The following is a 65,125-nucleotide window of genomic DNA, read 5'->3' as shown; positions in this document are numbered from 1 at the left end:
ACCATGATCAGGAGGTTTCCTAGGATGGTGGTCAAGTACATGGCCAGAAACAGGACAAAGAACAGATGCTGGTGCTCAGGTTTGATGGGCAGGCCCAGGAGTAGGAACTCTGAGATGATGGTTTTGTTCCTTTCTGTCATATTTTGTCTTCAAAATCTTTCAAAGAAAATAATATTATTCCATTAAAATCCAAATATTTAACCCTAATTCTGTGTTCATTGCCTATTGTGTATTTTATAACAAGTCATCCCACCTTTATCACAATAATTATAGGTTTATACTCTAAAGATTTATACTCTGTGTAATTCTAAATTACTTCTCTTTATCTCTTTTAAAGATACTTTTATATTTCGTGTGTCCTACATGTTTTTATCTAATAACAAAAACATTTTATCTAATGATGATAATAAAAACATTTTTCTAATGATAGAAACCACATATTTTTCTCTTGTCTGTATGAATGGTCAACCTGGAAGGTGAGGTAGAATTCCTGTTCTATCAGTGTGTGTTTACTGATGCTCACAGATTTTTTCTAACTTCTGTAGTCTGATAATTCTATATGTGGGAAAAAAAACCTCATTACTCCATTGGCTTAAGTGAACATTTAGAACTGGATTTTACAGTTCAATACTCTAGAACTCTCGGTTACATTTCTTAATCACTATCTTTCTTGGATATGTTCTAGTCATCTTTAGCTCAAGAGATCTCAAAGTGTTTGATTTTGCATTGATTTCTCTAAATATCCACCTCTTTTACTCTTGTATGTGAAATTCAGGATCATCTTAGATATATTTATATATTATTTCACTTATTCTTTCTCTAAACATCATATTCAGTCTAACCAATCCTTCAGATTCTCCCTTCACTCTCCTTCCATTTTATCCACTCCTTAGCAGAAGATCACATTCCTGGAACATGAGGATGCCTCATGTGTCCTAGATTATTGAAGCAGACTTTCCAATCATTCCCCAGCTTCAGTGTCTCAAAAGCCTTCTCTTCAATATGCTTCATTCACAAAGTGGAATTCGCATCTGGAAACCAGATTATTGCTTTTCTGATTAGTGCTTTAAATGATTGCCATTGCTCTTAAGATAAAGGCAAAGTTCCTCCCACAGGCACAATGAGGCTTCATTATTTGATCTGTGCCTACGTGGCCTCATAGTCATAGTTAACATTTTAGCTGCAGCAAGACTAGTTAATTTTTTTTGGATTATCACAGTTTATTAGGACTAAGAATAGTAAGGTCATCAATGCACCGATAAGAGAAGAAAGTAAAACATTACCACAATTCACAATCTGAGTAAATTAATTTTAGATTGTCATAAGTACACAAAGACTAGTTAATTTTATAATTACTGACCTACCTGCCTTTTCTTTAGCCCAACTCATTCCTTACATATAGGCTTCATCTTTTCAGTAGTTGTTGACTGGTTCCACAAAAGCCAGAAAAACAGCTTTGTAGTAACCAGAATGCTACCCAACTATAGATGGTTCCCTTTATTGACATAATGGTTGACAGTGGTCAATAAACAGTTTTATATTCCTTAAAAAAAAAGAAAGTGGTTCTTTCTAGTCTCTAGCATTTCAGAGCCACTGTTTCCTTTTCCTCTTTTCCCTTTCTCACGAGTGCTCCTCACTGGTCTCATCCTCAGTTCCATTTCTTGTCATATGATAGGATAATTGCTCACCTAACCCTTCCCTTCCTTCCCAGTTCCAAAAGTATCCCGCATAGCCCATCATACTCTGGGCCTCTGATCATGGGGTTGTAGCTGATCTCCCCAGATTGGAGTTCTATGTCTAAGGTCCCATCTGCCTTCACGCCCGCAGCAGGGCCAGCACCTACAGGCTGCCTGGATGAATGTTCGTTGGCTATACTTTAAACCGAGATACAGAATCTTTTGACTTTATAAGTAGCAAACTCCTACTAAGTTATAACAATTACTCTTCTTAAATCTCCCCATAATGTAAAATCCTTAGGCTTAATTTGACACTCTGATGAACACCATGGCTGTGGCTAATACAAAAATATTATGTTTAATAGCATATGTTAATTGTAACAATGTTTCATTGTGATATTTCTCATACATGTATATGAAGTACTTTTTGTTTTCTTGTACTGATTCTTTTTTTTTTTTTTGTCAGTCATGGGCCTGAACTCTGGGCCTGGGTGCTGTCCCTCAGCTCTTCAGCTGAAGGCTAGCGCTCTACCACTTGAGCCACAGTGCCACTTCTGGCTTTTTCTGCTTATGTGGTGCTGAGGAATTGAACCCAGGGCCTCATGCATGCAAAGCAAGCGCTCTACCACTGAGCCACCTTCCCAGCCCCTACTTTTTGTTTTCTTATTGTTTTTTTTCCACATCTGTATCAATGAGATCGTGAATACTGAAGATTTTACTCTGATCCATCGGTATTACTGAAAAGAATAGTACATTTCACATTCACTAATAATTTTCATAAAGACAAAATTAAGTCTGTGAAGTTCATCACAGTGTCAAAATTTAGTGCTATATAGGTCTAGATAACACCAGCTACAAATAGATTCAGACTCTATGTCCCGAGTTGTTATCAACTTATAGACAGTCAGGAGTAGAGTGGGACACTTATACCAGTAGCTATTACAAAATCAAAAGGGCACACACACACACACACACACACACACACACACACTTCTGTTTTCTTCTAGACAACAATGATTAATGACACTTCTCTCGTGTGTGTCCCAAGTGTGTCCCAAGTTTGACAAAGAAAAAAGAGGAGCATGAAGAGAATCACAAAGCTCTCTATTAGACTATGTAACTGAGTTAAAAGGTGAAGACTTTCACCCTGCTGATGGTTCTGTTTAAGGCAGCTGCAGAAAGACTTCAGAAGACTTTGTACACTTGGATCTGAGGTGTTGGCATTATAGAGGGAAGAAACATATGGGTAAAATAACACAGTTTCTCAGAATTCTGCTTTCCTTGTGAGTGAGTGGAAGCCATATTTTATGCATGAGAATGCATGAGAATCAGAGAGAGCTCACCTGCGGGTGCTGCCACTGATGGTACAACCACCTTCATACCTTCTTCAGATGTTTTACTGTAGTTCTCAACCTGGACTGCATGTAAGAATCACCTAGGGCAGTGCTTCACATTTGGCATCTGTGCAGATCACCTGAGCATCTGTGAGAATATTGATTCCAGTGTTGTAGCTCAAACTTCGCATTTTAAATGAGCCACCCAGATGATGTCACCTATTTCTGTGATGCCAAGTACACAAACTGCTATTAAACTTAGATTAAGGAGCTCAGTCAAATAAATTCAATCAGAATATCCGATGTGAGTCCTGTAAGCTCCATACCTGAGTGCAAAATAAAAAGAAGGCATGGAAACTCTTGCATTGTATCCTATCTTACAGATCTATTATTCATTTGAAATGATAGGAGTGTGGGAAAAACACATTGTAAATCAGTAATAGTAATGAGCCCAATAATTGATAACTAGATAGTAAATAAATAGTGACCATTAATCAAAATACTTCTAAATCTTGGCCAAGTTTTGAGAGGTAGAGTGCTATGAAGAAGAAAATTATCATGCCTGAATTTTTTTTTTTTTTACAGAACATCATATGATGGAGGATTTTAGGTTGGAAGGACAGGAAGGAACCGTCTCATTGTCTCTCCTGCTATTCACAGGGGTGTCTGAGGGTGACCCCATCTGGCAAAGTTCCCACTCCCATTTATTCGTGATAGGCATAGGAAGCGATTGCCTCTCTTGTCCTTGCCTCTACTAAGTCTTCCCTTCTAGCCAACTGTGGGCCTAAGAGGCTCTGTGTCCCAGAGGAGTCAGGGTCCTGCAGAAACTCATTAAAGGAAAAGTAAATAATGAGGACCTCTTCAGGACCAATTCCCTTAGAGTCCTTTAGTGATGACTGATTCTAGTCACTGATCACACCTAACCACACTTTGGAGTTCATGGAAGGATTTTTTAATGATTGGCTCTGTAGGAAATGGATAGAAGTTCTATGAAGATCGAACCTCAGGGTTAAGAAAAGTGATTGGAAATCTCCAATAAATAACCAGGCAGCATACAGAATGACTTAGTTCATCTTGGGAGTATGAAAATGCACTCAAGTACTCATAAGAGGTGTTGAAGCTGAGCACCACCATGAAAAACAACTTCCTTAAAAATCAAGAAAAGAGATATAAAAAACACCACTAACCAACTTTACACTTCTAACCCTCCATTTGCTGTGTTTGCCAGTGTATGTTAAAAACGGGAATAAGAGCGAAGATGAACTCCCCTAGATCACATTCAATTCCCACTTTGTATCATGATAGAAATGTAGCACCATATTTCCCATTCTGTTACTTTTACCTCCTTAACTTTAGGAAAACCTTACTAGCATCCACCCACTGCCATCTTCCTAGCCACTCTCAGGATTGCTTCAGCTATTCAGGGTACTTTGTACTTTCTTTTAAAAAAATTTTGGATTATAGGGCTGGGAAGGTGGCTCAGTGGTAGAGCGCTTGCCTTGCATGCCTGAGGCATGGGTTCATAAGCAAAAAGAAAAAAGCCGGAAGTGGTGCTGTGGCTCAAGTGGTAGAGCGCTAGCCTTGAGCTGAAGAGCGGAGGGACAGTGCCCAGGCCCAGAGTTCAGGCTCCACAACTGGACCCAAAAAAATTATTTTTTGGATTATAATAAACTTAAAAAATTTTAAATTTTTCTTATAAAGGGGTTACAGTTACATAAATCAGGTAAAGAGTACATTTCTTTTTGGACAATGTCACCCTCCCTTGGTCTCTCCCAGTTTTTCCCTCCCAACCCCACTAATTTTTACTTTCATATACATTTTATGATGGATTTTTCTGTATCTGTAGAAAAATGACATGACTTTTTAAAGTTATTTTAAGCTTTCATTTTATTAAAGTTTTTATTATTATTATACAAAAGGGGGTTGCCATTGGACAATTTCATCCCTTCCTTTGTTCTCTCCTAAGACATTACATTTTGATAAGGATTGACTTTATTGCATCACTTGTACAGTCATTTTACAATAGTAATTCTGCTAATCCATAAGCATGGAGATCTTTCCATCTTTAGCATCATCTTTTTCCTTAAGTTTTTGTAATTTTCATCATCTCTTTTGTTCATTTTGTTCCTAGGTTTCTAATTTGTTTGAAATGGTTGCAAAAGAGATTGTTTTCCTGATTGATGATGATGATGATGATGATTCGTGTGTGTGCTGGTCCTGAAGGCCTGGGTGCTGTTCCTGAACTTCTTTTGCTTAAGGCATCATTTCCAGCTTTTTCTGAGTAGCTTGTTGGAGATGAGTCTCATGGACTTCCTTGCCTGAGCTAGCTTCAAATTACAATCCTTAGATCTCAGCTTCCTGAATAGCTAGGATTACAGGCATGAGCCACCAGTTGCCTATGTCTAATTCATTATTTGTATATATTTCTGTTCATTATTGATATATAGTTACTGATTTTTTTATTTTTTAAATTATTTATTTTTTATTGTGAAAATACTGTACAGAGGGGTTACAATTACATGGGTAAGATAACGAGTACATTTCTTATCAAGCATTGTAGCCTCCTCCTTTGTTTCCCCTTCCAATCCCATCCCATCCTCCCTGCTTCCCCCCACCCACTCCTCCTTCCCCCCCACCGAAGTTGTAAGGTTTGTTTTCGACATAACGACTTGTACATCTCATTGTTGCAATGGGTCCACCTGTATCCCTATTTAAATGATTTGTTTTTCCCTTCCCCTCCACAAATTATACCAACATCAAATATAGTGAAAGCAGGAGTTATACCGTGGGGGAGGGACATACAAAGCAACAAAGAAATAATCTTATAAATGTGTTAGAAACAATCGCATGAAAGAAAAAAAAACATTTGAATACTTATCTTGGGGTTCATTTCACCTAACATCAACTTATCTGACCTTTTCTGCTTATCTCAGACATATACTAGTTATTGCAAATAAGGGAAACCATGGGACCTATGTTTCTTTGGGCCTGGCTTAATATAATTTAATATAATTTTTCCAAGTCTTTCCATTTCCTAACAAATGGGGGCAATGTCATTCTTTCCATTGTGTATATATACCACATTTTCTTGATCCATTCATCTACTGAGGGGCATCTAGGTTGGTTCCATATCTTAGCTATGGTAAATAATTCTGCAACAAACATAGTTGTGCTGGTAGTGTTAGTATGGTCTTGTTTGTGATCATTGGGTAAATGCCCAAAAGTGGGATTGCAGTTACTGATTTTTGTATGCTGTTTTTATAACTCATTACTCTTCCAAAGTGTTTTTTAGATCTAAGAGGTTTTATTTGGCGAAGTCTTTGGAGTCTTTTAAGTGTATGATTGTATCATCTGCAAGTGAAGATAATTTAATGTCTTCCTTTTCTATTGGTATCTCTTTGGTTCTATTGTCTTATTAGTCTGGCTAAGAATTCTACAACTTTATTAAGTAACAGTAGGGAAAGTGAACACCTTTGTTCATCCTTGAATATAGTTGAAATAAGATTAGGTTTTCCCCACTTCGGACAATGTTATATCGTGGTGTATGATCTTTTTTAATGTGTTGCTAAATTTTCTTGCAAGTACTTTATTCAGAAATTTTGCATCTCTGTTCATCATGAAGATTAGCTTATATGTATATATTATCATGCCCTTATCTGGTTGTGATATCTGTGTTTACTGCCTTCGTGGAATGACTTAGGAAGTGTTTTTCCTTTTATTTTTATTGTGTCAGTCCTGGGACTTAAACTGCACCTGAGTGTTGCCCCTGAACTTTTTTCCCCTCAAGGCTAGCACTCTACCTCTTGAGCCACAGCTCCACATCTGGCTTTTTGGGTGCTCAATTGGAAATAAGAGTCTCAGAGATTTTCCTGCTTGGGCTGGCTTTGAAACTCATATTTTGATCTCAAATCTCAGCCTCCTGAGTAGCTAGGATTACATGCATTAACCATTGACACCCGGTGAAGTATTTCTTCCCTTTGTGCATTTGAGGAGCATTGGTGTTATCTTTTTAAATTGTAAGTCCTGGAGCTTCAACTCAGGGCTTGGGCACTGTCCCTGAGCTTTTGTACTCATGGTTAGGACCCTACCCCTTGAGCCATGGTTCCACTTGTGGCCTTTTTTGTGGCTAATTGGAAGAAAAAAATCTCACAGACTTTCCTGCCCAGGCTAGCTTTGAATTTTGATCTTTAGACCTCTGCCTCCGGAGTAGCTAGGAAATACAGGCATGAGCCACCATAGCCTGGCTGGTGTTATCTTTTTGAAAAACTAACTTTCCTCTAATTGTTTCAGTTGTTCTTTTAGTATCACTTTTGTTAATTTCTGCCATGACCTTTGCTATTTCTTTCCTATATATTTTTTTGGTTCAGCTTGTTTTTATATTCCTAACAGTTTGAAATGCACTGCTAGATTATTGCTTTGAAATTCTGCTGATTGATTATGTATGTATGTATGTGTGTGTATGTATATATGTATGTATTTATTATCTTTAAGTAGGTATACAAAGGAATTGTCATTTAACAAATCAGTTTATGACTCTAGTACATCTTAATGAGCACCAAATTCCACTGACTTTTTTTTTTTGTCAGTCTTGGGACTTGAATTCTGGGCCTGGGTGCTGTCCCTGAGCTCTTCAGCTCAAGGCTAGTACTCTACCACTTGAGCCACAGTGCCAATTCCAGTTTTCTGGTGGTTAAATTGGAGATAAGAGTCTCAAGGACTTTGCTTCCTGGGCTGACTTTGAACCTCGATCCTCAGATCTCAGCCTCCTGAGTAGCTAGGATTATAGGTGTGAGCCACCAGCACACATCAGTCCCTAGTATCTTTTTTTTTTTTTTTTGTCAGTCCTGGGACTTAATCTCAGAGCTTGGGTGCTGTCCCTGAGCTTCTTTTTGCTCAAGGCTAGCACTCTACCACTTGAGCCACAGCACCACTTCGTACTTTTTCTGTTTATGTGGTACTAAGGAATCAATCCCAGGGCTTCATGCATGCTAGGCCAGCACTCTACCACTAAGCCACATTCCTAGTCCAGTCCCTAAGTATCTTTAAGACAAAAACAATTGCCCTCTAACTATGATCTCTGAGTCCAGCCTTACTGCCGAGTTCATAAGGTTGTGAAGGGGAAACAAGTTGAGAAGTAAGGTATTATTTGTAGCTTTGAAAAGAAGTATGCAGGAGAGATGACCAGATCTCTACCTGAGTACACTACTGTGTAGATGAATCATGATGAACACATAATTATGAACACATTTCTAAGTTTATGACCTATTACTTGTTCTACAACAATGGATCTCATGTGCATCATAGCTGTAGTCTGTGAGCTCCAAGTGCCTACCAACTGTATTAATGAATTTTTTAGTTTTAACATCTTTCTTTTAACTCTGCTTCAGAGATACAAGATACCTTAGTTTCTCTAGAGCATCCTGAACACTGTCGTGTTTTTTCAGTATCCTATATGTTGATGCTCCTGAAGGATTTAACATAATGGATTATAGCTCCTACTATAGGAGCTATAGGTTACCACTTCAAATCCATATACAGACTTCTGTATCTAATTGGCTAATAGTTTTCTTCCTTTGGCTGTGTCACAGGCATGTTAAAAGATCAACCATTCTCAATTGAAACTCATGGTCTCAGCTTGCTCTCTCCCAACTTCTTCTATTCTCTCAAATCTCAGCAACAGGAATTCTGGATCAAATCAGAAACATATGAATTTTAGTTAACTCACTCATGCATTTTTTCAACTCTCACTAGCAAATCTCACAGCTTCTCTTTTTCATCCTCTTAATATTTCATCCACTCCTTACCACAGGACCATGGTCCTAGATCAAGATGATACCTTGTCTCTTCTTTGTGCCTCAGTCCCTTCATCATGATTCATCTACACAGTAGTGTACTAAGGTAGAGATCTGGTCACTTCTCCCACATACTTCTTTTCAAAGCTACAAATAATACCTTATTTCTCAACTTGTTTTCCCTTCACAGCCTTATGAACTTGGTAGTAAGGCTGGACTGAGATCATAATTTGCTCTTATCTTTCACCTGCATTTTCTCCTGAATATTGCCTGTCCTTTCTTCATGTTTCTTTCTTCCATGTATCCTTCAAACATGTCACTTCATTTGCTTGGCTGAGCATATTGTATGTGTCTAGAACAGGTGAGACCTGCTTCTACATTCCCATAGCATTCTGTTCTCATCCCATAATGATCAATGCCTGGAGCACTGGTTTCTACCTGAGTTAAAGTTTACCTAATGGCAAATTCCATTCAGGACAGGCCATGTTGGACTCATGAATACAAACAGGCTCTCATCTGGGATAGCGCCTGAATATTTTCAATTTTTTTTGTCTGTTTTGGGGCTTGAACTCTGGGCCTGGGCGCTGTTCCAAACTCCTTTTGCTCAAGGGTAATGCTTTACCACTTGAGTCACAGTTCCACTTGCAGCTTTTTCTGTGATTAACTGGAGATAAGAGCCTCCTGTACTTTCCTGCCTGGGCAGGGTTTGATCCATGATCCTTAGATCTCAGCCTCTTGGGTAGCTAGGATTACAGATGTAAGCCACCAGTGCCTGGCATATCTCCGATTTTTAAATAAATATTTATTAGTTGTCATCTTTTAAGCAAATTAATTCTCATTTAGTATCACAAGAGTTGTTAACCAGTGGCTCACATGACTAAATTTAGCTACTTAGCAGGCTGATCTTTTGAAGATTGTGGTTCAAAGTAATCTCAGCTAGAGAGTCAGAGCCACTCTATTTCCAAAATAAACAGCAAAAAACAAGACTGGAGGTGTGGCTAGGTGGTAAAGCACTAGCTGAACAAGCAAACTGAGCAAGCATAAGGCTCTTAGTTTAAAGGCCAGGTTAGCAAAAAAGTACCAGTTAGTCCCCTTTAAATCACCTCAAAATATAAAGTCAGTGGACTTAAACATTTAGCACTAAATTTTGAGGCTATGGTAACTTCACAGCTATAATTTTGTATTTATGAAAATATTAGGGTAAGTCAGGTGTTGTATTCAGTAATATTGATGACTCAAAATCAAATTCTTATGGTTTAATCCATCTATTTTCATTGATATTTATGTAGAAAATATAAATATAATGAGCATTTTATAAATTATAGGAAATGTTAAAAGAAAACACATCTTTTACCTGAAAGATTTTTAGAGAATTGGTCCTAGAGAGGTCCTGGGTGATTACCTTGTCTTTAAGGAGTTACTCTCAGATCTAGACTCCACTGGGATGTGGAGTCTTTTAGGCCCAGAGATGTGCAGAAGGGAGATATGAGCAGGGATGGTGCCCATGTCCGTGATGGCTGTCGATGGCACTTTCTATGTCTGCCATGAATGAAGGGAGCAGGACCTTGGCTTAAGCATCGGAGTCCTACTTAGATGTATTGGGTAAGTTAGCAGGAGAGAGTGTGCTTGTTCCTTAATGTGTGTCCAAGTTTTCTATTCTGTGTGATACTCTGGAGAGCAAGTTTTCAGGAGTGGAATCTTTGCCTTTTGTCTTCTTTCTGCCTCCCAAGATTTTGCTATACTGCAGAAGTAGTTGGTTTAAGAGTCACCATTTACAATCTTGTTGTTAGCAATAACAGTCACAGTTATTCATACCTCTGCATTTTATTCTCCTATGATCACATCATTTCAGTACAATCACTGTGTGAGATCGAATTTGGTGCAGTAGTTCTTAAGCCTTCTTTTATTTTACTTTCATCTTTACAGTTTTAGTAAACTTTGAACAGGTCTTCTATCCAAGACTGTGATTAAAATTATCCAAAAGAGCTCAGTAATCTGCATTTTAATGGTAAAGCAGGTATTTGCTCCTACAGGGAGTCATTCACTGGCTATTCACATTCATCACATTGTAATTCATTTAACATACAGGCTCTGAGCTACGGACTGGAATCAGCCATTTCACAGAAACCCAGGTGAGTTGAATGCATGCTAATTTTAGAAACATTGTTCCTAAAAGATTCTTATGTGCAGTCCATGTTGAGAACTATAGATTTAATTCCTTCAGAAGATGTGGCATTTATTGAGTTACCAGAGCTGACACCAGTAGGTATGTGATCTCTGCATGTACTTCCCTACAAGACATAGGTCCTATTTATTCACAAGGAATGTGGGCACCAGGTGCTATGGTCTTTCATTAACTCTTCTTTCTATTACACAGCCACGTAATATCCAAGTATACAAACTGTTAATGCAGCTGCATGAATCGCCATCAGCCGGGTGAAGACACAATAGTGGATTTGGCTGTGTTATTTTAGAGAAAGAGCTTTCCCATTTCTCTGTGCAGCTCCTCTGCATTGTCAGCTCTGAGACATACTGAAGTTAATGTCAGGATTATGAAGACAAAAACAGAATGGTTCAGGAGGATTTATCTCAAGAACAGTCCACATCCTCTTAGTGACTCACCAGTCTGCTCTCTGTAGATCTGGCCACAGATTGGAATGGCTAAAAGCATGATGTTCAAATCTTGAGTTACAAGGCATTTCAAAGTCAAGTTCTTGTTCAAGAGATTGAAGTATCCCTCTTAAGTCCTTCTACTGATTTTATGTGGGCCATCATATGAAAGTCTACTGATTTAAATCTTAACAGCATTAAACTTACCTTCACAACATTGATGAAAGTGAACTATACAGCTATTGGGAGGAAATGGGAGGGAGAGAATAGGAGAGAATAAGGGAACAGATGACACTGTATGAAAGGAAATGTACTTATTACCTGACACATGTAAAGGTAACCCCTCTGCATATCACATCTATAATAACAATAAAGTAAATTTTTAAAAAAATTGCCTTCACAGCAACACCAAGAACTGGTGTTTACAAAAATGGAAGAGTCTAGCTAAGCTGATGCATCAAATAATATATCAAAAGTTATATAATTGACTGTGGACAAATTTACAACAGGGTTAAGTGAAATACATCCTTCCTTCTTCCTTCTCCCCATATTTATAAAATTCTGATCCTATTACTTTTCCCTAAACAATGTAATGAGTGCATGTGGACAGAAGTGCAAGAATTCGTCATCAGTATCAGCTCTCTAGTATTTTTTTTTAGAAATACAAAATTATATATGTGAAAGGGATCATAGATTGTCAAAGCTTAGTGCTGAATGGTTTAATCTACTGACTCTATGGGCAGGCGGAGAAAAAAACAAAAAAAAATCTACTGACTCTACATTAAGAGAACATTCAAGAGGAATAGTTATTCTAAAACTGAATTTTCTGCTTTTGAGTTTGAAAGAACCTGTGCATATATTCATGAAACATGTCAGGTGCTGGCCCTGCTGCAGACACGGACTTCCGTGTATAGAACACCAGCTGGTGGGAAGTCAGGTGGAAATCTGTGATCAGGGGTCTTGAATGTTGTGAGATGAGCATAGGATGCATTGAAGCTCAGGAAGAGGCCTTACCTTGTCTGAGGAGATTGTATTGCAGAGCCCTTGTCATGTGATGTATACACAAGGGATAACTTGGAGAAATCAGAGGAAGAGACAGTAAAAAAGATGAAGTGAGAGACAAGAGAAACAGCCAGTGATGGTGACTGAGGGAAAGAAATGATCAATTTCAAGCTAAGCATGGCTGGAGCTAAGCATGGCTGGAGGGTCATTGCTTTGGAGTTAGTCTCCAGCGCATTATTTATGCCCTTGAAAGGAAATTTGCCTTTATCTTAACAGCAAATAATCCACCGAAGTACCAGTTAAGAGGGAGATGTTCAGATTTCCACCCTAAAATGATGCAGGTTGAAGGAAGCAATTGGTTAGAATGGTCTGCAGGATAGAGAGATATTTGCACATCTATTTTAAATGGTAATCAAAGATAGTACAGTGTATTAGTTTCTCTTGGGGTATATAAAGAACTTAAGAGTACAAAGTTTAAAAAAAATCCTCAGGCCTAGCAACATATAAGATGCTGACAAAACTGGAATCAATTTCAGTTGCTTAGCCTGCTGGCTGGACAGGTTAAGAGAAAAACCAATGCATTTTGGTTGTTTTTTTTCGGGGTGTGTGTGTGGGGTCCAGTCGTGGGGCCTGAACTCTGGGCCTGGGAGCTGTCCCTCAGCTCTTCAGCTCAAGGCTAGTGCTCTACCACTTGAGCCACAGCGCCACTTCTGGCTTTTTTTTTTCTGCTTATGTGGTGCTGAGGAATTGAACCCAGGGTCTCATGCATGCAAGGCAAGTGCGCTACCACTGAGCCACCTTCTCAGCCCAAAACCAATGCATTTTGTAACTCAAAGGAATAGACAAAGTGTTTATGCAAAGACAGAATACTGAAATATGGTTAAGACTTAAGGAAAAGTTGTAAAAAGCACCCAGATTCAGTCTTTAGGATTTATAGTGACTTTGATGATGTTGCTATCAATCATTTTTGAACATGTCACTATTCATGAACCTAGAAATAGAGTCAGATTTTTAAATGATGTTTCCTTTCTCTTAAAGATAATAGAGTCAGAATATGACAGGAAGGAATCAAACTATCATCCCAGAGTTCCTCCTCCTGGGCTTGCTCATCGAACCTGAGCACCAAAGCCTGTTGTATGTCCTGTTCCTGACCATGTATCTTACTACCATCCTGGGGAACCTCCTCATCAGGGTGCTCATTCGACTGGACCCCCAGCTCCACACACCCATGTGTTTGCTTCTCAGCAACTTGTGCTTCTCTGACCTCTGCTTCTCCTCTGTCACAATGCCCAAACTATTGCAGAACACTCAGAGTCAAGTTCCGGTCATCTCCTATGCAGGGTGCCCAACACAAATATACTTCCTCTTCTTTTTTGGAGATCTCAAAGGCTTTCTCCATGTGGCTATGGCCTCTGACTGCTATTTGGCCATCTGCTTCCCTCTCCACTACACCAACATCATGAGCCCCAAGTCCTGTGTAGGACTGATGGTGCTGTCCTCAGTGCTGAGCAAATTCTATGCCATGCTGCACACCCTGCTCATGGCCAGATTAACTTTCTGAGAAGACACTGTGGTCTCTCGCTTTTTCTGTGACATATCTGCTGTGCTCAAGCTGGCCTGCTCTGACACCCATGTTAATGAGTTGGTGATGTTTGTCATGGGATGGTTTATAATTGTCCCTTCATTTCTACTCATCATTGTGTCTTATGCAAAGTCTCCTCTATTTGGACTATCCACAAGATTTTCTCTATCTGTACGTCTCACCGCTCTGTGGTATCACTGTTCTATGGGACAATTATTGGTCTTTACTTATGCCCATCAAGGGGTAACTCTAATGTGAAGGAGATTGTATTGACTTTGATGTACACAATGCTCACTCCCATGCTGAACCCCTTTATCTACAGCCTGAGGAACAGAGACATGAAAGGAGCTTTGAGAAGAATCCTCTGTAAAAGGAAAAATCCCCTTTATCTACAAAAGTAATGCTTGGAATCCTACCATAACTTTATCCAGTAATTATATTAAGATTAGAATTTTATTCTAGATTAAAAAAATCTTGGGAGAGTGTTTAAAACTACGGGAGATTCTTTAAAAGGGGATGCTTAATTATATAACTTGAAGGTAGGGACAGGAGGGGGATAATGGGGGAGAATAAAGAAAATGGTAACACTGATCAAGAAGCATTGTACTCATAACCTGACTTACAGAATTGTAATCCTGCTGTACAAATATTTAACAACAACAACAACTATGTAAATGTGTACAAGTGTATTAACAGAAATATGGTAGATTCAAGAGAGAGCTCAAATAATGTAATTCCTTAGAAAGGCAAAGTCAAAGTTCAACCAAGTAAATACCAGGATGCACGTCCTTGAAAGGTATGCAATGGGGTCTAGGGGAAAGAGGTTGATGGGTGAAGAAGAGAAGAGAGAGAGAATGCAGTCAAGAATTCAATGTATATCCTATAAAATTAAGAGAGGCGAGGGAAAGGAACAAATTTTGACACCATTTGATCTCTTAACATCTCTGTAAGGTTTATTTCTTATATGTGTACATTATTGTTTTGACCTGTCTTGACCTGAGTCAAACTTTTAATCCTTTTGTAGAACCGTATCACTGGTATAATTTTGTCTCTACCATGAATTAATTAATAGCCAGAAGCCCCTAAATTTGTTTCCTCATCACTGTGGAACAAAGCAAAAGGCTAGTAAAAGGTCTGATTTTTTAAAAAAATTATATCTTTTATATTTAGTATTTTAAATTTGCAAAAGTTCTATGTACATACAAAACACATAGCACTTTTTTGTATCATTGTTTGCAGCCTGAAAAATACGAAGTTCATCATTTTACCACAACACAGTGTCAATTGTTGTTTATCATTAAGTTGACTGAAAAATGTGTTTCTTCAATTTCTTCTTTTTTTCTTTTTCTTTTTTCTTTTCTCTCTCTTTTTATTTGCCAGTCCTCGGGCTTGAACTCAGTATCTGGGCACTGTTCCTGACCTCCTTTTGCTCAAGGCTAGCACTCTGTCATTTGAGCCACAGCCCCACTTCCAGCTTTTTCTGACTAGTTTATTGGAGATGAGTCTCACAGCAACTTTGCTACCTGGGCTGGCTTTGAACCATGATTCTCAGATCTCAGCTTCCTGGGTGGTTAGGATTACAGGCACCAGCCACTATTGATGGGCTCAATTTCTTCTTTATTATTATTTATTCATTTTATAGAAGAGATATCAGTGAGATTCTAGTTACATATGTCAGGCAACAAGTACATTTCCTTTCATACAATGTCATCTGTTCCCTCATTCTTAATTTCTTCTTTTTAAAACTCCTAACATGAAATGGGCCAGGTTTCCAAAGTTTGCCTATTTGCTTCTTAATCCTTTAACTGATGACACCTGAACCTATCCCTTTCATCTCCTCATATACTGTATTGACCACATTGCCAGGTGAACCCAGACTTTTCCCCAAGGGCCCCTCTTTATTCTTCCTAGCACAACTTTGAAGTTCCATTCAGAAGCTTATTTTTGCCCTTTATATCATGTCCTAATTTGCTATGTCACCTCCAACCTAGTTATCTGACCAATCAATTCTGTAAGTGCCTATCTGTTTTCAAAAATTATATACTTTGGGAGTATAAGGGAAGGCCAGAAATTGAGGGACAAAGGATGAACAAATGCAGCAATGGTACGCATGGGACACTAGGTTGAAAATGAACTATAAATGTTTGAATGGGATGGGAGGGGAAAACTGGGAAAGAATGAGGGAAGGGGTGACATTGTCTAAAAAAAATGTACTCTTTTCCTGACTTATGTAACCATAACCCCTCTGTACATCACCTTTATAAGAACAATACAAATTAAAAAATATATAATTGTTCATAGCATTTGTTATTACGAATTTCCATGGAGTATTATTCTGAAATATTTGTTACTTTGCATGTTAAAGATTAGCTCTTATAATAATCTCTGAATTTTAGTGTGTCATATTAAAACAGAATTATCAGTGACAACACAGAAGATTAGTATTTAATTAAGTTACTTTATAAATATGGAAGGCAGTATAGAGGTTCCTCAAAAGACTGCACATAGGGGCTGGGAAGGTGGCTCAGTGGTAGAGTGCTTGCCTTGCATGCATGAGGCCCTGGGTTCGATTCCTCAGCACCACATAAGCAAAAAGAAAAAAGCCAGAAGTGGCGCTGTGGTTCAAGTGGTAGAGCGCTAGCCTTGAGCTGAAGAGCTAAGGGACAGCACCCAGGCCCAGAGTTCAGGCTCCATGACCGGACTCCCCCCCCCAAAAAAAAAAGACTGCACATAGAGCTCCCCAGGACCCAGAAATCCCGCTCCTGGGCATTTACCCAAGTGACCACAAACGAGGCCACACTAGCGCTATCAGCATAACTATGTTCATTGCAGCATTATTGACCAGAGCTAAGATATGGAATCAACCCAGATGTCCCTCAGTAGATGAATGGATCAAGAAAATATATATATACACAATGGAATTCTATGCTTCCATCAGAAAGAGTGACATCACTCCATTCATTAGGAAATGGAAAGACTAAAAAATCATATTAAGTGAAGTAAATCAGACCCAAAGAAAGTTGCATGTTTTCCCTCATTTGTAATAACTAGAAAATTTCTAGGATAGTTCTAGTAGAGGATCACAATAGCTCAATAACTATGTACATATGACCATATAAAATGATGCTAATTGAAATGAGCTCCAAGATATGGAAACAAGAGTTTTTTTATGTAGCAGTTATTCCTCTTTTCTTTCATTTTTTTCTTTAGTTTATATCCTTTTGTCCCTGTTTTTTTATTTTGATATCCTTTGTTTTATATATAAGTTTATCTGATTTGGGGAAGAGAAAGAGCATCACAGAAATGGTGAGACAAAGGACAAAGGGTAACCAATGCAACAACAATACTCATAAGACACTGTGCTGGAAATGAGTTTTACAATTGGTCGGGGGGAGGGGAGGAGGGAAGTTAGGGGGGAGGGAAAGCAGGAGAAAATGGGGGGGGGTAACACTGTTTGACAAGAAATGTACTCATTTCCTTACTTATGTAAGGAACCCCTCTGTACATCACCTTTACAATAAAATAAAATAAAAAGGAAACTTCATTACAATGGCATGAAGAATGGATATTCAGTAGCATTGAAAATTAGGTGCAAGCACTAAAGGAAGCAATAAGCTCCCTCTGAGGGAGGGAGTTTCACAATGCAAGGTCTACATATTAATCCTACATATTAATCCCATGTGGGATGAATATCTGTTAAAGATGTCTCTATTCTCTTTTGCTGTGCATTGTTTGAATTTTATATAATCCTATTGGTTTAGTTCCTGCTCTTGTTTCCTGAGCTACTGGAATCTCATTCAAAAAGACCTCGACTATGCCAATAGATTCTAATTTCCCTTATTTTTCTCCACTGGTTTTTGATCCATTTTGAGTTGATTTTTTTGGTGAAGGTATAATTGCAGTTTCTGTATGCAAACATACACTTTCTCAGACCAACTTTTTTTCTGGTGTATGAATTTTTATGCCTTTGTGAAAAATCATATGACTGTATCTACTTAAGCTTAGTTCTGGAACTTGTGTTCTATATGCTAATGTGTTCAGTACGTCTGCTCTGTGCTGGCACCATCCTAATATTATCACTATGTCTCTGTAGTCTAATTTGAATTCAGATATTGAGATACCACCAGCATTGTTCTTTTTAAGATGTTTTCGGCTGTTCAGGGCCTTTTTGCTTCCATAGGAATTTTAGGGTTGTCTTTTCTATTTCTGTGAAGATTGTCATAGAAATTTTGATGGGAATTGCATTGAATTTATAGATTGTTTTCAGTAGTATGATCATTTTAGCAATTTTTATTATCAACCCATGAACATTGGAGAGCTTTACTTCTATTGTCTTCTCTATCTGTTTTAGTACTTCATACTTTTCATTATAAAGGTCTTTAATATCCTTAGTAAAATTATACTTGCACATCTTTTTAGGCTGTTGCTAATGACACTGATCAGATTTCTTTTTCGGAAAGCTTATCGTTGATAGATAAGAGAGCTAGTGATTTTTGTGCGGCAGTTTTGTATTCTGCTGCTTTCATAAAAAATTGGTTGAGGACCAGCATGGGTAAATGTTAGTGAGGCTCTTGAAATAATTTAAAATGCACTAGCTATGTGGTGAGTGCATCCACGTTATCCTAGCACTTGAGAGCTGAGGTAGGAAACTTACAAGTTCAAAAACATTCTGAGAAGCATAGTGAGAGACTATCTTGAAACCTCCATTAAAATAGAAATTATGTAATTTTCTGGGGAAATGGATGCAATTTGAGATGATTGTGTTAAGTGAGATAAGCCAGTCCCATCAAGACAACCATTGAATGTTTTCTCATTTGTGAAAGCTGGAGGGGGGCATGGGAAGCAAGGACTTGAAAGGAAAAGGATGATGAGAAAGAAGGAGAGAGGAGATAAGAAAAGGAGCGTAAGAAGGAGAATATAATATAGTCATAGAAGGGGTGAATATAATCAAGGTAAATTACATGCATGCATGGAACTATTCTAATTGCACAAAGGAGGGGATTCACTTTGTATAATTTAGCAATGTGGTTTAAAATGCAATAAGAAAAAAATAAGCACTAAATAGAAAGCATATTCATAAATTAATAAAAACTAGTAAAGAATAAGCAATGTGAAAAATGTTCAGCTTGAGTTACAAAGGAAAATACAAATTGAAAAACAATATTTGATCATTGAATGACTGCATGATGGTCATATTTCTAAGTTATAGATTTTCTATGATGATAACTCCAGCCAATGAGTAAAAGCATCAGATACCAAGTTTGACTAAAAAGGAAATAAAAAGAAGAAAAAAATCAGAATAAATCTAGGCCTCTATTACTCCAGTACAAAACGTAACTTAAAATGAATTTAAGATTTAAATATAAGAACTGGAACTGAAATTAGGAAACGTCTGAAAGAAAGCATAGGGCAAATACTTCAAAATATTGCAAAGAGGCAAGAATTTTTTTTTACATAAGACCCCCAAAGCACAGGAAACACACCACAAATGGGATAATTTTTTTTCTTTTTTTTTTTTTTATTTGTGGAAATACTGTACAGAGGGGTTACAATTGCATGGGCAGGATAATGCGTACATTTCTTACCAAGCCTTGCAGCCTCCTCCTTTGTTTACCCTTCACATCACTTCCCAGCCTTCCCCCTCCCCCACAAATGGGATAATTTTAAACCAAAAAGGCTTCCACACAGCAAAGGAAGCAATGAGCATTCACTGGGCAGATGAGAAGGAAAATGAGGACCTCTGTAGGAAGCTCAGGGCTCTACACAGAGGTGTGAAGGACTCAGCAGAACATGACAGCATGAAAGAAATGAGTTTGTAAATGCTATTATTTTTTTTCAAATCCATAATTCCACTTTTTTCTTGTTTTTTTTTAAATTTATTGTAAAGGTGATATACAGAGGGGTTACAGTTACATAAGTAAGGGAGTACAATTCTTGCTAAACTTTGTTATCCCCATTCATTTTCTCCTATTTTCCCTCTCCCCGCCCCCCCCTGCAAGTTATAAAGTTCATTTGCAATACAGTGTCTTATGAGAATACCTGTTGCATTGGTTCCCTCTTTGTCCTTTGTCTCACCATTTTTGTGATTCCCCTCACATCCCCGAGTCAGATAAACTTACATGTAAGACAAAGGATACTGAAATAAAAAACCAGTGAAAAAAGGTGATAAACCACAGGAAAAAAATGAAAGAAAAAAGAAATAACTGCAAACAGTACACAAAGACAAAACCCTCTTGTTTCCATATCTTGGAGTTCATTTTGATTAGCATTATTTTATGTGGTCCTATGTACATAGCTATTGAGTTATGTGCTGCTCTGCTAGGACTATCCTAGAGATATACTAATTATTACAAATAAGGGAAACCAGACAGCCTATGTTTCTTTGGGTCTGGCTTACTTCACTTAATATCATTTTTTCTAAGTCTTTCCATTTTTTTTTTTACAAATGGGTGTATACCATTACTTAAATTTTTTTTTACCATTTTAAAATATATTTTTATTGTAAAGATACTGTTCAGAGGGGTGACAGTTACATGCGTAAAGTAGTAAGTCCATTTCCTAGCCAGCATTGTTACCCCCCTCCTTTGTTTTTTCCCTACCATCCCTTCCCTCCGCCCCTCCCCAACTCCTCCCTCCCTCTCCCTCAAAGTTGTAAAGTTCATTTTCAACATAGTGTCTTGCACATCTTGTTGTTACAATGGGTCTCCCTGTATCCTTATTTCAGCATTTTGTTATTTCCCTTCTCCCCCCCCCACCCCGCCAAATTAGAAAAATGTATATATAGTAGGGTACCAGAATCAAAAACAGTGAAAACAAGGGTTATACCATGGGAAGAACATACAAAAGAAACAAAAAATCACATAGTACATTATAAGTACATTAAAAACAAAAGCAACAAAGATAAAACCTCTTCTGTCCTTATCTTGGGGTTCATTTCACTTAGCATCATCTTATATGGTCATGTGTACATAGCTTTTGACCCTTTCTGCTTGTCCTAGACATACATATACTAGTTATTACAGATAAGGGAAACCATAGGACCTATGTTTCTTTGGGCCTGCTTTACTTCATTTGATATACCATTACTTTTAAGAGATAACTTTTAAGGGCTAAGATTGGAAATATGTCCCATGCCATATTGATGCAAGAGTTAAAAAAGAACGGCTATGTTTAGTCTTTTGAGGAACTTCCATGCTGCTTTCCAGAGTGGTGGAAAGCTTACATTCCCATCAACAGTGTAGTAGCGTTTGCTTTTGGCCACATCCTCACCAGCACTTGGTATTATAGTTTTATTGACAATGGCCATTATAACTGGGGTGAGGTGGAATCTCACAGCAATCCCACTCCTGGGCATTTATCCAAATGACCACAAACAAGGCAACACTAAAGCTCCCAGCACAACCATGTTCATTGCAGCATTATTTACCACAGCTAAGATAATGGAAATCAGACCAGATGCCATATAACAGAATTCTATGATTCCATCAGCAAGAACGACATTGCCCATTTGTAAGGAAATGGAAAGACTTGGGAAAATTTTTTATTGAGAAGTCAGCCAGACCCAAAGAAACGCAGACTGCATGGTTTCCCTCATTTGCAATAGAAAGTATCCTAGAATATGTCTAGGATAGACTTAGCAGAGGATCACAATGGCTCAATACCTATGTGTATCTAACCATATAAAATGATGTTAATCGAAATGAACTCCAAGAAATAGAAACAAGAGGTTTTTTTAGCATTCTGTTTGCAGTTATTTCCTTCTTTTTTCCCCCTTTGGTTTATTTCCCTTTGACACTGTTTTTGATTTCTGTACCCATTGTCTTATATATATGTTTATTTGTTTTGGAGAAGGGCAGGGAAATCACAGAAATGTTGGGACAAAGGGTGAACTAATGTAAGTGATATTCTTTGACACTATGTTGGGAATGAACTTTACAACTTGGGGGCAGGGGAGTCAGGCATAGGAAGTGGGAGAAATGGGGGTGGAGTAACACTGTTCAAAAAGAAATGTATTCATTACCTAACTAATTTAACTGTAACCCCTTTGTACATCACCTTTACAATAAAAAAAATTTAAAACCATTAAAAAAGAATGGCTATTCTTAAAACAATTCTAGGCAAAAAAAGACAATACGGAAGGGATCACGATGCCAGACTTCAAACTCTATCATGGAGCCATAATAACAAAGACAGTTTGGTCCTGGCACAAAAACAGACCCAAAGACCAATTGAATAGATTAGAAGAGACAGAAATAAAACCACATGCTTACAGTCAGCTAATATTTGACAAATAAGCCAAAGACATACAGTGGAAGAAGCACAGCTTCTTCAATTAAACAAGGTGGCCACATGCAGAAAACTAAAAGCGGGCCCCAGCCTGTCACCATGCCCAAAAATCAACTCAAAATGGATTAAAGACCTTAACCTCAAACCTGAAACTCTGAAACTACTGCAGGACAGAGTAGGAGAGACACTTGAACTTATAGGCACAGGCAGGAACTTCCTGAACAGAGTCCCAGGGTCACAACAAGTTGGAGAGAGACTCGACAAATGGGAGTACCTTAAAATAAAAAGTTTCTGCACAGATAAAGACATAGCAACCAAACTAGAAAGACAGCCAACTAATTGGGAAAAAATATTTACCAGCAATATATCAGACAAGGGAATAATATCCAGCATATATAGGGAACTCAAGAAAAGATTCCCTCCCAAACCTAACAAACCAAATACTAAATGGGCAAGGGAACTAAAGAGAGACTTAGAAGAAGAGATAGAAACAGCATAGAAACACATGAAGAAATGTTCATCATCCTTGGTTGTAAAGAAAATGCAAATAAAAACAAATCTGAGATACCACCTTACCCCAGTCAGAATGGCCCACATCTTAAATTCAGCCAACAACAAATGCTGGAGGGGATGCAGAGAAAGAGGAACTCTATTGCACTGCTGATGGGAATGTATACTAATACAACCACTTTGGAAAGTAGTCTGGAGGTACCTCAGAAAGTTAAATATAGACCTCTCCTATGACCCAGCCATACCACTCCTAGGCATCTATCCTGAGCAACAGGAACCAGGATACAAGGAGACATGCCTCTCCATGTTCATTGCATCACTGTTCACAATAGTCAGGATATGGAAACAACCCAGATGCCCCACTACAGATGAATGGATCAAAAAAATGTGGTACCTATACACAACAGAATATTATGCAGCCATTACAAAGGACAAAATAATGGCATTCGCAGGGAAATGGATGGAACTAGAAAAAATCATTTTGAGTGAGGTAAGCCAAGAGCAAAGAGACAAACAGCACATGGTCTCCCTGATATGAGGATGTTAAATACAAAATGTAAGGAGATATGACAAAGTAAACAGAGCTTGAGAAACAAAGGACCTCCACTCATCTTGTTGTATCATTACTAAATGACCCCATGCTGCTGACCACATATATGGTATATATGCACACATCTGAGGGAAACTAGGAGGAAGACACAGAATCAGAGGGAAATGGGAAAACATACAACAGAGGGGCCCATCAGCTGCACTGGACATAGATGGAAATGAACTAAGCAACTCAAGGACAGCCATAGGAGGGAGGGAATGAGAGGGATAGAGGGAACAGCTAACACTAAGCAAAAGGAAAGAAATGTACATATCACCCAATGTGGAAGAAATAGCTGTATTGTCAAAGATCATAGAATTCACAAACTTTATAGACCATGATAATGACAATTTGCCTCATGAAGGTTAGAATATGTTTGTGACTTTAAGTATCACTAGCTCACAATACTATGAAATTTGTGAAATTTATGTAATCACCTAATCACAATAATTAAAAAAAAGAATGGCTATTCTTATTTCTGAAGTGGGAAACAATGAGAAGAAACTGTAGAATCAGATAGTCTCCTAACTTCCACTGGCTCAACTTCTAACAGTCTGTGATGAGGAGAGTTTGACTTCACATTTTCAGCTTGCAAAATAGTAATACGAAATATCAAGCCAAAACAGTGGATACTACAAAACAGTTAATAGTATATTTATACATACTTTCTTAGTCAAAATACCTACTGAGAGATATCATTTAAAACTGTTTTATTTCTAACCTCTAGCTTATTATTCCCAGTTTTAAGGATATGAAATCTGCGGCCCCTAGCTATTAATTCAATCTAGGCAAAATCAAATTGGATAAATGACACTCTGATAAAGAGAAAAACTTGTTTAGCATTAGAACCAGTTAGAAAAGGCAACTTAGAATTTAAAGGAAAGAAGAAGTAGGGAAAGGTAAAGACCAACTGATGTAAAACTTTGTTCAGAACATGTAGGAGACACTGGAAGGAGACTGTGAGTTTGAGAGATTTGGATATCATTGAGTATTAATCTAAGAACATGTAGCACTAATTTAAAATGGTAGCCCATACCCAAAGCAGATAACTTAATCAATGAAGATCACATAAAACAATAGTTCTTACTCCATACTCTTCCAAGAGCATCCGGAAAAATGAAATGCAAGGTATAGCCAGATATTGAGTAACTCAGACCACAGTTCCTAGTTCTACTACCCAAAAAGTCTCCTCTCTTTTATGTATTAGATAATTAGGAGCATCTATCTATCTATCTATCTATCTATCTATCTATCTATCTATCTATCTATCTATCTATCATCTCTCTTCAAATGGTTGTACCCAGGGTTACAATTTAACATACCCAGTTATATGTAGAGTGCATCTTAATCAAAGTCATTCCTTCCATCATTCTCCCTCTCTCTTCCACCTACCCATTCCACCATCTGCCAATTGTTTCCTTTCTACCTATGCACACTGACTTTCATGACTGTATTTGTACACCATTCTTTTTTCCCCATTCATCTGCCTATTTCCCACTAACCCATCATCCCATTCAAAACATATTTTAGCTTCATAACAGCTATTTTGTTAGGCTGTTGATTGCTCATATATTACATTGTGCATATACTACATAGTTAGTCAGCTTGGTTAGGTATGCATATGACCCTGCATATGTTTACCTGGAGGATGTTATTTTGGATGTATGATCCCCATATGAGAGAAAACATTTACTCTTTGTCTTTCCAGGCCTGGCTTCCTTCATTCTGACCTTCCCCAGCTGTATCAATTTCCCTGCAAATGACATAATTCTTCCTGACATAGCAATAAAATTCCATTGTGCATGTGCATATGTATCTGATTTTCTTGACCTATACATCCATTATAAGGCATCTGGGCTATTTCCCTAACTTGGCTATTATTAATAGTGCTGCAGTCCTATTCTCTATTAATACAAGTTCCCTTATGAGGAAAAAGCTGGGAATAATATTCCAGTATCAACATCCACACATTTTTAAAAGCTACGTTAAAATCCAAAGTGTTACCATTATCGGCAGAACGGAATTTTCTTCTTATAAAATATTCTCCCCAGGGCTCCCTTCATGTCTCTGTTCCTGAGGCTGTAGATGAAGGGGTTCAGCATGGGGGTCACCACCGTGTACATCATCGCCATGACAGTCTCCTTCACGGTGGAGTTATTGGCTGATGGACATAAATAGAGAGCACCAGCTGTCCCATAGAACAGTGACACCACTGCTAGATGGGAGCCACAGGTAGAGAAGACTTTGTGGATACTTCTAACAGAAAGGACCTTGAGGATGGAGGAGACAATTCGTGCATAGGACATGATGATGAGTAGAAATGGAGTGACAATTATAAGACATCCCATGATAAATATCACCAACTCATTGACATGTGTGTCAGAGCAGGCCAGCTTCACAAGAGCTGACAAATCACAGAAAAAGTGGGGAATCACGTTGTTCTCACAGAATGACAGCCTGGCCACGAGCAGGGTGTGCAGCATGGCATGCAACGTGGTCAGCAGCCAGGACAACGCCAGCAGACCCCCACACAGCTTGGGGCTCATGATGCTGGTGTAGTGTAAGGGGAAGCAGATGGCCACATAGCGGTCATAGGCCATGGCCAAAAGGAGAAAGCTCTCCAGGTCTCCAAAATACAGGAAGAAGTACATCTGTGTCAGGCAGCCTGTGTAGGGGATGGCTGGGACTTGGCTCTGCATGTTCTGCAAGAGTTTGGGCATTGTGACTGAGGAGAAGCAGAGGTCAGAGAAGGACAAGTTGCTGAGAAGCAAATACATGGGTGTGTGGAGCTGGGGGTCCAGTCGAATAAGGATAATGATGAGGAGGTTCCCCAGGACAGTGGTAAGGTACATGGCTAGAAATAGGGCATAGAACAGGTGTTGGTGCTCAGCTTTGATGGGCAGGCCCAGGAGGAGGAACTCTGAGATGATAGTTTGGTTTCTTTCTGTCATGCTTTGTCTTCAGTATATTTAAAAGAAATAATATTGTTTCCTGTAAGTCCAAATAAAAATAAATGTATGTGCATGTTTATGTTCTGTTAAGTGTTCTCAGTAATTAACCCACCCTCATCATAGCAATTAGAATATCAAAACACCTTCTGCCTATAATCTGTACAAATTTAGCAACTCTCAGTCATCGATATTTTTTCAGTTTTGTATACTTTCCAAAGCTTATTATTTATTAGCTTGGGAGAGACAAAATGCATTAAGTTTTCCTTACCTGCCTGATTGATAATCCTAGCCAACTCCAGCTGATGGTCCTAGAAGATTTTTCCATATTTTTTCTTCTTATAATTCTATATATACTCCCAAGAAAAAACTAATCTACTTCAATGTCTTACATTACCATTTAGCACTCAGGTATCCATGGCTCTCTAATCTGCAAAACTCTGTATTCCATTTTTTATTTTTAAAAAATTATTAAGTAGTTATACCATAAATAAAATAATAGAAGTAGTAAGAAGTGATATTTAATTCCTACTTCATAGAGTTGCTACTACATTAAAATAATGGGATTACTAGAGAGTACATGGCATGATAAGTAAAAATACTTATTATTCTTTTGAAAGTCAAAATCAATTTTATTTTATTTATTTTTTTAACATTAAAAAATTTAATTGTGAAAATACTGTACAGAGGGTCAATTTTATTTTTTGTGTACCAACTTGCAGATGTTCTTTTTTATTGTTATTATAAAGGTGATATACATTGGGGTTGCAGTTACGTAAGTCAGGTCATGAATACATTTCTTTTTAGACAATGTTACCTCTTCCCTTCTGCTCTCCCAGTTTTCCCTCCCATCCCTATCCACAGGTTGTATAGTTCATTTTCAACTTAGTGTCTAGTGAGTATCACTGCTGCATTTGTTTATCCTTTGTCCTTCCATTTCTGTGATGCTCCATTGCCCTCCCAAAGACAGATAAATGAACAAACAAGACCAAAAGAAAAAGAAACAAAAGCAGGAACAAAGAAAAAATACCTCTTGTTTCTATTTCTTGGAGTATATTTTGGTAAGTATTATTTTATATGATCAGATGCACACAGGTATGGTGACTTTGTGTTCCTCTCAAAAATCTCCTCCTTTGGTCTCACTATGTGTGAATGTCTTGAGTTCTGTGCAATTTACCATGTCCCAATGTATATTTAGATCTAGATTCTGCATTACTTTTTTTTAAAGATAGAAGGTATCTATTAATTAAAATACTTCTACAATGTGGCAACATCTTGGTAGGCTGAGATATGACAAAGGGGCGTTACCATACCTGAAAAATTATCCAGCAGGGCACAAATTGCCAGGAAACCAAACCCTTCAGCATGGAAAAACGATAAGGTATAGGAGAAGGAAAAACAATCAATTGGTTTACCCTCTTCACACATGTCTAGATGGCAGTGCCATGACCCTAGATTTGGCCACCTTTTACTATTTATAAGCAAGGAATTATCAGTCTCTCTAGTCATCAGCTATATCTGCCCTAACTCTGCTCACATCTCCCTTCTAGACATCCCTGGGCCTACGAGGATCTGGATCCCAGTGGAGTCCAGATCTAAGGACATGATAATTACCCAAGACCTCTCTAGGACCAAAGCTGTTAAAGTCCTCTAGAGGTGACCCATTATAATCACTAATCACATCTGACTGACTGTTCTACTTTTTTGAAAAGTTTTCTTCAATAGTGTATAAAAGTCATTATTTCCCCTATTCCTTTCTACTCTCTCATCAAGTTTCCTAGTTTACTTTTCAGATATATGCATTGAGTATTATGGCTTTTTCTAGGATTCCTCTTTTCATTCATCTGTTCCACACCCCCCTCCAGTTTTCACTCCACTCAGTCAAGACATGTTGCAGTGTCACATCTGAGTATTGTTTTAGAAGGCTGGAAACTCATTGATAGATTCAGACTCTGACTATTCAGGAAATGGTCAGGAGTTATGTTGGGCTGTAGCATACATTATAGGTGGTAAAAGATCATTTAAAAAACAAAAATGGATGAGGGGTTGGGGATGTGGCTCAGTGGTAGAGTACTTGCCTAGCATGCACGAAGCCCTGGGTTTGATTCTTCAGTATCATGTAAACAAAAAAAAGCTGGAAATGGTGCTGCGGCTCAAGTGGTAGAATGCTAGCCCTGAGCAAAAGAAACTCAGGGACAGTACCCAGGCTCTGAGTTCAAGTCCCAGGACTGGCAAAAAAAAAAGGCTGAAAATATTCACAGGCCAGACTGTGAATGACTGAAAATATCTTAGGAATATGTAAATGTTCATAAACACTAATACAAGAATTATCAGTACAAGAATCATCCATGGGATCCAAACAGAATGTTACTGTGAAAAGATTGCTTTGGAACGATTGCAAGTGACTGTCTCTGAGTATAACATTTTTTCCATGTGCACAGGAGATAAACCTTCTATGAACAAGGACCAGACTTTTCTGAAGTTTCATTTACATTACTTCTTTAATTGCTTATTTTTTGCCATAACCATGGAACCATAACCAAATCAAGTCATGAACAATTAATCCTACATAATCTTTGAAAATTTTTGTGCTTACATTTAAGTTTCTGATTCCTACAGATTTAATTTTTAATTTTAATTTATTTTTAATTTAATTTTCTAGATTTCATTCTGGAAAAGTGGGGTTCATTTGTCCCAGCACAATTTGTTGAAAACTTTCTTTTACCATTGAATAGCCCTGGACTTTTTTTTCTTTGTTGGTGTAGTACTGCGGCTTGAATTCAGGGATTAGCTCTTGTGTGGCATTTTCATTGATGGCCGAGGCTCTACCACTTGAGAAAAGCCTACATGTTCAGCTTTTGACTGCTTATTGGAGATAAATGTTTCTCAGATTTGTCTGCCTGGGCTAATTTTTAACTGTTATCCTCAGATCTAAGCTCCTAAGTGGCTTGGATTACAGGTATGAGCCACTGGCACCTGACTTAGCCTTGACATTTGTGTAGAAAGCCAATTGATTTGAGATTGGATTTATCTTGGATGATCAGTCTATTGCACTATTTGTGTGCCTGTCCTTTCAGCAGTTTTGTAAAATAACTTTGTGACAAGTTCTAAAATTGTATACGATGAAACATCTAATTCAATTATTTTGGAAATCTGGGGTATCGCAATTCCTGTACACTTTGGGGAGCAGATTTTTCCAAAATAACTATTAGGATTTTGGTGAGGATTTCAGTGAGTTTATAGATAGCTTTGGTTATTATCAACAGCTTAACAACATCATTTTTTCCCTAACAAAGAACACAGATTTGATTTATTTAAGTCTTTGATTTCTTTCAACAATGGTTTGTAGCTTGCAGTGAATGAATTTGTACCTCCTTAGGAATATTTATTATGATGTATTTTTGTCTCTATGGTGTTGTTATGAACAGAAGTATTTTTATTTGCACATTAAATTGCACAAAGCACATGGTTTCATTATGACACTTCCAAATATGACTATAACTTACTTTCTTCGTGTTAATTTATTATTCTTTCCGTTTCCCTCAAGTCCTCCTTTGCCTTCCTCTCACCTCAATTAGATTACATCTTCCACATAACAGTCCTCATGCTTTCATATTTTTAAAAATCTGTATTTCCCATGAAAGAGAAAACATATATATTTATCTTTCTGAGTATGGCTTATTCTACTATTTTTCCCACAAATGACACAGTTCTCACTTATGGATGCATAGGACTACAATCTGTACAGATACCTTTTCTTGGCTAATTGTGCTGCTAAGCTCCTAAGCATGTTGCATAGCTTGGCTATTGTGAATAGTGCTTCAAGAAACAGATGTGCAGGTATGTCTACTTTATGGTGGCTTTGATTATTTTGGATATATACCCAAGATCTTACAGTCATAAACCAGTTCTATTTTTAGTTTTTCAGAAACCTCCATACTGATTTCCATAGTGGGTACACTAAGTTTACATTCCCACCAGCAGGGTGTGAAGGCTCCTTTCTCCTTGTATCCTTGCAGCTTTGTGTGTGTGTGTGTGTGTGTGTGTGTGTGTGTGTATCTTCTTGACAAGAGCCATTCTGACTTGTGTGTGGTGGAATATCAATATAGTTCTGATTTGCAACTCCTTTAGAATTAAGTATGTGGAACATTTCTTCATATATTCCTTCTCTTGAAAACTGTTTAACCATTTGCCCATTTATTAATTGGATTATTCATTCTTTTGGTGTCTCATTTTGGAACTCTATATATTCTGGATATTAATAGTGTATCCAAGGAAGAGCTGGCAAATTATTTTCTCCCATTCTGTAAAGTTACTTTTGATTCTAGAAATAACTTATGTGATGCAATATATTTAATGTTTTGCAATCCCAGTTTTCAATTCTGTTCTTATTTCCTGATATATTGGAGTTCTGTTCAGAAAAAAATTATCTGTAACTACACCTTCATGGGTTTTTCTCTAGCAGTTTTCAAGTTTCTGTCCTTACATTAAGTTTTAAAATCCATTTTGAATTCCTTTTTTTTTATTGTAAAGATGCTGTACAGAGGGGTGACAGTTACGTAAGGCAATGACCACAATACTTGTCCATCATTGTTACCCCTTCCCTTGTTGTTGTCCCACTATCCCTTCCCTCCCCCACCTCCCACACTCTTCCCCACCCCCACCTGAAGTTGTAAAGTTCATTTCCAATATACTGTCCTGTTGCAATGGGTCATCCTGTGTACTTGTTTCACGATTTTGTTATTTCCCTTCCCCTTCCCAGATTAGATAGATGTATATATAAGATGCATGGTACCAAAATCAAGTGACAACAGGGGATATTCCATAGGGGGAACAACATACAAAGGAAACAAAAAACTCCACTTAGTAAATTTAAAACCACAACAACACAGACTTCTTGTGTCCATACCTTGGGGTTCGTTTCACTTAGCCTCATCTTATATGGTCATATGTACATAGCTTTTGAGCTCATCTGATCAGATTATCCTATAAGTATACTAATTGTTGCAAGTAAGGGAAACCATGGGACCTAAATTTCTTTGGGACTGGCTGACTTCTTCCAAAAACAAATCCTCAAAGAAACAACTACCCCATCAACAAGTAGGCTAAAGACTTCAAGAGAGACTTCTCTGAAGAGGAAATAAGAATGATCAATAGACACACGAAAAAATGCTCAACTTCTCTGGCCATAAAAGAAATGCAAATCAATACAACATTGAGATTTCACCTCACTCCAGTTAAAATGGCTGTAATCAAGAAATCTAATAGTAACACATGCTGGAGGAGATGTGACCAAAAGAAAACCCTACTACATTATTGGTGGGAGTGTAAACTTGTTCAACCACTCTCGAAAGCAATATGGAGGTACCTCAAAAGACTACACATAGCTCCCTTATGACCCAGTAATCCCACTTTTGGGCATTTACCCAAATGATCACAAACAAAGCCATACTAACGCTACCAACACAATTATGTTTATTGAAGCATTATTCACCATAGCTAAGATATGGAACCAACCTAGATGTCCCTCAGTAGATGAATGGATCAAGAAAATGTTTACACACACACACACACACACACACACACACACACAATGGGATCCTATGCTTCCATCTGAAAGAACAACACTGCCCCATTTGTTAGGAAATGGAAAGACTTGGAATTTATTTTTAAATTTTTAAATTTATTTTTAACATATGAGGAGATTTTATTAGGGTAATTGATTTATGTATAGAGTTTTTTTTACTCGTTTTAAAAAATGTTGCTGTCCAAATGTCATATTTCCTCATCTTTATCTCCAATCCCTGATTTTTTTCTCTGCTTGATAAAGTTTGCTGGTGATGCTTTCTACTGTATTTTTATTTGACTTATTGAGACTTTTCTGGCTTATTTTCAGAAGCTTATAATCTCTGATAAATTTCTTATGCATATTGCTTACTTATTCATGTCTTCAACTGATTTCTTTACTTCATGTATCTGGTCTCTTGAATCTTCTTGAGGTCATTGATGATTTGTTTTTATTGTTGGTCGTGGGATTTGAACTCAGGGCCTGAGTGCTATCCCTGAGCTTTTATGCTCAAGGCTAGCGCTCTACCACTTTAAGCTACAGCTCCATTTCCAGTCTTCTGGTGATTAATTGGAGCTAAGGGTCTCGTGGACTTTCTTGCCTGAACTAGCTTTGGTGAACTGAGATTCTCATATCTCAGCCTTCTGAGTTGCTAGTATTACAGGCATGAGACCCAGGACCTGACAGATCATTCTTAAAATTAGGATTTTGAATTCTTTAGCATTTCTGTCATGTCATTGAATTTGGATGTTGAAGAGTTAAGGATTTTTTTTATTGCTTTGCTTTTTAACATTGCTATGTTTCTAGTTTAATTTTGTATTTATTTTTTTATGTTTTTTATTGTAAAAATAGTATACAGAGAGGTTACAGTTACACGAGTAAGTTAATGAGTACATTTCTTATCAAGCATTTTTACCTCCTCCTTTGTTTTCCCCCTACCACCCCTTCCCTCCCCACCTCCCCAACTACCCCCCCCAAGTTGTAAAGTTCGTTTTCAACATAGTGTCTTGTACATGCCATTGTTACAATAGGCCAACCTGTATCCTTGTTTCAGCATTTTGTTATTTCCCTTCCCCTCCCCAAATTAGAAAAATACAAGATGCAGAGCACCCACGTACTCATGTCAAATACAATGAAAACAGGGGCTATACCATGGGGGAAGAACATACAAGAGAAACAAAAAAATCACATAGTACGTTTTAGATAGGTTAAAAACAATAGCAAGGGGTCTGGGAAGGTGGCTCAGTGGTAGAGCTCTTGCCTTGCATGCCTGAGGCCCTGGGTTTGATTCCTCAGCATCACATAAGCAAAAAGAAAAAAGCCGGAAGTGGTGCTGTGGCTCAAGTGGTAGAGCGCTCGCCTTGAGCTGAAGAGCTGAGGGACAGCGCCCAGGCCCAGAGTTCAGGCCCCACGACCGGACCCCCCCCAAAAAAAACAATAGCAAGAAAGAAAAAAAACAAGTTGTGTCTCAATCTTGGGGTTCATTTCACTTAATATTTTATATGGTCATATGTTAATTTTGTACATTTATTGAGATAGTGTTTCTTTTATTACTATACTCAGAGGAGAAACAGATCATTGAAGTAAAACCAACCATTCAAAAGCTAACCAACTTTTTAAGAAGAAAAGAAGAGTAAATATCAATTATACCTCTAGTAAACTTAGAAAAGAAGTAAACCAGGGTACTTAGAGGACAAACTAAAAGCTTAAAAATGACCAAGCTTAATAATTATTAATTTGATTGTTTATAATAAGTAATAAAAAGGAGGATGATGAGGAAAAAGCAAGATAGAAAAGAGGGGGAAATATGTGAGATTCCATGTATGAAAATAATAGTAAGATGTAGCACACTAAAATAATAGAGACAAAACAGTAAAAGATATAAAAACAGCTGGGTGCTATTGGCTTATGCCTGTAATCCTACTTACTCAAGAGGCTGAGATCTGAGATCATGGTTCGAAGCCAGCCTGGGCAGGAAAGTCTGTGAGACGCTTATCTCTAATTAACTACCAGAAAACCAGAAGTGGTGCTGTGGCTCAAGTGGTAGAGTGCTTTCCTTGAGCTGAAGTGCTCATGGACAGCACCCAGGGCCAGAGTTCAAGCCCCACAACCAACCAAAAAATATATACACAATAACAGACATACAGTAGTTATTGCTAATAGGGGAAACCATGGAGCCTATGTTTCTTTGGGTCTGTCTTACTTCACTTACTATAATTTTTTCCAAGTCTTTCCATTTCCTAACAAATGGGACGATGTCATTCTTTCTGATGGAGGAGGCATAGAATTCCAAGAGTGCGGCTGGAATCAGGAAAGGTACTACTTTTGTAATAGCCCCACAAAAAAAATAATACTTAGGAATTAACCTAACCAAAGAAGTGAAGGATCTCTATGATGAAAACTTCAAAAACCTGAAAAAGGAAATCAAAGCAGAACTTAGAAAGTGGCAAAACCTCCCATGCTCCTGGATTGGAAAGATTAACATCGTGAAAATGGCAATAGTTCCCATGTCTGTCTACAAATTCAATGCGATACCTATCAATATTCTAACTTCCTATCAATATTCCCATTTCATTCTTCAAGGAAATAGATGAGGAAATCCAAAACTTCATATGGAACAATAAAGGACTCCAAATAGCAAAAATGATCCTTAACAGAAAGAACATTACTGGAGGAATATCAATACCAAATTTCAAACTCTACTACAAAGCCATAATAATCGAAACAGCTTGGTACTGGCACAAAGAGAGACCTCAGGACCAATGGAATAGAATTGAAAACCCAGAAATGAACCCACAAACCTATAGCCACCTAATCTTCAATAAGGGAGCTAAAAAAATAGAATAGAAGAAAGACAGCCTCTTCAGTAAATGGTACTGGCAAAATTGGTTAATCACCTGTAGAAAACTAAAGCTAGATCCTTATATACCACCCTGCACCAGAATCAACTCCAAATGGATCAAAGACCTCGGAGTCAAAGCAGACACCCAGAAAAAATTACAGGATGGAATAGGAGAGACCCCAGGTCTCCTTGGCACAGGCCAAAATTTTCTTAATAGAGACCCAGAAACATAACAAATCAAAGAAAGGTTGGACAAATGGGATTGCATGAAGCTGCAGAGCTTCTGCATGGCAAAGGACATAGCTAGCAAGATCAATAGAAAGCCCATAGATTGGGAGAAGATCTTAACTAGCCATACAACAGATAAGGGTCTCAATGTATACCTTTTCAATGTGTTCCTAATTTCTCTAGATAGGACTCCAACAATGTGTTGAATAGTAGAGATCTTTGCCTTGTTGCTGATCTTTGTGGGAGTGTCTTTCAGTCTTTCACCATTAAGTGTGAGGATAGCTATGTGTTCCTAATAAATGCTCATTAATATCTTGGTAAATTTTCTTTATTGCTAGTTCATTGTTTTTTCTTATCATGAATTGTCATTGAATTTTTATCAAATGCTTTTCTTACATGTTTGAGATGAACTTGTATTTCTGAACTTCACTCTATTAATGTGCTTTACAATCATTTATCTTACATTGACCCACCACTGTATTCCTGGAATAAAAGCCTTGGGATATGGTAATTTCCTCTCATACAGTGTTGGATTTGGTTTTATTGTACCTTTCAATACAAAATTTGTCATGTCAGTTTCATTGATTTGTTTGAAAATTGATTAAACTATCCAAATTTCTTGTTCTTATGTATCAGTCAGTTTCGCATCACTCTTATACAATACACAACCTGGACAACTTAAAGGAGGAAGATGTATTTTAGCTCATAGTTATAACTGTTTGAGATCCATGGTCACTTGACTCCATGTTGATGGGCTGATGATAAGGTTGTAAACCGTGACAGAAGGGCAGGATGCACAAAAGCAAATCTTTGATAATGGTACTTTGTTTCAAAACATCTAATGCCTCCATGGGTAGATTTTGTTCCTTTTGCCAAACTTCCTATATGGGTAAAATTTTATACTCCTAAAATATTTCAAAGCATTTACAGTCTGATCTTTGGTGGCTTCATGGATTCTCCAACCATTCTTCTTTACCTCTCAAAATTGCAGTCTCCATGGACACAGGGCCCCTTGTCCATCCTATAAGCAATCGTGAGTAAGCATTCATCCACCTGCTGCTTCCTGCCTTTTCCATTCCACAGAGTATATCCAAGTATCATCAGACACTGTGATCAATCACAGCACAGGTCTCTGAGAGAGTGCTTTTAATGAGTTCCTCTAGGATCTAGACTCCTCTGGGATGCAGGAACTCCTTGGGCTACAGGGATAGGTAGAATGAGAAATGTACACTGGGGTTGCACAGACTTAAATGATGACTACCCCAGCTGTTACTTCAAACCCACACAAAGAATAAACAGGAGTGGGACCCTAGATATTCTAAGAAAGTTATGAAGAGCCTTAGAGTCCTTCCAACTTGAAACCTTTGACTTCCCAGGTCACATCGTGCTCTACATGATGCATTTTCAGGTATCATTCCATTTTTCCCATCTCTCTGTCTTCTAAGTCTTTCCACATTATATAGATACTATGATTAAAGTTCACCACTTATCATCTTTTTATTAATGATAGCATTAACTAATATTGTTTTGTGTATTCCTACAAGATCATGTCATTTAACATAATGACACCTCAGTGAGGGAGGCATTTAATACAGAGGTCCTCACTGGTTTATGGTAGAAATACACAAAGAGCTTTGCAATACTTTGTATCAACCCCCCTACCCAAGAAATTTTGATCACATTTATTCATAGGCAGCACAGAATCTGTGATTTCAAAATGTATTTTACACTCTTCTCTCACTATGGTCTACTGATTGACAGTCAGAGTTAGAGTTACCAAAGATAAAATCTGAACTTGTATGTGTGTGTGATACTGGAGTTTTGAACTTGGGTCCGGGTCCTCATGGTTGTTAGGCAGGTGCTCTACCACTTGAACCATGCCTACAGTCTTGAACCTTTACAATGTGAGCATACCAAGCCTATAGACTCCAACCCATGATTTGACATAGAGTAAGCAGGTGCTCCATATGCAAATTACGTTTTTCAGAGCACCTCCTTCTTCAGTGGTGTCTAAGAACACACATGTACTAGGAGAGGAAGGTGAGAAGCACTATCAAGGGAACAGCCAAGGCCCAGATGCCTGATAGTGGCACTATCTACAAGTGATAGCCCTTTGTTTTATGATGACTAATAAAACCTAGATACTGCCATAGGTCCCACTAAATTCCTAGGGAAGCAGTTAAAGGGGAAAATTCTTTCTTTCTTTATCCCTCTGCGACTCAGTTTGATTTTTTATCCTCCAAGATTAGTGAATCACAAGTGGATAACAGATAACAAAATACTATACATAATGAATTATATAATTATCTGTTTCAGATACACAGTAGTGTGGTTGTGTAATGTAAGATATTCAATAGGTGGGAACTTAGTCTTAGGAATTATTGAACATCCTGTGAAAAGCTATGGTTCATACTAATGAGTGCTTCTTGGAAAAATTTGGTATGACTAGTGATTCTAACAAATTAGAGTTTGTAGCAGTTAAGCCTGAAGGAATCTATCTGACAGCCAACACATTTTCATGAAACAGTAGCCACACTCGCATACTATGCCATGTGCTGTCCCTGTTGTACATTAAGTCAGACATGGCTTTTCTTGCATTTAGTTTGGTGGAAAGTCACTTATTAATTCCAGATTCAGGCATTTAGTATTGTGGGTTGTGTCCAGGGAGTAAACATAGACACAGGTCTATTCTCTACTAGGAAAACAAAGAAGGTTTAGCTGAGTAAGTGACATAATTTATAGCTGAAGGACAAGAAAGAGTAATCAAGGTAAAGCAGGGACAAATGGAAGATGGAGATAGGAGAGAGGAACAGAAAATATGAACAGCTGCTACATCAGAGGTGAGTCATTGTGGGGCCAGATAACGGGGGAGCTGGGCAATTCTCTTTTTCTAAAAATTGTTATTGTAAACGTGATGTACAGAGGGTTACAGTTACATATGTCAGGTAATGATTGCATTTTTTAAAGGGCCACCTCTTCCTTCGTTTTCTCCCACCCAACCCCCATCTCCCACAAGTTGTTCAGTTCATTTTCAATGGTGTCTAGTGAGTATCACTGCTGGATGAGTTCACCCCAAATCAGATAAACTTACATACAAGACAAAAGGTACAGAAATTAAAAAAAAACAGTGACAGGCAAAAAACAGAAAGCATTTTCCTTTATCTTAAGAACTAAGAGCATTTGTGGAACTCTTAACAGGATAATGCTGACCAGATTTTCATCTCAGCCTGTCATGAGGTGAGCAGATTAAAGCTGGCTAAAGCAAGAAGCTTCAAGAAAAGCTTCTTACAGAAAATGCAAGAGGATGTGGTGGCATATTCCTGTGATCCTGGCACTAAGGCAGATGAACGATCAGATTGAGGTCCATGGCTACACAGCAAGATCTTGTCTCCACTTCCTCCCACAAACAATAACAAAAAGAAAAAGGAAGAGTGAAAGGAAAGAAGCAAGCAAGAAAAAAGGCAGAAAGGAATTAAGGAAAGAAAGTGGGAGAAAGCAAGAGAAGGAGTGGAGGAAGAAACGAGAAAGGATAAAAGAGAACAAAGTGGTAGAATCTACAGTACTTTCTAGATTAGATGTGGAAAGTTAGAAAGACAAATTGATGAAAGAAGACACTAAGGTTTCTTAGTTGAGCCTGGGTGCCTTTCAGTGAAACATTAATTGAGAAAAAGAAAGTTGAGTCATGAGCTTCATTAGAGATCTATTGAGCTGAAGATAGTTCTGGTAAGTGGTTGGTGATAGGGTATTATAAGTGATTAAAATATTTATCTGAGGTTTAGATGTTTGTCTGTGCTACAGGAATACTTTCAGGGAGTTATCCATAAAAGGAGAGAACAGTATTCAGGAAAACAAAAGCCCAGAAGAAACAGTGAGGTAGAAGATATTGTTAGAAAGGAACGAGTTGGAAAAATTTACATTGAGTAAGCCAGACCCAAAGAAACATAGGCTTCATGATTTCCCTCATTTGTAATAATTAGAATGTGTCTACAAATCTATAAGTAAGCCCAATGGATAGTGAAAGACAAAAATTACACTTGAACATGATTAAACAGGACTCTAAACATTCACACAGTGAGACCGAAGGAGGATATTCTTAGGAAAGGATCACGAGGGCTCAATAGTTATGTGCATATGATCATATAAACTGATGCTTATCAAAATGAACTCTAAGAAAGGGAAACATGAAGTTTTTTTATTGTACTATTTGCAGTTCTCCTCCTCCTCCTCCTCCTTCTCCTCTTCCTCCTCCTCCGCTCCTCCTCTTTTTTCTCTTTGCTTCCTGTTTTTGATTTCTGTATCTTTTGTCTTGTATATAAGTTTATTTGATTTGGAGAGGAGAAGGGGAAGCATAGAAGCAGTGGGAGAAAAGGTGAACTAATTCAGCAGTGACACTCACTAAACACTATGTTGGAAGTGAACTATAAAACTTTGAGGGGAAGAGGGACTGGGAGAGGGAAAACTGGGAGAAAATGAGGGAAGGGGTGACACTTCACAAAGAAATGTACTCATTATCTGACTTATGTAACTGCAGTCTCTCTGTACATCACCTTTACAATAAAGAAAAAGAAGCCATTTACAATAATTGAGAATAGATGGCTGTGAAAGTATAGGGGATCAGTGACACACAAAAAGTAATAAATGACAATTTTACTAGGCAAGGAAGAGTGAAAATTGTTAATCTAATGAGAAGTGAAGAAAATGGTGACTTGGATTTAGCAACATGGAATGTTTTTATTTGTTTGATACCTTTTGTATAATAAAGGTAAGATAAATTATTGCAGAACACCTAAAAGATCATATATCATACCAATGTATTCATAAATAAATGAGTTTGTAAGACACCATATTATTCTCTCTTAAAGGTCCTAGAGCCAGAGCATGTCAGGAAAGAACCAAAGTATCATCTCAGAGTTTCTCCTCCTGGGCCTGCCAATCCAGCCAGAGCACCATAACCTATTCTATGTCCTGTTCCTGACCATGTACCTTACCACTGTCATAGGAAACTTCCTCATCATTATCCTCATTCGACTGGACTCACACCTCCACACACCCATGTATTCTTTTCTCAGTAACTTGTCCTTCTCTGACCTCTGCTTTTCCTCTGTCACAATGCCCAAATTGCTACAGAACATGCAGAGCCAAGTCCCAGCCATCCCCTACGCAGGCTGCCTGACACAGATGTATTTCTTTCTGTTTTTCGCAGACCTGGAGAGCTTCCTCCTTGTGGCTATGGCCTATGACCGCTATGTGGCCATCTGCTTCCCCCTGCACTACACCAGCATCATGAGCCCCAAGCTGTGTGGGGGTTTGGTGGCGCTGTCCTGGGTGCTGACCACATTCCATGCCATGCTGCACACCCTGCTCATGGCCAGACTGTCATTCTGTGAGGACAATGTGATCCCCCACTTTTTCTGTGATATGGCTGCTCTGCTGAAGCTGTCCTGCTCTGACACTCATGTGAATGAGTTGGTGATATTCGTCATGGGAGGCATCATTCTTGTGATCCCATTTGTCCTCATTACTGTTTCCTATGCCAGAATCGTGTCCTCTATTCTCAAGGTCCCTTCTGCTAGAGGCATCCGTAAAGCCTTCTCAACCTGTGGTTCTCATCTATTGGTGGTGTCCCTGTTCTATGGGACAGTCATTGGTCTCTACTTATGTCCATCAGGGGATAACTCGATTGTGAAGGAGACTGTCATGGCGATGATGTACACGGTGGTGACCCCCATGTTGAACCCCTTCATCTACAGCCTCAGGAACAGAGACATGAAGGGGGCTCTGGGAAGGGTCTTTTGTAAGAAGAGAGTTTCCTTCTTCATATGATTGTAATATTTGAGAGTTTAATTATCTTCCCCCAATAGATAGTGATATGGATATTTGCATGATATTCCTCACTTCTTTCTGCTCACTACCAAACATTGCATTTAATAAAAATATAGAACTATTAATATGTTCGAAAATTGTCATAGGGATATATATATATATATATGATGTAAAAGAGGTTCTAGTAACTGTTTAGGTCACTTTACTTATTAATTCTACTGATTATGGAAGCCACTGTAAAATATTTTAATCACTAGCATATTTTAATTATACAACAGGCTTTCATTGCATTTTTTTAAAGTTTTACCAGAAGTATCAAGTATTCAAATATATATAGGTCATCTTCTAATACATGGGAATTTTTTTTCTTTATTAAGATTAAGTGATTACATAAATTTTTATTTTTATTTTTTTCTGAGACCAGGACTCAAAGTTCATATCTGATGCTTTTGCTCATAGGCTGGCATCCTACTACCTGAGTCATGCATCCAAACCCCTTGTGTTTTTCTAAACACATCAACTTTCTTCTATACTTTTTACTGTGTACTCCCATGTTAATTCTGGTTAAGAGTTAAATTTTGCAGTGCTTTGCCCACCCTTTTAATTTTTTCTTTTGCAAACAAATTTTATTTAAAATTTTGTTATTATGGAGGTGATGTAAAAAGGGGTGACAGTTATGTAAGTGAGGTAAAAAGTACATTTCTTTCTTTTTTTTGGTGGGGGGGGGTCCAGTCGTGGGTCTGGGCCTGGGTGCTGTCCCTCAGCTCTTCAGCTCAAGGCTAGTGCTCTACTACTTGAGCCACAGCGCCACTTCCAGCTTTTTTCATTTTGCTTATGTGGTGCTGAGGAATCGAACCCAGGACCTCAGGCATGCAAGGCAAGCACTCTACCACTGAGCCATCTTCCCAGCCCCAAGTACATTTCTTTTTAGACAAGGATATCCCTTCCTCACTCTCTCCCAGTTTTTCCTCCCCACCCCCTCCCATAAGTTGTATAGTTCATTTTCAACATAGTGTCTAATGAGTATCACTGCTCCATTTGTTCATTCTTTGTACTTCCATTTCTGTGATACCCCTTTCCCTATCAAAGATAGATAAATGAAGAAAAAGATGAAAAGGAAACAAAAACAGCAGCAAAGAGAAGACCTTGCTTCCATTTCTTGGAGTTCATTTCTCCAAATATTATTTTATGTGATCAGATACACATAGGATTGTGCCTTTGTGTTCCTCTCTTAAATTATAGAAAACATGTAGTAATAAATTTTGTCTGATGTAATGAGGCTTTATAATTGCTTCTGACTGCTGGCCAATTTTGTCTCAATTTACCAAATTCATCCAACTGTGGGCCTGGGTACTGTCCTTCAGCTCTTCAGCTCAAGGGAAGTGCTCTACTACTTAAGCTATGGTTCCACTTCCTGTTTTCTGGTGGTTAATTGGAGATAAGGGTCTCATAGACTTTCCTGCCCAGGCTGGCTTTGAACCGTGATCCTCAGATCTCAGCCTCCTGAGTAGCTAGGATTACAGGCGTGAGTCACCAGCACCCAGCTTGCTATTTATCTTTCAAATTGATTGTAATGTCTTTTTCATTCCCTTGTTAATTTAAATAAAGTCTTTTGAATGTATTTATAAAAATTTATTCTTGATCTTTCTGAGCAAGTGTTCACATCGTTATGATTCTTAGCCTTTATTACATCTTCTTTGTTTCATGTATGAACTGTCTTTTTCTTTTACTGATATATACTTATAAATGAAAGTTCCACTTTGCTTTGTTATAGTAATTTAGTTTGTATTTACCTTGGAGCAAGTTATTGGGGCCCTAAAAGCTGTTCCCTTAAAATGATGCAAGAAGCAATTCTGCTTATTTCACTCTTTGACAATCTCTTTTACTTCCTTAGTTTTATCACATTTATTGACAGAATTGGTTTTGGTGATCTTATTGTACTTTCACAAGTATTACAAAAAAAGAAGGAAATCTTGTTATGTTGAAGTTTGAAAGGCGTGCCAACATTTCAGTGTGTGTCAAGTACTGAGCTTGCTTAATATCTGACTATTTTAATTGTTTCTTCTCATTTTCCCCAATCTTGGAAATAGGACATTAGCCATTCATTACTCACCCTTAGGTGCATATATATCATTGTCTAAGTTGCAATCCTCAGTCCATTTGTATTCTTCTTGCTCCCTGCAAGCGATGGCACCTAAAACTATGATCTCATTCTTTTCTAATGTGATGCCAACTACAACTCTTCAGCTCAGGTCTTCTCCAGTGCTCAATTTTTTATCACTTCCCTTTTTATCATGATATATTAATTGTACAAGATATAGAATTCATTATGACATTTCCAGACATGCATATGATATATTTTGATCATATTCTCTCCTCCATTACTCTTTTATATCCCCAGCCTTTTATCCTTTCCTTTCTCACATCTTTACTAGGCCTCTTTCTCTTTTGCCATACCTCCTACAAGACAGAAACACACAATACTTGTCTTTGTGAGACTGGATTATTTTACTTAACCTGATGATCTCTAGTTTCATTCATTATTATGCAAATAACATAATTTCCAGGGCTCTTATCTATGAGTTCAGATAAAACAAAATAGTTTATATGAAACTATTATTTAATTTTTTGGGAGTTAGGCAGGTCAGAATATTAAGGGATATGGTAAAGTTAAGAGATAGAATTATGCCAGGTGCTAGTGGCCCATGCCTGTAATCCTAGCTAGGAATTATGCCAGGAGCTAGTGGCTCATGCCTGTAATCCTAGCTACTCAGGAGGCTGAGATCTGAGGATCCTGGTTCAAAGCCTGCGGGGCAGGAAAGTCAGTGAGACTATCTCCATTTAACTATTGGAAATGTGGCTCAAAGTGGTAGAATTCTAGCCTTGAGCAGAAAAGCTCAGGGTCAGTGCCTAGGCCCTGAGTTCAAGCCCTATGATTGGCTTAAAAAAGAGATAAAAATTATGCCATATTTTGTTCAGAAAGAACATATAGGAGATATTAGAAGGAGATTGATAGATTTGGATGACATTATGTAATTTCCTAAGAACATGAAACACTATGTAAAAATAATAGCACAGTCAAAACAGTATTACACACAAAATGACAAAATCCTGGAATAACTTAAGAAAATAAGGAGTGAGAGTAGGTTTAAACTTTTTTTTCTGAAGGCTAGCACTCTACCACTTGAGACACAGCTACACTTGTTTTGCTTTTTGGTGGTTAATTGGAGATAAGAGTCTCAAGGCCTTAAATGACATAGCTAGCAAGATCAATAGAAAGCCCACGGATTGGGAGAAGATCTTTACTAGCCATACAACGGACAAGGGTCTCATATCTAAAATATACTTGGAACTCAAAAAATTAAACCCCCCAACAACAAATCCACAAAGAAACAACTGCCCAATAAATAAGTGGGCGAAAGACTTAAAGAGAACCTTCTCTGAAGAAGAAAGAAGATGGCCAATAGACACATGCAGAAATGTTCAACATCCCTAGCCATAAAAGAAATGCGAATCAAAACAACATTGAGATATCACCTCACTCCAGTTAGAACGGCAAAAATCAAGAACTCTAACAACAACAGATGCTGGAGGGGATGTGGACAGAAAGGAACCTTACTTCATTGTTGGTGGGAATGTAAACTTGTTCAACCACTTTGGAAAGCAGTATGGAGGTTCCTCAAAAGACTTCACATAGAACTCCCCTATGACCCAGCAATCCCACTTTTGGGCATTTACCCAAATGTTTACAAACAAGAACACATTAAAGCTACCAGCACAACAATGTTTATTGCAGCATTATTTACCATAGCTAAGATATGGAACCAACCCAGATGCCCCTCAGTAGATGAATGGATCAAGAAAATGTGGTATATATACACAATGGAATTCTATGCCTCCATCAGAAAGAATGACATTGCCCCATTTGTTAGGAAATGGAAAAACTTGGAAAAAATTATATTAAGTGAAGTAAGCCAGGCCCAAAGAAACATAGGTCCCATGGTTTCCCTTATTTGCAATATCTAGTATATGTATGAGTCAAGCGGAAAAGGTCAGATAATGTGATGTCAGGAAAATGAACCTTTAGATATGTATTTTAATGTTTTTTCTTTCATGCATGTGTTTCGAACGCATTTATAAGATTATCTCTTTGTTGCTTTGTATGTCCCTCCCCCACAGTATAACCCCTGCTTTCACTATATTTGATGTCAGTATAACTTGTGGAGGAGATGGGGAAAAACCCGTTGCAACAATGAGAAGTACAAGTTGTCATGTCCAAAACGAGCTTTACAACGTCGGTGGGGGGGGGGGAAGGGGGGGAAGGAGAAAGATTGGGATTGGGGGGGAGGGGGGAGGCTGGGAAGGGATGTGAAGGGTAAACCAAAGGAGGAGGCTGCAATGCTTGGTAAGAAATGTACACATTATCCTGCCCATGTAATTGTAACCTCTCTGTACAGTATGTTCACAAATAAAATAAAATTAAATAAAAAAAATTAAAAAAAACAAAAAAAAGAGTCTCAAGGCCTTTCCTGCCCATGAACTGTGATGCTCAGCCTCTTCAGTGGCTAGGATTATAGTCATGAAGGCATGAGCCACCGACCCTGGCAAGAGTAGGTCTTACACTATAATTCTAAGGATTATCTGGGCAAGACAAAAAAGCATAGTGAGGTGATCTAATTCCCTAGTTCAATTACATAGCTAAAGTTCCTTTTAGAATTATTTAATAGCTGCTCCCATGGTGAAAGACCATACTAATATTCTAATACCACCATTATCCTTGACTGGATAAAACTGTATCAAAATACCACATGTTACCATTATAAGCAGAAGGACATTTTACTGTTACAATTGATTTTTTTTGCAGGGCTCCCTTCATGTCTCTGTTTCTCAGGCTGTAGATGAAGGGGTTCAACATGGGAGTCACCCCAATGTACACCATTAACTTGACAGTCTCCTTCACTGTACAATTGTTAGCTGATGGACATAAGTATAGATCAATAACTGAGCCATAGAACAGTGATACAAGGGACACCAACAGAGACAGACAAGGCCACGGGTTAAGACTTTGTAGATATCCTGAGGAGGTGGGGCCTTGAGGATGGAGGAGGCAGTTCTTACGTTGGACATGATACTAGGTAAGACTGGGGTGACTACAGCAAGCCTTCCCGCCAGAAACATCTCAAATTCACTCACTGATGTGAGTGTGAGCATGCCAGCCTTACAGAATTGGGGAATTCTGTTGTTTTCATAGAAAGGACAATCTGGACATGAGCATGTGCACTATTGGTATGGAAGATGGTAGCACCTAGGACAGCACCATATTATGCCATCATTTCCACACCTTCTCTTCCCCCTCTCATCCCCACCCTGCATCCCTGCATACAGCTTGAGCTTCATGATTCTGGTGTCATACAGTGGGAAGCAAGCGGCCACATAGCAGTATTTCTTCATTGGATTGCTGCATCTGTGGCGATTACATGGGTTGGAAGTTTTAATCATGCATAGTCTTCAGTTTGAAGTGTTTTCATCAATAAGGTAGGACCATTTATTGGGAGGCATGCAGTGTAATTACTTTCCTCTGGACTGCTCAGTAACTCAAATATGCTTGATGCCTGTGTGCTTAGGGAACCAAAGCTAGTTCCCCAGTACTCCTATTATAGAGAATTACCTGGAGTCTCTTGTGTTTCTTTGTGTATGGGTTAGTGTGTTATGAGGCTAGGTGATCAGGTATCAATCGTCCCTTTCTGTGCTGTTAAGCTTCCCTTTTTGGTGTACTGGGAACTATTGCTTTTTTAGTCAATGGGGCAGGAAAGTTTCCTCTTGCTGCCCATGTCGCTGCCTTGTGCTCCCTTGTGTTAGTACATGGAAAACCTTTCAGGCATTCCCCTGAATGTGCCTGACAATAGTGATGGGGAGAACAAATGATGCGCTGAATTCTTATACACAAAAGAGATAGTTAAATGCAGTAATAAGACTATTATAAACACCAACAAACTCACTAATGAAATTGAAAAGGAAATAGGATACTTACAGGGTAAACTAGAAGCATAAATACCATTTAGAGGTATAGGTATTAATAATGAAGTAATGGAATGGAGAAAAGAAAAAAAGAAGATAGGAAATTGAGAAGTATATGGGTGGTGATGCTATCTGAAACAATAGTGAAAGAATAGATATCAAATATGGAGAGACAAAACAGGAAAGAAAATAAGAGTGCAACAACATTAAAAAAGAGAAAAGCAGTCAAAATTTCTTAGTTATTTAGGAGGAGAGTTGATCTCCTCTCAGGATTTTCTTTTGCAGTTTTCTTTGGGTTGAGACATCATTTTCTCTTTTTGAAGTCCAAATACCTTAAGCCAGAAACTCTTGTTTGGGTTGGAGATACACTTCAGTGACTTTGGTGTGTTTCATTATATTGCCTTCAAATATATATGTGTGTGTGTGTGTGTGTGTGTGTGTGTATATATATATATATATACACACACACACACACACATATATATTTGAAGGCAATATATATATATATATACTCTTTGAAGCTCAAGATACTTTCCTCTCCCATTCCACTTTCATTCAACTACATCCCCTCATTTAATAATTGAATTACTTACTTAATTTCACTATTTTTTTTGTGCTAGTCCTGGGGCTTGAACTGAGTGCTTGGGCACTGTTCTTGAGCTTTTGTGTTCAATGCTAGTGCTCTAACTTGAGTCACAGCTTAATTTCTGTTTTTTTTTTTATGGATAATTGGAGATAAGAGTCTCACGCATTTTCCTAACAGGACTGGCTTTGAACCATGATTCTCAGATCTCAGCCACCAGTGTAGCTAGAATTACAGGTGTGGGCCGCCAGTGCCCAGCTCTTCCATTGACTTTTTTTTTCTTCCATTGATTTTTTTTATTGTAAAGATACTATACAGAGGGTTACAGTTACATGAGCAAGGTAATGAGTACACTTCCTATTGAGCCTTGTTACCCCCTCCATTGTTTTCCCCCTACCATCCCTTCCCTCCCTACCTTCCCCGAGGTTCTTTTATTTTTTAAATTGTGATTAAGTGATTACATAATTTCCAAAATTTCACAGTATTGTGGAATAATGATGCTCCTTTAAAGTCACAAGTTCATTCTAATTTTCCTGGAGCAAATTGTCTATCACGGTCTATAACATAACAGTGTACACATATACACCATACATGTGATCAGCAGCATGGGGATATTTAGTAGTGGTTCAACCACATGAGCAGGAGTTCTTTGTTTCTTAAGTCCTGTTAATTTTGTTGCATCACCTAACATTTTGGATTTAGCATCCACTCATCAGGGAGACCATGTACCGTTTGTCTCTTCGCTCTTGGCTTACCTCGCTCAACATGATTCCTTCTAGCTCCATCCATTTCCCTGCAAATGCCATTATAATGGCTGCATAATATTCCATTGTGTATAGATACCACAATTTTTGGATCCATTCATCTGCGGTGGGGCATCTGGGTTGTTTTCATATCCTAGCTATTGTGAACAGTGCTGCAATAAACATGGAGGTGCACGTGTCCTTGTATATTGGTTCCTGTTGTTCAGGGTAGATGCCTAGAAGTGGTATGATTGGGTCGTAAGGGAGGTCAATCTTTAGCTTTCTAAGGACCCTCCAGACTACTTCCATTGACTTTTAACAAAGGCACAAAGACAGTGAGAGGGGCGAAAACTTTCCAACAGTTGTGCTAGGAAAAACAAATTTCCTTACACAATAAAACCCTCATTTCATAGGTATTACTCTCTTAAGATAATTCAAAATAGTCATAGGAATTAATGTTTGCCTGAGTCCTCATGACCTCATCCTCTGTGGAGTTAAAGAAGTCCAGAATAGAAATAAGAAGCATGTACAGAAGGATTGAAGGGCTGTCAAGTTGCATCTAGGAAAACCATTTGAAGCCAATGCAGGACTTATTCCTGAAGCTGTGGTTGAAATAAGAGTTGGAGCTGAGAGAACTTAGTGTAGGATACCAAACATTAGTTGTCAAACGCTAGCCTTTTCTGTCAAGGAATGTTTTACTGATTTGGATGTTGAGTATTTCACCCAAGCATTTTGGTATTATACTTGTCAGTATAATCATTATATTGTACATTATTATTATACTTATAATTCTTGGTTTTATACTTTTGAATCACTGTGACCAAAAAAACCTAACATAGCAACTAAGATTTATTTATTTTCAGAGATTTCAGTTTGATCATCATTTGGTTCTATGTTTGTGGGACTGTGGTTGGGTAATGCACCTCGGTAGAAGGTCAAGAGAGAGTAAAACAGCTTGTAGGAAGAAATGGAAGAATGAGAGAGAAAGGGGAGGGAGAGGAAGGGAGGGAAGGAGAGAGGGAAAGAAAAGGAAGGGTGAAGGAAGAGAGAGAGAGAAAGAGAGAGAGAGAGAAAGTTGGACTAGGACAAGGCTGTGTAAGGGCCTGCTCCCAGGGACCTCCTCCTTCTGACTGTGCCCTACCTATGAAACCTCCTTGCTCCCACCACCTCCCAATAACATCACCAAATTATAAATCTATCAATTGATCATCCCATTGATTAAATCAGAGCCATCACAATCTAATCACTCCCCCAGTGCCTTAGCTCTGCACACTTTGTTGAGGACAAAGCCTTCCATATGTGAGATATACAGTGATATTTCACATTCACACCACACACACACACACACACACACACACACACACACACACACACACACATAAATGTATATCTTGAGGGTGGTGGGGAGAAGAAGGGAGAGAGAGACATAGGTAATGGGAAGGTAGTATAGTGGTGGTGATAGTGAGTTCTTCCCAGACAAGCAATGAGGTGAAAGTAACTAAATGTGTGGGAATTCTGTTATTGGGTTTCTTTTTCTGTCTTCACCCAAAGAAGAGTGGACCATGAGCTGAGGGAATTCTCTTACTTCTGCCCTTTCCATGCATTGGCATATATACAAAATTAGATCATAGAAAGCTGACTTCTGTTAACAGTATAGGCTGGTGTACAAGGGAGGCATGCAGTATTAAGAGACTATGACTTGGAAATCTTTTTTAAAAAAGAGATTTCTATGGTGGTACTCTAATTCAAAACATCTCATGATTTCATGTAAGCTTTTATATTGCTATGATATTTCAAACCATTCACTGCTTTACTGATTTCTTTTAACATTGTTTAAACCATCCTTCTCAACCTTACCCCACCGTAACTATACTCCAGCTGCAGAATGCACCAACAATGCACGAATTCAATGAGTAAGGATGCATCTATGAGCTGCTGTCTATGTCTGTTGCCTTCTAACGAATAGTGAGTTATGGTGAAAAATCTAATAAGTCACTGCTGCAGGACTCAAGGAAGATTTGTCCTAGAGAGGTCTTGGGAAATTGTCTTTAATAAGTCACACTAGGTTCTGGACTCCTCTGGGAGAAGGTTCCCTTAGGCCCAGGGATGAATAGAATGAGAGTAGCAGGAGTGGTGAACAGATTATGACCACAGAGACTGTTATTTTTCATGCTTATAATGAATAAAAGGAGCACAACTTAGGCTGGGGCTCTGGAGTCATTCTCAGACATCCAAGGTGGGTTAAGTATGATGGTAATGATCTAACCTTCAATGACCTTCAACACAAAGTCTAATTTCCCCATATTGTATTATAGTTTGCAAGATATTTAGATGTGATAACCTCTGTATACTATACTTCTTTTCCTCTCAAGTTTTTCCAACATCTTATAAGTATATTGTCTACTGTTTGCCATTTGTATTTGTTAAAGAAGCATTCATTAACATCACTGAACACCATGTTCATGCAAGATGATGTCACTTCCATGTAATGACAGCTCTGTGAGTGAGGTAGGCATTAATGAGGTAGCTCTTAAACTTTGTTTTCTTTTAAAATAATCCGTATCACTTTAGAAAATTGGACGCGTCTCTTCTCACTTTTGCTTTGATTTTGATGAGAATTACTCATCTGTAATTTAAAGGCGGTGTATGTCCTTGTTGCTTCAACTCAGGGCATTTACTGTAATATCAGCTTTATTTAGATGTCAAATTGTAAAAATCTAAACAATAGAATCAGAACTGATATTTTAACAGACTTTCCAACTGATTCACATTTACAGTAAATCTTAGAAGCTCTGTCCCTGTGAATTCTTCTGTGTACTGCAGGCTGAGAACTTCTAGGCTCTTGGGTCAGGGAGCTAGGAAGCTCATTTCCTTCTCAGCATAGCATCTGCAGGCGAGGATTCTAGTTTGTGACTCCCGGTGAAACTCTGGACACCAGAGTTGCGGGGTCTCCGCAGGTATGAGGCAAGCGAACTGAGAAGCTAGGTGTATTATTTTCAGGAGACATTTTTCCAAGAGTAGTGGGAGCAGAGAATTTTCAAGTGCACCATTGATACCCCTGAATTAAACACTGTTACTAGGAGGATGAGCCTAGTTTTTGGCCTCAGTTATACCTTTTCAGTGAAGGAGCATTTCCCAGTTCTTTGTGCCATTCCTGTTTCATTTTTCAGATTTAGAGCATTCTAGGGTTTATCAGTTAGTGTTCTCAAGAAATCAGAGCCATGCCACACCCATATCTATTCATAAATAGGAAGAGGGAGGGATAGTGAGACCAGGAGAGACACAGAAAACGGATTTGTTTGAAGAAATTAGCTTTTGCAATTTATAAGGACTGTCAAGCTTGAATGATCAAGGCAGTCTACACTAATCTTGAGTCTGAAGGGAGTCTGCAGCTGAATTTTCTCTTTATAAGGCTGCAGACTTTGCTCTTAAGACTTCCAATTAACTGTGTGATTTTTTACATAATGAAGTTTAATCTGACTGACTCAAACTGTGCTGACTTAAATGCTAATCTCATTACAAAATACCTTCATAGCAACATCAAGCCTGGTGTTGCACTAAAACTAGGAACCAGAGCCAAGCCAAGTGACACATTAAATTATCACATAGGAGTATGGATTTTAGAGGATGAGCTAAAATGAAAGCTTAGGGAGAAAAATATGTTTTGTTTATGCTGAATGTCTAAAATTACTGTATTTTATCCCACTTCAATCCCACTAACAAAGTGAAATGAAGATATTTAACTGTTGTCATCTGAATTTATAGGAGTAGCCTATCTAAGTTATCTGCTATTTTCCATGTTTTTAAATTTATATCCATGGATTTGTCACAGAACATCATATAAGTTAAGCCTAGTAAATTCCTGTTTTGGAAGGAATCACAAAAGTGGTTATTCTAACTTGATAGAACTTTTCTGACTTTTTAGGTACAGGAATACATGTCTCACCCCAAAAGGCTAAATGTTTCTAGGTGCTAGCTTTGATGTATCCCTGAGGGCAGACAGCATTTACTGCATGGTGTAGAATCTAGTGAAAGTTCAACTCTAAACCTGTGATCAATAGCTCAGGTGAATACAAGGTGTTATGAGGTCAAAGTAGAGATCTTACATAGCCTAGAGAGACTGGGAAGGTTCATCTAAGCAAGTCACATGTGCTGTACCTACAGAATAAATGAGAGTAAGCAAGGTAAGATGGAGAAGAGGGAAAAGAGTAGGAACAATGAAAGGAAGAAGTCTGGAAGTTATGATTTAAATATCCAACATTGCTTTGGGTGGTTGTGATGGTAGAAAAGGATCTACTGATCAGCTGAGAGAAGTGTCATTTGTTCATAGAGAGGAATCTTCCTGTTAAGAACTGTGAAAATCTATCAAAGTATTTAATCAGAAGAGATAGGACTAGATTTTCATCTTGCAATGTATACTGTGAAAGAGAATTGTTGGGAGAGGAGGGCATTTTATCAGAGAAGCAGGGAGATGATTTGAGAGGAGGTTTCAGTAGTCTGTAATAAAAGATAACCATGTCTAGGATGGTGATGTTTGTGATTAATTTAGAAAACATAGGATGTATGGAATTGACTTTCTAGATTAGTTGTGCATTGTGAGAAAATGGCCCAATGGAATGAAACTTGAGCCTGAATCCTTTTACTAATATGAGGGACTGGACCAAAATGGGTAGGAAGAAAAGCAGACTGAAATTACAAATTTCATTTGGAATCCATTGTACTTTTTTTTTTACTGCCTGTAGAATATTCTAGGGAAGATCATTATTTATCCTTAGAATGAGAGTTCTGTAGATTAAATACACAAATACTTAACTAGAATTTTTAAGTGGAAATCTAAGCCATTTGACTGCATTAGTTTTTCTGAAGGAGTGAATGTAGAATAAAGAGGAGAATATTTAGACAAATAACTGAGGAACATCAACATGAAAGGGACAGACAGGGCAAAAACAAGTTATAATTCCTTAGTATTGTCATTTGGATAGGTAACAAAAAAGCTGATATATTTTTTTGTCATAGAAGCAAATAAAGAAGACAGTGCAAAGGACAGAATGCAGGAACATGTGGAAAGAAGTGTTTAAAAAAGTCATTAAGAATTAAATAGATTCTACCTATGGATTTAGAGGCCAGATATTATAGTTATTGTGATGATAATGATAATGAAATCAGATATTACAGAATGCCTAAAAGACTATGTATCACAAAATACGTTCTTTTCACTTGGATTTTAAAAAAGTAATCATTTTTCTTTAAAGATACTGGAAACGGATTATGATGGGAAGGAACCAAACTATCATCTCAGAGTTCCTCCTCCTGGGCCTGCCCATCCAGCCAGAACATCAACACCTGTTCTATGCCCTGTTCCTGACAATGTACCTCGTCACTGTTCTGGGAAATGGCCTCATCACTGTCCTCATCCGACTGGACTCTCATCTCCACACACCCATGTATTGGTTCCTCACCAATCTGTCTTTCTCTGACCTCTGCTTCTCCTCTGTCACAATGCCCGAACTGTTGAAGAATATGCAGAGCCAAGTCCCAGCCATACCTTATGCAGGCTGCCTGACACAGATGTATTTCTTTCTGTTTTTTGCAGACCTGGAAAGTTTTCTCCTTGTGGCTATGGCCTATGACCGCTATGTGGCCATCTGTTTCCCCCTTCACTACACCAGCATCATGAGCCCCAAGCTGTGTGTGGGTCTGGTGGTGCTGTCCTGGGTGCTGACCATGTCCCATGCCATGGTACACACTCTTCTTGTGACCAGATTGGCTTTCTGTGAGAACAATGTGATCCCCCACTTCTTCTGTGATTTGTCAGCTCTTGTGAAGCTGGCCTGCTCTGACACTCATGTCAATGAGCTGGTGATATTTATCATGGGTGGGCTTGTTGTTGTCATCCCGTTCCTACTTATTACAGTGTCCTATGCACGGATCATTTCCTCCATCCTCAAGGTCCCTTCCTCTCGTGGCATTCACAAGGTGCTCTCTACCTGTGGTTCCCATCTGTCTGTGGTATCACTGTTCTATGGGACAATTATTGGCCTTTACTTATGTCCATCAGCTGATAACTCTACCTTGAAGGAGACTGTCATGGCAATGATGTACACGGTGGTGACCCCCATGCTGAACCCCTTCATCTACAGCCTCAGGAACAGAGATATGAAAGGAGCCCTGGGAAGAATTCTTAGTAGGAAGATCCCCAGGAAGAATTCTTTGTAGGAAGATTCCATTCTTTCTATGATGGAATTTTTTATATAATTCTATTCAGCTAAGTGTATTGATATTAATATTGAATGTTTTTCCTGATTTTCAATTACCATGGAGACCCTGAAAGGTACAATTCATAATTATGAAATATCTAGAGGAAAGGTGTTTTAGCTGAGTAGTTGAACTAAGGAACAGGATTCTTGATGAATTGGTTATACCTTCTTTTTCTTGTATAGGTTACCTTGAAAATCTGCATTGTAAGAGCCACTATTTTTATGTAATCTCTATTTCTTTTAAGTGTCTTAGTACCTGTCATTTAATCTAGATCACTGTTTGTTCTATGGTATAACTTTTAAGTGTCTCAGTACCTGTCATTTAATCTAGATCACTGTTTGTTCTATGGTATAACTTTTAAGCAATTCTATATAGTCATAGGTTGATACTCAATGACATCCAAGCATCCATCTCCCAACTTTTTGCTGATGTCTCCTATATAGGCCCTCATAAAGTCAATTTCCCATCACTTTATTTGTGCTTCCCTGAATCACCCTGACTTACATTTATATCTAGAAAATCTTTTCTGAGTTGCCTAACCCTCAGTAAAAATTTTAACCCAGTTGTTTTTTGTTTTTGTTTTTGTTTTTTTGCAAAAAAGAAACTGATTCAGAAAAAAAGAGGAAAGCAGAGAAAGACTTGAAAATTTAAAAGGCTGTTTTCTATTATAGGTTAACCTGGTGGCCTTTAAAAATGTAAAGATTCTATTACTGGATGAATGCATAAACAAATTGTAGTATTTACACCCAATTAAGCATCATTCACTATTTACAAAAGAAAGAGCAGTATTATTTGTGACTACAGGGACAAATATTTCCTTTTTGTGATGATATATGTGTGAAATTTTATTTATACTCATTGCTTATTAACCTTGAATATAATACTCATCATATAATCAGCCTATTAATAAAGGAATAAGCTATTTCTGAAAATTATTTAAAGGCAAGACATTTCTATTTCTGAGTTTCATGTAATTCATATAGTTCTTTGTAGTTAAAGGTATTTATTTTGGGCAAATGTCTGTATCTGAATTCTTTTATCTAAGATCAGAGATGAACATCTTTTATTCAATAAATATGACATACAGGTAATATATTTAAAACTATATATCATAATTAATGGAAGCATTAATCAATTAAAAATAACCCAAAACAGAATGCAAACATTGTATGAATGTTATTTTTTTGATCTAATCTGCTGTTCTTTTCCTTTTGATTGGGGAATTGAGTCCATTAATGTTTGGGGTTATGCTAGAGAGATGTATCATGTTTCTTGCCAGTTTCTTGATTTCCTGTATTTTGTTTCTTTCCTCTTGCTGCATTTGCTAACTTGGTCTTCTAGTGATTTTTGTCTGATGTGTTTCTTTGATTTTAATTATTTTCTTCAGATTGTATTTTTCCCTTGAGTATTCTTTGTAATGCTGGTTTAGTACCTCATGAATTCCTTTAATTTTTGTTTGTCATGGAAGGTTTTAGTTTCACCATCTAATGAAATGATAGCTTCACTGGGTAGATAAGCTTGGGTTGGCAGTTGTTGATCTTCAGTGCTGGAATTATACAATTCCAGGCTCTCCTTGCATTCAGAGTTTGAAATGATGATAGAATTGGACAATAAAATAAAAGAGGAGATGCAAAAACAATTCAAGAGCAAATGAAGAAATGATAGAAATAACAGAGAAAAAACCCAGGACTCCCAGAAAGATACAGAGAGAAAAATAGAATATACACCTCATTAAAAGGTGAAATGAACATTATGAGAAGTGATCTTGGAAGCATAAAAGGTTCAATTTTCACAATGTAAACTACAGTGGAATCCGTAGGTAATAGAATAAGTGAAATGGGAAAGAGAATTTCAGAGGATAGAACGGAGGAGCTAAATCAAAAATCAAAATTATCTAAAAAGCACTCAAAACCTTCCAAAGAGAAGTCCAGGAATTGGCAGACTCAACTAAGAAATCCAACCTATGCATAACTGAGATTGATTAGGGGGAAGAATTTAATAGTAAAGGCATTGAAAAACTATTCGGTAAAGTAATAGCTGGAAACTTCCCCACTCTTTTTGCTGGTCCTGGGCCTTGAACTCAGGGCATAGGTTCTATCCCTGAGTTTCTCTGTGCTCAAGGCTAGTACTCTACTACTTGAGCAACAGTACCATTTGTGCCACAGTGCCATTTCTGCCCTTTTCTGCTTATGTGGTGCTGAGGAATCAAGCCCAAGGCTTCATGCATGCTAAGCAAGCACTCTACCACTAAGCCATATTCCCAGCCCATTCCCCACTCTTAAAGAGAGAAAATCTCACCTGTCTAACAGAAGCATATAGAACCCCCAATAGATGGGATTCTATAAGAAACACTTCTAGACAGATCATAATAAAAACATTAGATGTGAATAGCAAGAAACTGATTTTAATTGCTACAAAGTCAAAGAAGAAGCTATATTACAATAGAAAGAAAATCAGAATCACTGCAGACCTCTCCACACTAATCCAGTTGTTATAATGTTATATTTTGGGTTTATATGGGAATTATCTAATCCTGGGAACTTAATTTTTATTCTCCAGTAATGGGGAAAGAATGAGAAGCTAACAAAATGCTCAGTTTTTAAGGGTCTCTGTGATCTGCTTGGTGTTTTGGACTTCACATATGTAGTTTATACCTATAAGATTTTTTTCTCCCCTCATGAGAAACCCAGAAGGAAAGGGGACACTATCAATGCTTTACTGCCTAAAAATGGAGATCAACAACTTACCACATCAGACAGTGTTAAGAATTGAGCTTTGGGAGCTTCTTATTCTAGTTTCCTGTCATTTCTCTCACCTCAGAGAGAAATGAAATAGCCACATATTTGAATGCTTACAATCACTGTTACATGAAGGAGATTTCAGCCATGATCTATTCTTCTTCCCAACTGATGGCATTCAAGCCCATATTTCATCTTGTCATGTATTGTACAGACCCCCTAAATCTCCACTCACAGTCCAGACCTCCTCTAGAGACCCCTGTTCTTCTCATCTGCCTAGTGGACCTTTTTGTGTGAATCTCTGTGGACAATGCAATACAACACACACTATCTGGAATTCTATGACCCACCCATGTTTTCTCTTTGTCTTTTGTTCCATATCTTATTTTATGATGCTGCCTTACATATAGTTACTTGATATAAATTTTTTTCATCAGTCATTCTTGACTTTAGATGAAATGATTTGTTCCCCCCCTTTAGTTGGATATTGCTTGTACGTTTGTTATACATACATACATACCGTATTTTTTTGAGGTATGTATCTTTCCGGACTCATTGGATAAGTTTATGTAGTAAGTGACCTATGTAAGTGATCACTTTGCATCCTGTACTTCCTCTCTAATGACATCTGTGACATTTGTCTAGAAGTCATCTCTGCCTTCTAGATTGGATACTGTTTGACATCACAAATTATGCCTACCTTGACCCCTGTTTTCCCACATCACAGGGCCTAGTGTCATACACATAGTTATTACCCAATTAACCTTTTTCAAAGGACTATATTGCTTAACCTATGGATAAAAATCTCTTATAACATCAGCCAGGCACTGGTGGCTCATGCCTATATCCCTGGCTACTCAGGAGGCTGAAATCTAAGAATTGAGGTTCAAAGCCAGCTTGAGGAGGAAAAACTGTGAGACTCTTATCTCCAACTAATCACAAGAAAACCTGGAAGTGGAGCTGTGGCTTAAGTGGTAGAGTGCTATCTTTGAGTAAAAGAAGCTCAGGGACAGCCACAGCACCCTCACCCCCAGAGTTGAATCTCTAGGACTAGAAAAAAAATTCTTGTACATCAAGAAACAATTAATCAATTAGTACATCACAAACTATCTCTGAGCTTAAAGTCTAGCCAGGGAGAAAAGATCAATACATATGGATGCAATTAGTTATTGGATAACAAGACAATGTAATCAAGAAGCACAACATTCGATTCTGATAACTGTTTTAGGTGACATACTGTAGAAGACAAAGAAGAGGAATAGTAGATAGGCATTCAAGATCAAGGTACACTTTCCAGAGAATATTAGACTTGGAGTAGAGCCAGAATTCTGTCTCTGGGTGTGATTTATTTATAAATGTGACCTAGGATGGTGCGACATTAGGAGAGAGGGAAAATAGAGGGTTTAGTATTAATGAGCTTTGGGACCCAGAGATCCCAGCTGTCAGGGCACTGGAGAAGAAAGGAGTCAGAAGACAATAGTAAAGGCTCCAGCTGGAGAGGCAAAGTGTGGAAGTGGGAGACAGGAAGCAGGTTTCAAAGTCCTACTCAGACCATCTGGGTAAGCCGGGGAGGGGGGAGTTTTTGAACAGTCATTCTACAATCCCCTACCACAGATACTAGTATTCTGTAGTTCTATCACACAATTGTCAGAAAATGGTTTAAAAGTTACTAGCCTTACTGTTTTCCACTGCTGATACAGTGACCCATCTCTCCAAATTGGGAATGTAATGTAATTGGGAAGCACCACTCGGTTAATAGGAATGAATAGATTGTATGCTTGTAGAATACTTTATACTTTTCAAAGTGTTAGCATCCTAAACCCATAGTTTTGCAATGTCTATAAAAGTCACTGAAGTTGGAGTGCAGATGAATCTAGTCTTTTTCTTTTTCTTTTCCTTCCTTTCTTCCTTCCTTCCTTCCTTCCTTCCTTCCTTTCTTTCTTTCTTTCTTTCTTTCTTTCTTTCTTTCTTTCTTTCTTTCTTTCTTTCCTTCCTTCTTTCTTTCTTTTCTTTTCTTTTGCCAGACCTGGGGCTTGAACTCAGAGCCTGGACACTGTCTCTGACCTTCTGTTTTGCTCAAGGCTAGCACTCTACCTCTTGAGCCACAGCACCACTTTTGGCTTTTTCTGTTTATGTGGTGCTGAAGAATCGAACCCAGGGCTTCATATATGCTAGGTGAGCACTCTACCACTTAGCTACCTTCCCAGACCTGAATCCAGCCATTTTCATCAGGCTGAAAGCCAGTAGATGATAGTGATAGGTTAGTCTGACTCATAAGATCCACGGAATATTTTATCTGGGGGACTGGTTAATAGTGAATTTTCAAGATACCATCTTTGGAGCCCTTTTCTATGTAGCTAGTTTTCTTTACCTACCAATGTTCTGTCCTAATATTAATGTATTTTTACTAAGGAGAGATTCAACTACTAACCACAGTGGAAGTTCCTACTTTTAGTGCTTTTTCACATTTCCTCTTTTAACACTAAGTTGCTGGTCTCTTTGGTAGGTAGAAATCAGGGTCGAGGTATTTGGGAAAACACTGTAACCATATCACAGAACCTGATGATGATGACTGTGAGTCTTTCCAATACCACTGCACACTGTCTTAATACATAATACATTTTTTTCTTTCTTATAGCATGATAAGATTAGTATTGGTATATTCCCATTACAATTAAGAAAGAGCTTAGAGTAAGAAAGCTAATAGGAGTGGAGCCAAGTATAGGGAACCAGCACTGAAGTGCTATGAATGCCACTATGGAATCCTCCCAGCCTCAGCTCCTTTCCTTAATAATCCCTAGAACAGCTCTCTCAATTCCATTCCTTCCTAATACTTCTCTAACTAGTAACTGAGTCATGTAGGCTTAGGAGGGAAGAGGGATATGATTTTCATGTAACTGAGATAGTATTCATCTAGACAACAGGAAAAAGTAGAGGTGCCATTTTCCCATTACTCCCATGGTCAAAAATTGGATTTAGTGCTTTAGGAAGGTTTAAGATTGCCTTAAGATGGTAAGTCACCAACTGGCCCAACATGTCTACAGTTGGAGCAGCTCCTGGGTTCTGAATAGCCCCCAGAATGAGGCAACATAGGACATGGGTTAAATCAGTTTTCCCTAGTCATCTCCTTTCCCACATCCACTAAGACAGGTGGCTGGAGAAACATGACACGGTAAGTGGATAATAAATAGGTGGAATTCTCCTTGGGACAGGAGTGATATACACAGACTGACAAGAAAGCAGGTGAGGATAACAGATTTAGGCAGCGCAGAGAACTGCCAAATGCTCAGAGCTGTAATCCTTTGTTTTGTAATTCCTCACTGCTCCCTGATTCACTGTCTCTATAGCCTCCAATGGCAGGCTAACATATATTACATAGTTCCAGAACTCTTCTGGACCAAACCAAAACAGGGCTTAGTTCTGTGGTGAGATCTTTGGCAAGTTACTTGACAAATATAAAATATATTTATCTAATAAAAAGAAGATACTAGTATCTATCTCAGGTCATTATGATATATAAATCAGTTCACAGATATTAAGCTTATATCTCAGTATTTGGCAAGAATAATCTCTGGTAAGATGTGTGGTCTTGTCATCAGTACCATCAGCATCAGCATCATCATTACTATCACCATCACCACCTTCATGGTTGTCATCATTCCTGAGTGACAAGAATGGTGACTGGCTCTCAAATGAGATATTAATTGCATCTGTAAGCTAGAGACATACAAAAGTGGTTTCTAGACTGCCTTATGTCTGATCATCCTTATCTGATTCATGAGTAGACAGAACATCCTTATGGAAGCCTGTAATATTGTTGAATTTAATCCATAAGTTCATATGCATATTATGCTTTTCTCTATGTAAATATTTATTTATTTACTTGGGAAAAGATATACAAAATATTAAAATGAACTCTTAGGATCCTTGGGTTTTATGTAGTTAAGAAAATATTTTTTAAAAGTTCTGCAGTATAGCTGGGCACCTGTGGCTCACGCCTATAATCCTAGCTACTCATGAGACTGAGATCTGAGGGTTGCAGTTCAAATCAGCCCAGGCAGGAAAGTCCATGAGATTCTTATCTCCAACAAACCACCAGAAAACCGGAAGTAGCACTATGGTTCAAGTGGTAGAGCACAAGCCTTGAGCTGAAGAGCTGAGGGACAGTGCCCAGGCCTAGAGTTCAATCTCCAAGACCGACCAAAAAAAAAAAAGTTCTGCAGTATATACGTGTGTCTATTCATATACTCACTTACATAATTTTAATTTTAAAAGGTTCCATAAAGCAACATGAAAAGAGGAAACCGAACTGTCATCACAGAGTTTCTCCTCTTGGGTTTACCTGTTGATCCAAATCACCAAGACCTACTCTACGTCTTGTTCCTGGTTATGTATCTTACCACTGTCCTTGGGAACCTCATCATCATCATCCTCATTGGATTGGACTCCCATCTCCACACACCCATGTACTTATTTCTCAGTAACTTGTCCTTCTCTGACCTCTGCTTCTCCTCTGTGACCATTCCTAAAATGTTGCAGAACATGCAGAGCCAAGTCCCAGCCATCCCTTATGCAGGCTGCCTGACACAGATGTATTTCTTTCTGCTATTTGCAGACCTTGAGAGCTTCCTCCTTGTGGCCATGGCCTATGACCGCTATGTGGCCATCTGCTTCCCCCTGCACTACACCAGCATCATGAGCCCTAAACTTTGTCTCTGCCTGGTGTCACTGTCCTGGGTGTTGACTACCATCATCTCTTCGCTGCATACACTGCTCATGGCTCGGCTATCTTTCTGTGCTGATAATGTGATCCCCCATTTTTTCTGTGACATGTCAGCTCTGCTGAAGTTGGCCTGTTCTGACATCCAGATAAATGAAATAATGATATTTATATTGGGAGGGCTTGTCATTATTGTTCCATTCCTGTTGATCTTTTTATCCTATGCACACATTGTGTCTTCTATCCTAAAGGTCCCCTCTGCCAGAGGCATCCGCAAAGCCTTCTCCACCTGTGGCTCCCACCTTTCTGTAGTGTCTCTCTTCTATGGGACAATCATTGGTCTCTACTTGTGTCCTTCAACGAATAATTCTACTGTCAAGGAAACTGTCATGGCTGTGATGTACACAGTGGTGACTCCTATGCTCAACCCCTTTATTTACAGTCTCAGGAACCAAGACATAAAGGGAGCATTAGGAAGAGTCTTTTCAAAGCACATAATTCACTTTTCTCTACAATAATGACTCTAAAAATTAATGTTTTACAACCAGGGGCATAATATTGAAGCTGAGCAGTATTTTGAATAGTAGAGTAACCCTTAAGCTTTGTGCCACTATTGCAGCACCAGTTCAAGGGAAGAATCTATCATGCCTCTTGAGTTTGTCACCACAATTTAGGTGAGATGTAACTCAAAGCCTGATATATCATGAGTACTCCTTGATTATTATTAAAAGTTGAATAATACAATGCTAGCCTTCATGTTTATGGCATTCAGAGGCTGTAAAGTACTTTGTAATTCTGTCCCCAAATTCAAATTCCTCAGCTGCTTCAGGGTGTTGCTTCTAAAAATATATCTATTCACTGTCTTTCAATTTATTATGCACATGCTCTTGAATTTTGTTTTTGCTTTCCAGGACCATTTTCCTCTTTCAACCCATTCAGTTCCTAGTTTTCTTGTCATGCCTTGACTATTCTTTTGCCTAATAATCCTATTCTAAAATTATCTCTTCTTCTCAACTAAACATACCAAATTATTTGTTAATTCATAATGAATTATTTATTTTTTTATAAGATTTATATTTGCATATGAACTCCTTTGTTGAATTAAAATTGTCTAATCTAGAATTGTCCATAGAATTCTGCTATACATTGCTCAATTTACAGAAAGTAAAATAGTGGCCCTAAGTATAGCATAATACAATATTAATAGTGACAGGACTGAAACTTATTTGCAATTCCTAGATATGTGTTTTTGTTCCCCTGGAATATATACTGAAACAATTTAATAATTTCATTTCTTACCAAGTATGTTATAATTGTCATGAATAAGGTACCTCCTAATCTCTACAATGCCTAGTTTAGTGCTTTGTATACTTACTCTGGATGGAAAGTAAAGTTATTGATTTGACTTGAATGTATTTTTTATCAGCTTTTTTTTAAATTGTGAAAATACTGTTTGAGGGGTTACAATTACATGGGCAAGATAATGAATACATTTCTTATCAAGCATTGTAGCCTCCTCCTTTGTTTCCCCTTCCCATCCCTTCCCATTCCCCCCACTCCTGCCCCCCTACCCAGTCCTCCCCACCCTCCCACCAAAATTGTAAAGTTCATTTTTGAATGTATTTTTATGTTTCCTAAATGATATTCTAAAACCACTTTTAAGAAGAAGTCTTACTAACAATGCTAATGTTCATTTTATTTCTCATTAAAAATTATTGACTACTAAAGAGGGACTTATTTGAAAGCATCCAACCAAATGAATAAATAATAAAGTAGAATGTAAAGTTTTCACATAGTCCTGACAGTTAAAAGTTGGGGAATGAGCTGGATTCTGGTGGCACACATCTGTAATGCTAACTATTCAAGAGGCTGAGATCTGAAAGCCAGCCTGGGCAGACAAATCTGTGAGACTTATTTCCAATTAACCAGCTAATTGTTGGAAGTGGAGTAAAAAAAACCCAAATGAGACCCTAAAGCCCTGAGTTCCACTCTAGTATTGCCACATGCAAAAAAAGAAAAATGGAAGAAGAGAAAAAAAGAAAGGATTAACCACTATGAAAGTAGAAAACATCAATGGAGTTAAAAAAAAAACAAACACCCACAATATTAATAGCAACTAAAGTAAATGGAACAAATGTATTTGAAACAAAAGTGAATAAAAAGCATAAGTAAAGAGTTACATGGGTAAAATGGAATCAAATGAACAGCAAAAGAGGCAATTTAAGAATTAAAGTGAGGCCGGGCACTGGTGGCTCACGCCTGTAATCCTAGCTACTCAGGATCTGAGGATCGAGGTTCAAAGCCAAACTGGGCAGGAAAGTCTGTGAGACTCTTCTCTTCAATTAACCACCAGAAAACCGGAAGTGGCCCGTTGGCTCAAGAGGTAGAGTGCTCGCCTTGAGCTGAAGAGCTGAGGGACAGTGCCCAGGCCCAGAGTTCAAGCCCCACAACCGTATTAAAAAAAAAAAAAAGAATTAAAGTGAGATCAAATTTGATCAGTATCAGTGCATGTATAATATATGCATTGAAATATTATAGTTAACCCTATTAACATAGGCCTATGCATGCTAATAAAAAGGAAGTGACTAATGATAAAGATCAAAGGGAAAATACAGACATAATTTGGTTAGGAACTCACATACTATTAAAAGTTGTTCAATAAAACAAAAAAAGATTGAATAGATTACATATCATTATTAGACTTAGGGCTTTGGATATCTATTCCATTTTTTTTTCTCCCTGGAACATTGAGAATATTAGTGTCTTCCTTGTTAAATCAATCTTCCATTTGACTGAGACATATGCATGGAGCACTTAGGACTGTGCTTGCTATACTAAGTGTTAGCTTTTATTATTTTTATGACAAAAATATCCTTTACATCCTTTTATAGAGAGTGATCATAAAATGTTTAAAATATTTATTAACATTTATAGGCAGGAGTTCATTAATCCATAAATACTAGTCTAAGATTCTATACTAGGAAGTTAAGAATGAGGGTGTTTTATTCGTAGTGCTATGACTAAATCTCTTAGATGTCTTCTTTCATGTAAAAAGGAAATTGGAAGCTGGGTGCCAGTGGCTCACACCTGTAATCTTAACTATTCAGGAGGCTGAGATCTAAGGATCACGGTTCAAAGCCAGCCCAGGCTGGAAAAGCCGTGAGACTCTTATCTCCAATAAACCACCAGAAAACTGGCACTGGTGCTGTGGCTCAAGTGATAGAGTGCTTGCCTTGAGCTGAAGAGCTGAGGGACAGCGTCCAGGCCCAGAGTTCAA

At 38.0% G+C, this 65,125-nt stretch overlaps 4 protein-coding genes and 1 pseudogene across 4 annotated transcripts; 4 read left to right on the top strand and 1 right to left on the bottom strand.

The window, feature by feature from the left end:
• Nucleotides 1–13,468: 13,468 nt before the first annotated feature.
• LOC105985700 lies at nucleotides 13,469–14,397 on the top strand (annotated as a pseudogene).
• A 10,990-nt stretch (nucleotides 14,398–25,387) lies between these two features.
• LOC105985699 (olfactory receptor 1468-like) lies at nucleotides 25,388–26,332 on the bottom strand. Its single transcript, XM_013016331.1, has one exon. The coding sequence runs from the start codon at nucleotides 26,330–26,332 to the stop codon at nucleotides 25,388–25,390; it is 945 nt and encodes a 314-aa protein (XP_012871785.1).
• Nucleotides 26,333–39,839: 13,507 nt separating this feature from the next.
• LOC105985732 (olfactory receptor 1468-like) lies at nucleotides 39,840–40,823 on the top strand. Its single transcript, XM_013016369.1, has one exon. It carries the CDS (start codon nucleotides 39,844–39,846, stop codon nucleotides 40,786–40,788), a length of 945 nt encoding a protein of 314 aa, XP_012871823.1. The 5' UTR covers nucleotides 39,840–39,843; the 3' UTR covers nucleotides 40,789–40,823.
• A 12,577-nt stretch (nucleotides 40,824–53,400) lies between these two features.
• LOC105985750 (olfactory receptor 1468-like) lies at nucleotides 53,401–54,348 on the top strand. The gene has a single exon (XM_013016396.1). It carries the CDS (start codon nucleotides 53,401–53,403, stop codon nucleotides 54,346–54,348), a length of 948 nt encoding a protein of 315 aa, XP_012871850.1.
• A 7,070-nt stretch (nucleotides 54,349–61,418) lies between these two features.
• On the top strand, nucleotides 61,419–62,366 carry LOC105985738 (olfactory receptor-like protein DTMT). Its single transcript, XM_013016377.1, has one exon. The coding sequence runs from the start codon at nucleotides 61,419–61,421 to the stop codon at nucleotides 62,364–62,366; it is 948 nt and encodes a 315-aa protein (XP_012871831.1).
• Nucleotides 62,367–65,125: the final 2,759 nt, after the last annotated feature.

Source organism: Dipodomys ordii, unplaced genomic scaffold (genome assembly GCF_000151885.1).
Source record: "Dipodomys ordii isolate 6190 unplaced genomic scaffold, Dord_2.0 Scaffold31, whole genome shotgun sequence".
Classification (NCBI taxonomy): domain Eukaryota; kingdom Metazoa; phylum Chordata; class Mammalia; order Rodentia; family Heteromyidae; genus Dipodomys; species Dipodomys ordii.
Note: the sequence above shows the minus strand (reverse complement) of the source record. Positions and strands in the feature narration are given on the sequence as shown.

Coding starts and splice junctions, on each gene's coding strand:
- LOC105985699 (XM_013016331.1), bottom strand. CDS start 26,332: ATGACAGAAAGAAACCAAACTATCATCTCAGAGTTCCTCCTCCTGGGC.
- LOC105985732 (XM_013016369.1), top strand. CDS start 39,844: ATGTCAGGAAAGAACCAAAGTATCATCTCAGAGTTTCTCCTCCTGGGC.
- LOC105985750 (XM_013016396.1), top strand. CDS start 53,401: ATGATGGGAAGGAACCAAACTATCATCTCAGAGTTCCTCCTCCTGGGC.
- LOC105985738 (XM_013016377.1), top strand. CDS start 61,419: ATGAAAAGAGGAAACCGAACTGTCATCACAGAGTTTCTCCTCTTGGGT.